Source organism: Muscardinus avellanarius (genome assembly GCF_963383645.1).
Source record: "Muscardinus avellanarius genome assembly, chromosome: 16".
In the NCBI taxonomy this organism is placed as follows: Eukaryota; Metazoa; Chordata; class Mammalia; order Rodentia; family Gliridae; genus Muscardinus; species Muscardinus avellanarius.
Genome location: NC_137802.1, coordinates 22831560 through 22902334, shown reverse-complemented (window position 1 = coordinate 22902334; position 70775 = coordinate 22831560). Strand labels below are relative to the sequence as shown.

The 70775-nt window shown below is 52.2% G+C and overlaps 1 protein-coding gene and 1 pseudogene across 2 annotated transcripts; both read left to right on the top strand.

Annotated features, from left to right (window-relative positions):
- Positions 1–36456: 36456 nt before the first annotated feature.
- Positions 36457–64360, top strand: DOC2B (double C2 domain beta; the record flags this gene model as incomplete). The annotated part of the gene is made up of 9 exons (XM_080713465.1): positions 36457–36814; positions 46986–47065; positions 50736–50810; positions 54867–54976; positions 55125–55251; positions 59349–59506; positions 62488–62569; positions 63749–63845; positions 64224–64360. The coding sequence occupies 9 exons, from the start codon at positions 36457–36459 to the stop codon at positions 64358–64360; spliced, it is 1224 nt and encodes a 407-aa protein (XP_080569591.1).
- LOC308274990 lies at positions 52430–54384 on the top strand (annotated as a pseudogene). Its single transcript has 3 exons — positions 52430–52534; positions 53479–53628; positions 53805–54384. The product of its transcript is annotated as an uncharacterized misc_RNA (transcript).
- Positions 64361–70775: the final 6415 nt, after the last annotated feature.

Here is a 70775-nt window from a genome sequence, read left to right as displayed (position 1 = left end):
GCATGCCTCCTGGTCATGCCCAGGTGCAGGCCGCGCCCGGACCCAGGCGGCTGCTCCTTTAGCTGCTCTACGGAACCACCTGTGGAGCGCGCCCTGTGCTCATGCAGGTCCCGCAGCGGGAGAAACCCTGGCCTGCTCACTGTGGGGCGCAGCCTTGACATTTGGATTGTAAAGTCCCCTGGTGACTCCAGCGTTCTGGGAAGGCTGAGGGTCATTTCCCTGCTCTTCTACAAGGGTTCCAGGAGACAAGCACAGAGTGTTTAGGGCAAAACCTTTTCATTAGCTGAAAGCTGGAAACAGGAGGAACGCAAGTTGGAGGCCAGCCTCAATAACTTAGCTATTTCCTTTATTTTTCTTTCTTTTTTTTTTTTTTTTTTTTTTTTTTTGTGTGTGTGTGTGTGTGTGTATATGTATCTGTGGTAGAACCCAGGGGCTTTCTATCTCCAGGCTACACTGCCAGACCTATTTTATATTTTATTTGGAAACAGGGTCTCACTAAGGTGCTGAGAGCCTCACTAAGTAGCTGAGGCTACTTTGAAACTGCATGATCCTCCTGTCTCAGCCTCCCAAGTGCTGGGATTATAAGCGTGCACTACCACGCCTGGCTCCAACTTAGCTATTTCCAAATGAAAAACATCTCAGAGGGTAGAATGCCCTAGGTTAAATCCCCAGCAGGAGACACACACACACACACACACACACACACACACACACACACACATCTAAATACCACTGACTGAAGATTAGATACATAACTTGTGATATATACAAAAGTGGAATATTATGCAGTGGTGAAAACAAGTTAACACTCAAGAAAAATTAATTGTACAAATGTGAGCAAAGAAGCAAACAGTCAAAAATACACTGTGACACTTATCTATTTTGAGATTTTAAAACATTCAAAAATTTTATACATTAAAATATACTACATAAGCCAGGCATGGTGGTACACACTTGTAATCCCAGTACTTGGGGGGCTAAGACAGGAGGATTGCGTAGGTTCAAGGCCAGCTTCAGTACTTAGGCTCTCAGCAGCTTAATGGACCCTGTTTCCAAATAAAATATAAACTAGTTCTGGGTGTGTAGCTCAGAGGTAGAAAGCCTGTGTGTTCCATTCCTGGTCCCACAAAAAATAAATAAATAAATAAAAATGGGTGTAGCTCAGAGGTAGAATGCCCCTGAGTTCAATTCCCAGTACCACCAAGAAAAATAATTTTACACACACACACACACACACACACACACACACACACACACACACTACATACAGTGAATGAATAACTAAACACATTAGAAGGATAAACCGCAGATATTGAGGACACATCAGGGAAAAGATGCGATTTTTAAGGGGTTTCTGAGGCAAAAAGATGCGATTTTTAAGGGGTTTCTGAGCCAGGCATGGTGGTGTGTGCCTGTACTCCCAGTTCCCTGGAGGCTGAGACAGGAGGATTATAGGTTCAAGGCCAGCCTCAGCAATTCAGCAAGCCCCTCAGCAACTTAGCAAAACCCTGTTTCAAAATAAAAAATAGAAGCCAGCCCTAGTGGCGCATGCTTGTAATACCAACTTTCGGGAGACTGAGACAGGAGGATTATGGTTCTCAGACAGCCTCAGTTACTTAGTGAGACCCTTTGCAACTCAGTTGAGACCCTGTTTCAAAATAAAGAATTAAAGCCAGGTGTGGTGGCGCACACTTGTAATCCCCGTGCTTGCTGGCTTAAGAGACCCTGTTTCCAAATAAAATATAAAATAGGTCTGAGAGTATAGCCTGGAGGTAGAAGGGTTCCATCCCCAGTACCACCAAAATAATAATAATAATAATAATAATAATAATAATAATAATAATAATAATGAAAGTGAAAGAAATAGGGTGGGAGTGTAGCTCAGGGGTAGAATGCCTCTGAGTTCCATCCCCAGTACTGCAAAAAAAATAAAATAGAGCCGGGCGTGGTGGCGCACGCTTGTAATCCCCGCGCTTGGGAGGCAGAGACAGGAGGATCGCGCAGGTTCGAAGCCAGCCGCGCACGCTGGCTTAGGAGACCCTGTTTCCAAATAAAAATGTAAAAATAGGTCTGGGAGTGTAGCCCGGAGGTAGAAGGGCTTCCAGAAACCCCAGTACCACCAAAAAAAAAAAATAAAATAAAATAAAATAAAATAAAATAAAATAGAGCCGGGTGGGTGGCATACACTTTTATAAACAAGTAAGAGTCCAGATCCTTGCCCAGAAGAGAAGGAAACGAGCTGGGCGTGGTGGCTCATGCTTGTAATCCCAGTACCTGGGAGGCTGAGACAGGAGGATCACAGGTTTAAGGACAGCCTCAGCAACTCGGCAGGGCTCTCAGTAACTTATTGAAATCCTGTTTCCAAGTAAAACAGGGCTGGGGATGTAGCTCTGCAGATCAGAGAGAGAATGCCCCTGAGCTCACACACACACACACACACACACACACACACACACACACACACTGTGGGTGGCATGGTGCTTGGGGCGCAGTCAGTGCCTTGCTTTGCCCTTTGGGGCTTTTTCTGTGTGTGATACTGGGGGTTGAGCCCAGGACATTCTTCCTCTGAGCTATGCTCCCAGCCCTTTTAATTTTTTTTTTTTTAAAGTAGGTCTTTGCTAGGTTCCTGAGTCTCTCTACTTGTTGAGGCTGGTTTTGAACCTGCGGTCCTCGCCTCCCAAGTAGTGGGATCACAGGCCTGCCCACCAGGTCGGCTCTTTGGAGCTTTATTTTTTATTTATTTATTTTTCTTTTGGTGGTACTGGGGTTCCTGAAAAACCTTCTACCTCTGGGCTACACTCCCAGACACCTTTTTTGGAAACAGGGTCTCTTAAGCCAGCACTGCTGGCTTCCAACCTGCGCGATCCTCCTGTCTCCGCCTCCCAAGCGCAGGTTAGGAGCACGCGCCACCACGCCGGCTCTGTGGAGCTTTGTAACAGTGATGCTCACCCGCCCTCCTCGTGCATCAGCCAGCCACTGTGCAGCTGCTGGGTGCAGGTGCAGTGTGACCGGCGGGGGCTTGGTAGCGCGCACGCCGAGGTGTCCTGCCCTCCTACTGCCTCGGAATCCCCCGTGGGCCAAACACGTCACTGGACCTCAGAGTTGCTGCCCCGCAGGGTGGACCGAGCGGGGCAGCTGCATTTCTATGTCTCAGGTGGCGCTGAGGCTTCTGCCGGGAGACCCCACTTTGAGAAGCAACCCCATTTCCTAGAGCTGGCATCCCCACCCCCACAGCAGCCAGGGGGCATGACACAAACCTGCAGGGGACGGAAGGGAGCCAGGGGGCCAGGCTGGCGGGACAAGGGTGAGCCCAGTCCAGGTGGCCCCCAGGACGAGTCCCGCTGCTGCATGGCTTCCCAGACAGAGGTGCTGCTCGAGCCGGTGCAACCAGGAGTGCCGAGTATCCACAGCAGTCCCCTCCACAGGCACCCAAAAAGGATCTTTCTTGTGCGTAGGTGTGGTACTAGGGATTGAACCCAAGGGCATCCTACCCCCGAGCTACACCCCCAGCCCTATTTTATTTTTATTTTGAAGCAGAGTCCCTAGGCTGATAAGAGTCTCACTTCTTGCTGTAGCTGTCCTTGAACCTGCAATCCTGTCTCAGCATAAATCAGGATTCTGAAGTAGGGCAACAGACAGGCAGCCGAGCATGAATGGAACGTTCTAGATGGATGGGGGGGAGTCAGAAGCACTTCCCACGGCTGCCGTGACAAATGAGAGCAAAGCCCAGCCTTGCAGAGGTCCTGCCCTCGCTGGCCCGCGTGCCGACGTCTAGCTTCCTTCATCGGGAGCTGGGGAGGGGGCCCAGCCAAGGGACGTGGGCAGGGACAGGGGTGGGTTTGGCTTAGAGGTTTCCAGCAGCTTCCAACAACTGAGAAGCCCATGGTGCCTTCAGAGCCCAGGGCCTGGCTCTCCTCCTGCAGGCCACAGACGGCCCGGAGCCCAGGGAGGGCGCCGCACATCAGGCCCCAGCCCTTCCCACAGTCTTCCACGTTGGCCTCATCTTTCCCCAGGGTGTATGCGTGCATACGTGCATGTGTGCATGAATGTGTTGGTAAAATTACATATAATTTAGCATGCTAATCTTTTTCTTTTCTTTTTTTTTTTTTTTTTTTGGTACTGGGGATTGAACCCAGAGGTATTTTACTCCCAAGCTACACCCCCAGGCTGATTTTATTTTTTACTTTAAAACGGTCTCATAACCTGGTGTGGTGACCCATGCCTGTAATCTCAATTTGGGAGGTTGAGACAGGAGACTCGCAGGTTCAAGGACAGCCTCTGCTACTTAGGCCCTCTGCAACTTAGTGGGACCCTCTTTCTTTATAGTGTGTGTGTGTGTGTGTGTGTGTGTGTGTGTGTGTGTGTGTGTGTGTGTGTGTGTTACTAGGGATGGAACCCAGAGGCTTTCTACCTCCAAGCTACACCCCAATCCTATTTTCTACTTTTCATTTTTGAAACAGGGTCTCACAAAGTTCCGGACAACCTCACGAAGTAGCTGAGGCTGACAGCAAACCTGCGAGCCTCCTGCCTCAGCCTCCCAAGTACTGGGATTATAAGTGTGCACTACCACACACAGCTGGCACCCTGTCTCAAAAATAAAGAATAAAAAATAGGGCTAGGGGTGTAGCTCAGAGGTAAAATGCCCCTGGGTTCAATCTCCAGTTCTGCAAAATAGAAATAGGATCTCACTAAGTTGCTGAGGGCGTCACTAAGTGTCTGAGGCTGGCTGCAAACCTGTGATCTTCCTGTCTCAGCCTCCCAACTACTTTATCACCACACCTGACTTAACCTTTTGTGTGTGTGTGTGTGTGTGTGTGTGTGTATGTGTGTGTGTGTGTGTGTGTGTGTGTGTGTGTGTGTGTGGTCCTGGGGATAGGACCCAAGGGCCTCTACCTCCGGGCTATGCCCCCGACCCATTTTGTATTTTATGTGGAAACAGGGTCTCACAGTTGCTGAGAGCCTCACTCAGTAGCTGAGGCTGGCTTCGAACCTGCGCGATCCTCCTGTCTCTGCCTCCCAAGTGCTGAGATTACAAGCGTGTGCCACCACGCCCGGCTCTTTATTTCACCTTTTAAAACAGAGTCTCACCATCAGGGAGATGCAAATCAAAACTATGCTGAGATTCCATCTAACCCCAGTCAGAGTGGCAAGCATAAAGAAATCAAACAACAACAAATGCTGGCGAAGATGTGGGGAAAGAGGAACTCTTTTACACTGTTGGTGGGAGTGCAAACTAGTTCAACCACTATGGAGATCTGTGTGGAGAGTCCTTAGAAAACTGGGAATAGATCCACCATATGATCCAGCTATACCACTCCTGTGTATTTATCCAAAGGGGTTGAAATCAGAACTACAGCAACATATGCATACCTATGTTCATAGCAGCACAATTCGTAATAGCCAAAATATAATGAATGGTTTGCAAAATTATGGAAAACATACACAATGGAATTCTATTCAGCTATAAAGAAGAACAAAATCATGTCATGGAAAGTTCTGGAAAGCATTATGTTAAGTGAGATCAGCCAGGCACAGAAAGAGAAGGGACATATGTTTCCTCTAATATGCCCAAACTAGCGAGCACTGGGGATACCAGAGGGACTCCAGATAATGGAGGGGAAACCTCAGCAAAGTTTGAATGGAAAGACAGGAGAGGAAGGAGGCTGAACTTGATAAGGGGCTACTTCCAAATAGGTGTAAAAGTACGAATATAGCAAGGTTAGCCTGGGTATTGATTGTCAGGAGGGGGGAAGGGAAAATGGGGGGGCACCAAATACAGATTAAATTAACATTTACTTTCAATTAAAAAAATAGGCCGGGCGTGGTGGCGCACGCTTGTAATCCCCGCACTTGGGAGGCGGAGACAGGAGGATCGCGCAGGTTCGAAGCCAGCCGCGCTGGCGTAAGAGACCCTGTTTCAAAAATATAAAATAGGTCTGGGAGTGTAGCCCAGAGGTAGAAGGGCTTCCAGGAACCCCAGTACCACATAAATAAATAAATAAATAAATAAATAAATAAATAAATAAATAAATAAAGTCTCACTAGGTTTCCAAGGGCCTCAGTACCTTACTGAAGCTGACCTCAAACGTTGGGAAGCTGAGACCTCCTCCTGCCTCTGCTTCCCAAGTTGGTCTTCATGCTCTTACGAAGGTTCCAGTGTCACATAAAACTTACATCAAGTACATATATATGCTTTTCTCTTGTTAATCTGGCTTTTGTTGCTGGGACCCCAGCCAATGAACCTAAGAAGGGCAGAAGGAAAAGATAAGCTTTTTCTCCCTGCAGCCTCAGTGCTGAGAAAAGCCACTAGCACATGAACAGACGAGCACCATACACACACACACACACACACACACACACACACACACACACACACACACACAGGTGTGCACACGCTGGGACACACAGACACAGGAAGATCTAGCTGTTTACAAAGTAGCATGCCTATTTGGTCAGGTGGCTCAGGGAGCGCCAGCTGCAGCTCCTCGCACAGCTCAGGGAAGGGACCAAAGAGAACTTGGCCCTGCCTTGCCCAGACCCTGTGGGGAGCAGAGCCCCACCAAGCCCTGCAGGCAGAACACCAGCAGAGCCGCCATGCCACAGGTCCTATAAGAGCCATCTCCTCCTCCTTTTCCTTCTCATGGGCTGCTGCATGAGGCTCCGCAACAGTCAGGCTTCCTACCTGCAGGCACCTGACCTGCACCTGACCCACCTGCAGCACTGCAGAGGAGGGGAGAGGTGGGCGGAGCTCCGGGCCCCCCTCAGCTTCAAAAGAAGGCCAAATTGCTGAGTCCTCTGGTGCACACCCCAGGATGTCCACTGCTTCCTCAGTGCCAATTACTGGAGAAGTAATTCAGTCCCCAGTGGGGACATTTTAAGTCTGACTGTGACTGCTGAGCAGCTGACAAGTGAAGCCTTCCCTCCCCCTCTCACCTCCTGGGCAGTGGAGGTCCTGCCCCAGGCCGGTCACATCCTGCTCCCGTCCAAGCTGTGCTCCTAGAAGTGGCAGTGTTCCCCAGAGAGCGTGTCTTCCACTGGCTCATGAGAGACAGACACCAGGTTTATTCATCTTTGAATATTGCTGGCTGGTTGGTGGAGAGATGGAAGGACAGAGAGATGATGAGTGGGGGGGGGGGGATAGAAAGATAAATGATGGATGGATGGATGGATGGATGGATGGATGGATAGAGGACAGATGGATGAATGGATGGTGGATGGTGGATGCATGGGTGGATGGGATGATGGTGGATTGTAAGATGGTTGGATGGATGGATGGTGGGTGGCGGATGATGGATGGTGGATAGGTGGATGGGTGGGTGGGTTGGGTGGGTGGTGGATGAGATGATGGTGGATGGATGGATGGTGGATGGTGGATGGTGGATGGTGGATGAGATGATGGTGGATGGGTGGATGGGTAAATGATGGAAGGTGGGTGGGTGGATGAAAGAGGAGATGTATGAATGTATGGATGAGTTTTTTGTGGGTGGTGAGGGTGAAACCCAGAGGCTTTTCTACCTCCAGACTGCACTCCCAGACCTACTTTATACCTTATTTGGAAATAGGGTCTCACTAAGTTACTGAGAGCCTCACTCAGTAGCTGAGGCTGGCTTCAAACCTGTGTGAGCCTCCTGTCTCAGCCTCCCAAGCGCTGGATGACAAGCGTGCACACCACGCCCAGCTGTGGATGAATGTTTGATAGGTAGATGAATGGGAGATGGACGGTGGGTGGATGTATTGATGGATGGATGAGTGGGGATATAGGTGGAATGATGGATGGATGGATGGATGGATGGATGGATGGGGAGATGGTGGATGGATGCATGAGTAGGGAGATGGATGGATAGATGGTGGATAGATGAGTGAGGAGATGGGTGGATGGATGGTGGATGGATGGATGGTGGATGGTGAATGATGGATGGTGGATATGTGGATGGATGGATGAATGGGGAGATAGATGGAGGGATAGAGGAAAGATGATGGATGGATAGATGGATGGATGGAATGGATGGAGTGGATGAATGGATAGTGGGAGATGGATGAATGTGTGGGGAACAGATGGATGGATGTGTGGGGGAAGGATGTTGAATGGATGGATGAGTGGGGAAATGAAGGGAAGGATGATGGATGGACGGATGGATGATGGATGATGGATGGATGGATGGGAGATGGACAGGTGGGTGGGAGATGGAAGGATGGATGGTGGATGAGTGGTGAATGAATAGATGGGGGACAGACTGATGAAGCATTGGACAGATGGATGAAAGATAAATAGGTGGGTGGATGAGGGTGAATGGACGGGTGGGTGGACAAGTTGGTAAGTGGATAGATGGAGGGATGAACTGATGGAGCACCAGGCAGGTGGATGAGAGATGGATATTCCCAGTCCACCAGTGCACAAAGAACATATGAGAGAAGGAACAGATGAACAGAGGGTGAATGCCATCCCACTGGATGGATGGATGGATGGATGGATGGATGGATGGATGGATGGATGGGACTGATTGATGGAGATTCTCCACAGTTCAGGGCTTCACTACTCTCCATCCTTAAGGAAAACCCAGCTGATGAGAAGCCCAGCCTATACTTCTCACAAGCTGTGGGTCCCTGAGATGGTGCTCGCTCAATTCAAAGCAGCCAAAATTTTCCAGGGAAGAGCAAATCTGCAGGAATGACCTATGGGCCAGAAAGAACCATCTTTTGAGCCTCAGTTATGACCCTATCTGGGTACCAGAGCCTGGGAGGAGGAACAAGAGGTCTGCCCAGCCAGAGCCTACTGAGACTGCTGGCCCTGCAGCCGGGGCCACTGCTGAGGGCCCCCAGTGGGACTATGGCATGGACTGGGAAGGTCTGCTGTGCGACTTCAATAGACAATATTTCCACACCTGGGAAATGAGCTGCTATGGTCTTCAAGGACCGTCCAGCCTCACACTGCTGAGAGTGGACCATCATCTCTTTTCACTGGCCTGGAAGCTTCCATTCCCAAAGACCACTCCTGTCTGGAGACTCATGCGAGCCTACGGGGCTACAAGACCCCCAACTAAGAAGCAACAGACTAAGCAACACGGTGTGTTCTACAGGTGGTCTCTGTACAAGTCTCAGAGGCAGCTACAGTGACTATTGCCATTGTCCAGATGGGGAAACTGAGGCACAACAGCCATCTGCAGGGCTGTGCCATATGCAGGCAAGAGGTGGGCTCCGGCTTCAAATCCAGGCTGTGTCCCTGCACCATGTGGACTCTGCCCAGGTTGGCATGGAGAACACTCAGCTCAGCCCAATAGCGACACTGCCACCTGAAGCCACGTTCTGGCATCAGCCCCCAAGTCCTGGTTCTGCACAGGTGGTTTGCAATAGCCAACAAGCTTGTAGATCCATGGTAAAGTTTCCTCATGCATGCCAGAGTGGAAAAAACAGAGGACAAGGGCAACTTTTTCACAAAGTTAAAATTCCCTTAATTAAAAAGACAAGCAGGGCATGGTGGTGCATGCTTGTAATTCTGTACTTGGGAGGCTGAAACAGGAGGATCGCAGGTTTGAAACCAGCCTCAGCAATTTAGTGAGGCTCTTGGCAACTTAGTGAAACCATTTCTGAGTAAAAAATAAAATAGGTCTGGGGTGTAGCTCAGTGATAGAATGCCCCTGGCTTCTATTATCAACTATAAAAAATAAATAAAATACAAGACAGCCTTTGGCGATGAGGGTATAGCTCAGTGATCCTTGAGTTTGAGCACAGCAAAATAATGGGTGAACTTATACAATGGTTATGGTTTTCTTTTCTTTCTTTCTTTCTTTCTTTCTTTATTCATTTTCTTTTTTTTTTTTTTTTTTTTTTTAGGAGTGAGTATTGAACCCAGGAGCATTGTACCTCCAAGCTACACCCCCAGCCTTTTTGATTTTGGGTTTGGAAATGGGGTCTCGCTAGGTTGCTGAGAGTTTTGCTACTTTATTGAGGCCATACTTGAACCTATGATCCTCATATCTCAGCCTCCCAAGTATTGGGATTATAGGCGTGCACCACCCTGCCCTCCTTAATCCAAGGAGAATTTTCTGGCTTATGGACCCCCTCAAACTTGAGCCTCTTGGGGTACCCTGCTCGGCCCACCTCTGAGTCAGGTCTTCTTTTTCTCTGTGTCTGTTCCCCAGGCTCCTACTTGTATTTGCCCAAACACTGTAGTTGAAGAAATCCCACCAGGACATGTGAAATCTTTCGCTACTGGCTCTGCATTGAGTCAACAACGAAATAGAAGCAATTTTTTTCTGATTGAGCAGTCAAACTTCAAGGTAACTTTCACCCGGGAACTTGGCCAGTTCCTGAGAAGTGAAGGCATCAGAGGCCTCTCAACAGCACAGCTGTCTGTAGAACAAGGCAGTTCCGAGCCCAAAGCGGCCTCCCTGCCAATGCAGACCAACGACCTGGCGAGGCTTGCTTATCTTCTGTCCACCAGCGGATGCTGCTCTGCCTGGGCGGGGCTCAGGGCCAGGAGGCATCGGGCTAGTCTCCTAACGCAGCTATTCAGGAGGACTGCAGCTCCAGCTCCTGGGGGGGCCCTTCAGCATGGGGCACAGGTCCCCTTCTTTCCAAAGCACCCTGAGAAATCAAAATCTACATGACATTTACATGTTGATCTGGAAAAAGGGAGTGCTCCCGATCCAGTTTAGAAAAATTTCCACAAAGATTGGGGGTGGAGCCCAGTGCTTAGCCCACACAAGGCTCTGGGTTTGAATCCCAGCACCAGGAAAAGAAAGAAAAAAGAAGAAAAAGAAAATTTTCTATTAAAATGGCTAAAAAGCAACCATAAGCTAGGCATGGTGGACCATGCCTATAACCCCAGGACCTGGGAGACTGAGACAGGAGGATTGAATGTTTGAAGCCAGATTCAGCAATTTAACAAAACTCTCCACAACTTAGTAAGACCCTGTTTCAAAATAAAAAATAAAGTATGGCTGGAGATGTTTCCCAGAGATAGAAAGCCCCTGGGTTCAATCCCCAGTACCACAGAAAGGAAAAAAAGAAAAAGCAACGATAGCTGGGCGTGGTGGCGCACGCTTATAATCCTAGTACTTGGGCGGCTGAGACAGGAGGATCCCAGGTTCTCAGCCAGCCTCAGCCTCCCTAGGCCCTCTGCAACTCAGTGAGACCCTGTTTCAAAATAAAGAATAAAAAATAGGGCTGGAGTGTAGCTTGGAGGTAGAATTCCCCTGGGTTCCATCCCCAGTGCAGAAAAGCAATCATAAAACAAAAGAAAATTCTTCACGGGCAAGAGAAAGACTAAGTTTAAGTTAGCCGGCAGCCCAAGAGTGCAGAGAGCACCCCAGGGTGAGCTAGCGGGGTGAGGTGGGTGCGGTCAGGATTAGCAGTTCCCTCTGGAGTCCTATTCTGTTCCCGCCACCCCCTGCTGCAGCTGCACCCAGAACCTGGCAGCTATTACGCACCCCTGACTGGGGAGTGGACGGCAGGAGAGCCTACAGCTGCCATTTTCTGCTGCGCTGTTCTGAGCATGTGTCTGTCATCTCGTGGAACCTCGCTACTGTTATTTCCCGGCAGCTGAGCCCCAGAGAGGTTGTCACTTGCCCAATATCACGCAGCTAGTCAGAGCGAGACCTGGGGAGAGACCAGTGTTTCTGACCCAAGGTCTGGACTTTCTGTCCCAGATGCCCCCCCACCAGCTGGTGGCAGGTCCTGCTGCGTGGGCCCGGTGGGCAGCACATGCCGCCTGGGTGCAGCGTGGCCTGGGATTGGCCTCGCACGTCGTCTCTACCCCTGGGCACTGCTGGCAGAGGCGGGCAAAAAGCTTTCCTTTCTATTCCCCCAGATACCAGCTCTGACACCTCCAATTTCCATGGCGATCACTGTGTTTTCTGAGTCAAGCAGGGTATAGGGAAAGTCGCTCTTTCCCTGGAATAATTTATCATCTCATTATTTCCATTAGCTGACCCTGTTCAACCCTCTTCTGGGCTGAGCTGTTTGAATTTCCAGCGTGGAAATCCCAGGCCTGGCAGGAAAGGCTGCCTTCCACCCTAGCGTGGAAGTGGGAGGCACCACCTGCAGCTGTGGGGGCAGCTTGGAGCTCGGAACACAGTGGGGAGGGCTGACGTGGAACGCTGGGCATTGTGGTTTCCTCTGGGTCTAGAGGTGGGTGTGCCGCAGAGGTTCCCAGGGCTCTGCTGGGCTGGGCTGAGGGCACGTGGCTGAGGGCTGCTGGGACCTACAGCTGTGGGGGAGGGCTGTACCCCAGGAAGGCAAACCCATTCGCAGGATAAGAAGGGGGCTCCAGAAAATGAGGGGGCTCCCATACCTCTGAACCAGAACACAGAGTAAGGCTGAGAATGCTGATTTCCTCAGGAGACTGAGCAGGTGAGTATTATGGTTCAAGCATGTGTGTGTGTGTGTGTGTGTGTGTGTGTGTGTGTGTGTGTGTGTGTTGCTGGGGATGGATCCCAAGGGCTTACACGTGTTAAGCAAGAACCACCACTGAGCTACATCCCCAGCCCTTTTTATTTTATTGTGAGAAAGGGTCTTCCCAAGTTTTCCACACTGGCCTCAAACTTTCAATCCTCCTGCCTCAGCCTCACGAGTAGCTGGGATTACAGGTTCTATCACCACGCCCGGCCTTATGGTTTAGATCTTCAGAGTCCCCCAGAAGCTCATAAGCTGAAGGCTTGGTCACGCTGATGCACCACTGGGGGCTGGCAGAAACTTTAGGAGGTGCGGCTCTTGAAGGAAGGGAGGAAGGGAGGTGGCTACGGGGTGGACCCTGCCCGCTTCCCTCTCTCCTCACTTGTGGCCACCACAAGATGGCTACCTTTGCTCCTCCAGGTGTTCCCCATGATGACAGGGCCAAGTGGCCATGGCCTGAAATCTCTAAAATGGTAAATCAAAGCAAGCCTTTCTTCCTCATAAACTGTTCATCCCAGGTATTTTGCCACAGCAGTGGAAAGAGGACTGATACAATAAGCATGCAGCTTAAACACCTGGGCCTTGGGCTCGGTTCCTTACTGTGCCACTTCCTGGCGGCACTGTCTTGTGCAAGTTGCCTAACCTCTCCCAGCCTCCGTTTCTTTCCCTGTGAAGTGGGCAGAGCTGGGACCCTATCCACCTGCCCAAGTTACCAGAATTACCTGAGGCGACGTATCCAATCAAGGTCTGCCTCCCACCGGGGAGCATGCGCTCCAGGTCCAACTGTGCTGATGATCAACGCTCCCAGCTGGTTTGGGAGCTTCCTGCTTTTACCATTAAAAATCAGCCGGGCGTGGCGGCGCACGCTTGTAATCCAGGCATTCGGGAGACTGAGGCCGGAGGATCGCGGTTCGCAGACAGCCTCAGCTACTTAGTGAGGCCCTCTGCAATTCAGTGAGACCCGGTTTCAAAATAAAGAATAAAAAGTAGGGCAGGGGGTGTAGCTCGGAGGTCAAATGCCCCTGGGTTCCATCCCCAGACCCGAAAAAAAAAAAAAAAAAAAAAAATCAGCAACCCAAGCCGGGTGTGGTGGCACACACTTGTAATCCCAGTGCTTGGGAGGCTGAGACAGAAGGATCGCATAGATTCAAAGCCAGCCTCAGCTACTTAGTGAGGTTCTCAGCAACTTTGTGAGACCCTGTTTTCAAATAAAGTATAAAGTAGGTCTGGGAGTATAGCCCGAAGGTAGAAAGCCTCTGGGTTCCACCCCCAGTACCACACACACACACACACACACACACACACACACACACACACACACACAAGAATCAACAACCCAGGAAACTCCTGAGTTCTGGGGAAATAGGGAGGGCCCTGGATGCAACGGTGCATGCCTATGATGCCAGCAACTCAGAAGGCTGATGCAGGAGGAGGGCCAGATGAGGCCAATCTGGGCAATTTAGTGAGACCTCGTCTCAAAATAAAACATAGAAAGGGTTGGGGGAGCCAGGTATGGTGGTACATGCCTGTGATCCCAGTACTTGGCAGGCTGAGGCAGCAGGATCACAGGTTCAAGGCCAGCCTCAGCAACTTAGGGAGTCCCTCAGCAATTTAGCAAGACTATCTCCAAATAAGAAATTTTTAAAAATAGGTCTAGGGTAAGCCGGGCGTGGTGGCGCACGCTTGTAATCCCACCATTCGGGAGGCTGAGACCTGGAGGATCATGGTTCGCGGACAGCCTCAGCTACTTAGTGAGGCCCTCTGCAACTCAGTGAGACCCGGTTTCAAAATAAAGAATAAAAAATAGGGCAGGGGGTGTAGCTCAGAGGTCAAATGCCCCTGGGTTCCATCCCCAGACCCGCAAAAAAAAAAAAAAATAGGTCTAGGGTACCCTTGGAAAGAATGCCCTTAGAAAGAAAGAAAAAGAAAGAAGAAAGAGAAAGAAAGAAACAAGAAAGAAGGAAGGAAAGAAAGAACATTTTCCTAAACAAAGACAAAAACATGCCCTCCTCAGGTGTTGTGAAGCCTTCTGTTCAGATGATCCAAGCACATTCCACCTGAAACTTGCTGAATTATCTGTTGAGACTTAGAAGGCCCTAAGAGTAAGGAGAGACCACTTTTGTGGTTTATTCCAGACCCTGCAGGTCACCCATTCCAGCTCCCTAGGGAGGGGTGACTGCACCAATCGGCTGATTTCTCTGCGCATGGGTGACGGCCACGCCCACAGCCCTTGCTGTTGAGGGGCCTGGGGACCAGGCCTGCTCATACTTCATAGCCAGGGGGGAGATGCTACAAAATCACAGACCTCCAGGCCCAGAAGGCCCAGGAGACCATGAGGCAAGCCCTCTTTTTCTTAATTTATTTGGGGGGAGGGCCTGGGATTGAACCCAGAGTGTCCTACCTTGAGCTATACCCTCAGCCTTTTTTTTTTTACCTCTAATTGCTCAGGTCCTCACTAAGTTGTTGAGGCTGGCCTCAAATCCACAATCCTATCTCAGCCTCCCAAGTGCTGGGATTAGAGGCATATGCCACCGCGCCACAAAAGCTCTGCACTCTGCCCTTTTTTAACAGGGAAGCTGAGGCCCACACTGGCCAGACCCCCTGCCGGCGCTCACAGGCTCCTGAGATGCAGAGGCAGGAGGGCTGCACTCGAGCTTATTTGAATGGTTTATTTTATTTTATTTATTTATTTATTTATTTATTTTGGTGGTACTGGGGTTCCTGGAAGCCCTTCTACCTCCGGGATACACTTCCACGGGCTACACTCCCAGACCTGTTTTTTAACTTTTTTATTTGGAAACAGGGTCTCTTATGCCAGCACGGCTGGCTTCGAACCAGCACGATCCTCCTGTCTCCGCCTCCCAAGTGCGGGGATTACAAGCGTGCGCCACCACGCCCGGCATGAATGGTTTATTTTAAAATACTTCTGTGTGTATGAGTTTATATCGGGATCTACATACATATTTAAGATGAGCTAATTAACACATGAAGTTAATCCCAGTTAATCCTCAACTGCAGAACCACCTCAGGGTTGCTTATTAGCATAAGGAGCGCAGCAGTGGTTTTGATGGGTGGGGTTTGGGGGGTTTAGGCAGGAGGACAGGGAATTTTATATGCACACTCTGGTAGGGGGCTGGGAACCACACGGGGCTGGAATTCCAACTCACCCAGCCCCCTACAGCTGCAGGGTGCCGGTCAGGGGTGCCTGACAGAAGGGCCATCAGGAAACCCTAAAAGGCTAAACCCCCATCTCCCATCACACACACGTACGCCCATGTGCACAGGAGCACAAATGCACACATTCTTTTCGCCCTGAGCAACAAAGCCCTCTGAACACCAGCTCTCATTAGTTAACTGTACATACAGCTCTGTGTGTGCACACGTGCCAATGTGGTGCAAGCCTGTGGAGGTGTGCACAGTGCACACCTGTGGGTGCATACCTGTTTGGGTATGTGTGCCTACACACCTGTAATGGTGTGCACAGGTGTGAGAGCACCCATGCATGTGCATGCAGAAGGGTGTGCGCACACACGTGTGGGTAAGCGCACACGTTTATGGATATAGGCATGAGCATAATGGGAATCACACAGTTCTGGCCCAAACCCAGCTCTTCCCTTTGGTCCCAGTGGCCTTGAGCAGGTCACCCCAATGAGCTGCCATTTCTCATCTACTTGAGGGCTCACAGTGTTTGTCTGGCAAACTCTGTGTCAGTAAAGACACACAGGCTCAGAGCAGGGCACCCAGGGACTCCATGGCTCCAGCCTGTTCACAGGGCGGCCTTGAGCACTTTCTGGCCTTCCCACACCTCCATGGCATTGTCTTGAAGACTGCATCAGCCAGGTATGGTGGCACACACCTATGATCTTAGTACTTGGGAGGCTGAGACAGGAGTATCACAGGTTCAAAGCCAGCCTCAGCACTTAGTGAGACTCTGTTTCAAAAACAATAATAAATAAATAAATAAATAAATAAATAAATAAATAAAAAGGATTTATTTAGCTAAGGTATAGAATGGCCCTGAGCTCAATCTCTAGTTCCCCCAAAAGGCTGCACTTCTCCAAGTTGCTGGTGAAGCAGCACATTTAACGTCCTCGGAGCAGCACTGGGGACCTGTCAGGAGCTTTCTGAGGAACAGTTATTTAAATGTGTGTCAAAAAGCATTTAGAACAAAAGGAGAGAAAACAAAAAGCATTTGGATTATTTAGAAGAAATGGAAATGTTCTAAAACTGGGCTGTGCGGATGGCTGCATAGCTCTGTAAATTTATTAAAAGTCATTAAATTGTACATTTGGAATGGTTGGGTTTATGGCATATAAATTATACCTCAATAAAGCTGTTTTTAAAAATGCATTTATAATCAAACAAATATAACTTGCAGGATAATATATGCAGTACGGTTGCCATTTACAAAAAGTTCAAACTATATAAAACAATACCCAGGTACAGTGGCACACGCTTGTAATCCCAGTACTTAAAAGGCCAAGACAGGAGGAGAGCACGTTAGAGGCCAGCCTCAGCAACTTTGCAAGACCTGTTTCAAAATAAAAAATAAGTACTTGGGCGGCTGAAACAGGTGGATTGTTCAAAACCAGCCTCAGCAACTTAGGCTATCAGCAACTTAGCAAGACCCTGTTTCCAAATGAAAAATAAAATACAGGGCTGAGGGTATAGCTTGGAGGTAGAATGCCTATAGGTTCAATCCTCAGCACCAAAACAAGATAAAAATAAAATAAAATAGGGCCGAAGGTGTAGCTCAGAGGCAGAATGCCCCTGGATTCAATTCCTAATACCACAAAAAAAGGAGCTTGGGGATGTAGCTTAGAGCAGAATGCCCCTGAATTCTATCCCTAGTTAAAAAAAAAAAAAAAAGAGACTTCCGGGAAGATGGCGACCGAGAAAAGCGGGGCTTAAGAGTCCCACTAACAACCAATCTCCATTACCACAAAAAGAGCGCCTTTCATAGCCAGAAAACACCATCACCAGAAAAACAAAAAAAAAACCACCAGGCTCCAGAGAGAAAGCAGACTGAGAACAGAGCTCAGGGCCACAGAGGAGACACACGCGCCCGAGGACGCGGCAGCAGCGCCATACTGCCGGCGGCAGTGGCGAACTCAACGGACGGCTACAGCAAGCCAGGTGAGCCGCTGCGGAACAGCCAGGCGGGATCTTTCGGCGCAGACAGCATTTAAAGCTCCCAGTGGCTGAGCTCAGCACACGCTGCAGGGATTCAGAGTGGAAATCAAAACCAGAGAAGAAAAAATACGCCAGCCTCATGGCCGAGGGCGTGGCAGCGGCGCCATATTGCCACCGGCGGCGGAAGCAGCAGTGAATTCACCGAGTCCAGTACAGCTACATCTGCGTACTCAAGAACAGTGAGTCAAATTGCGGGCCACAGAGGAGAAATCGCAGTATTGGGCCTCCTGGGACTTGACCCAGTGAGGGAGTGGTGGTGGCAGAGATATCACACCATAGGAGAACGTGCAACCTGGCACCCCCCATAGTTTAAAGCAGCCTCTATCGACTCCCTGGGTCGGAGACTCTGTGATACAACCCAGTAAAGGAGTAGTGGGGTCTGAGATAATACAGACTCGAGATCCAGAGCACCTTAAGTGAAGTCATAGTGACCCAAGGGAAGAACCCAGAGAAGGCACAAACTTCTGAAATCATGGGAAAGAGGAATAACACTGGAGCAATGAATGCCCACAACTCCACAACATCAGAACCCGATAAAACAGAAAATCAGAGATTTCTAGAAGATCAAATCAGGAAAATAACTGTAGAAATAATAGAGGTGCTTCGAAAAGAACTCAGAGAGAGCCAAAAAGAGATAAAGGATGCAATTAATGAAGTAAAGGCCTCAATTCAAAGCACAAACAACCGATTAGACCACATGGAGAACAGAATCTCGCTCTTAGAAGATGAGCAATCCAAAAATGAATGCATAGTTTCTAATCTAGAAAAAAATATCCAACAGCAGGAATCTGACATTGAACAAATATGGGCCCATCTTAAGAGAGCTAACCTAAGAATAATTGGAATAGAGGAGGGAAAAGAAAGTGATACCAAAGGGATCAACAATCTCTTCAAGGAAGTAATAGCAGAAAATTTTCCAAATATAGAGCAAGAGGTTGATACACAGATCCAGGAAACTTATAGAACTCCCTTTAGACAGGATCCGAGAAGAGGATCCCCACGCCATATAATTGTCAAAATGACCAATGTGGAAGCCAAGCAGAGAATCTTAAAGGCAACAAAAACAAAGGGCCAACTGACATTCAGAGGCAAACCAATTAGAATCACTCCAGACTTCCCAAACCAAGTCATGAGAGCCAGAAGGGCTTGGAGTAACATATTCCAAACTCTGAAAGAAAACAACTTCCAGCCAAAAATTTCCTATCCAGCAAAACTTTCTATCAAATTAGATGGAGAAATAAGAAGCTTCCATGACAAACAGAAACTGAAGGAATTTATGTCTTCAAAACCAGCGCTAGAGAAAATACTCAAAGAGATTAACTACAAAGAAGAAATAGGTAACACTCACCAGAACCAGAGAAACAAGAGTTTCCATCCAACAGACAACTAAGATTGGTTATCTGTGGAGATTCATTATTTATGTTAGTCTTTTACCTATCTCTAAATTGTATTGTTTGCCTTTATTGTTGTTAATTTTTAGGATTTCTAGTTGGAATATTAATATACCTTCAGATATAGCATTTGGAAATATTTTATCCAATTCTATTAGTAACTTTTAACTCTGTTTACATTGTCTTTGGATATACAATATTTTCTTTTATTTTTTAGGGAGTTTGTATATTCTTCTGTTGCCTGTGCCATTGAAATCATATCCAAGAAATCACTGCCAATTTCAATGTTGTGAGGTTTTATGACCCATATTTTCTCCTAAAAGTTTATAGTCTTAAGATTTATATTTAGGTCTTTTATCTATTTTGAGTTAATACTTGTATATGGGATTAGGTAAGGGTCCAATTTTATTCTTTTCCATGTAATTATTATTTTTCAACAATATTTAGTTAAAAGATTATTATTTCCACCACCAAATGTTCGTGGAAACCTTGTCAAAAATAACTTGACAATATAGGGAAGAATTTAGCTCTAGGCTTGTATTTAACTCCAATAGTCTATATATCTGCCTTTAGAACAGTACTACACTGTTTCAATTATTGTAGCTTTATATGGTTTGAAATCAGAAAATATATATCTGCTAGCTTTGTTCTTTTTCAAGATCGTTTTGGGTATCTAGAATTCATATTCCATATTAGGATAGATTTTTTTCTGAAAAATAAATATATAAATATATGATAGTTTCACCTAAAAAAAACAGAAAAAAATATGCTCTAGTAAGAAAGAAAGCAAAAAGAAATATTGAAATGCTATCTTTAAATCATCAAACGCTTGGTATCAGACAAATGAAACTGTTATGTGAGATTATCATTTTTAATTTTGGATAAATTGCTATAATACTAGATGTCAACCACTAAGCCAAGCATGGGAAGGAGGGATGGGGAGAGAATGGGGTGGGGATCGGGTGGGGGCTGACTGGGCGATGTGTGCATGTATGTCTACAAAAGTTTGTATCCCACTATGATGTATGAATACAGTGCACCAATAAAATAAAATTAAAAAAAAAAGAATAAGAAAAGTAGGTAGCAGTATTATTCACATTAGAATATAATAAGAGGAGCCAGGCATGGTGGCACACACCTGTAATCCCAGTACTTGGGAGGTTGATTTAGCAAGACTCAGCAACCTAGTAAGGCCATGTTTTAAAACAAAACAACTTAGTGAGACCCTGTTTCAAAATAAAAATAAAATAAGGCTAGAGAGTGTGGCTGAGAGTTAGAATGCCCTGACATTGTCCCCAGCACCCCCAAGACAGAAATAAAGCAGCAGCAGCAGCAGCGGCCACAGCCTTGAGAGATTGCAGCAGGGAGCGCTCTTAGGGAACATATGTGTATGGTCCAGAGTGTTCCCTTCCCTTGCGGAGACATGAGGCTCAGAACGGGAGGTGACCCAGGAGGCCCAGCAGAACTTGATAGCTTCTGCCTTTAACACATAGTGCGTTCTGGGGAGTGTGTGTTTGCCAAAATCTTCGGAAGCTGTAACAAGAAACGAGAGAAAAGCAGGGCCGCTGCAGGGATGGGCGCGTGGCTGGTGCCCAGGAAGGGCCCTGGAGTTGGGAACGTGGCCAGGGCCAAGGTGGAGGCGGAGGCCCCGCAGGGGAGCCGCAGGACCCAGCGCCCTGCCCTTGCGGCCACTCGTCACATGGCCAGACTAAAGTTTACAGCTTTGGAACAATAATGCGGGTTGGTCACTAATGGGCCTTTGAGAATTGTCACTCACATGTAGATAATTATAGAGCTGTAATGGGGCTAATTCAGAGAGAATCAAGCCCAAGGCCCTGTTGGTTCCTCTAAGACTGAGAAGGCCCCAGCTCGGCTGGCGAGAATGACAGCCTCACTAGGACCTTGGCTCCACCTGGACTTGCCTGACCCGGACACCCTTGGGGAGAGGAAACCTGTCCTGGTTTTGTATTTATTTATTTATTTATTTGGTGGGGGAGAAAATGCTAGCCTCTAAAACAGTTTAAAAACGCCGGGCGTGGTGGCGCACGCTTGTAATCCCCGCGCTTGGGAGGCGGAGACAGGAGGATCGCGCAGGTTCGAAGCCAGCCGCGCTGGCATAAGAGACCCTGTTTCAAAAATATAAAATAGGTCTGGGAGCGTAGCCCGGAGGTAGAAGGGCTTCCAGGAACCCCAGTACCACCAAAAAAAATAAAAATAAAAAAAAATAAAATAAAACAGTTTAAAATAAAAAACAAAACAAAAAACCTGTGGCCAGAACCATAGGATATTTTGGATGTAGTGGTACATTCTTGAAATTACAGCTGCTCTGAAGGCTGAGGGAGGAGGATAGGAAGTTTGAGTCCTGTGGGCGTGCTGGGGCACGCTTGTGATCCCAGTACTCGGGAGGCTGAGGCCGGAGGATCACAGGACAGTGGCCAGCCTCAGCTACTTAGTAAGACCCTGTTTCAAAAATAAAGAATAAAATAAACCGGGCGTGGTGGCGCACGCTTGTAATCCCAGCATTCGGGAGGCTGAGACCGGAGGATTGCGGTTTGCAGACAGCCTCAGCTACTTAGGTCCTCTGCAACTCAGAGAGTCCCTGTTTCAAAATAAAGAATAAAAAATAGGGCAGGGGGTATACCTCGGAGGTCGAATGCCCCTGGGTTCCATCCCCAGACCCGCGAAAGAAAAGAAAGAAAGAATAAAATAGAGCTAGGGGTGTAGCTTGGAGGTAATGTGCCCCTGGATTCCATCCTCAGTACCACCATAAATAAATAAATGAATAAATAAATAATAGGCTGAGGCTGCAGCTCAGAGGTAAAATGCCCCTAGGTTCAATCCCAGTACCATGAAGAAGAAGGAGGAGGGGGGAGGGAGGAGGAGGAGGAGGAGGAGGAGGAGGAGGAGGAGAAAGAGGAGGAGGAGAGGGGGGAGGAGGAGGAGGAAGAGGAGAAGAAAGAGGAGGAGGAGGGGAGGAGGAGGAGGAGAGGGGGGGAGGAAGAGGAGAAGAAAGAGGAGGAGGAGGAGAGGGGGGGAGGGAGAGGAGAAGAAAGAGGAGGAGGAGGAGAGGGGGGAGGAGGAGGAGGAGGAGAGGGGGGAGGAGGAGGAGGAGAGGGGGGAGGAGGAGGAGGAGAGGGGGGAGGAGGAGGAGGAGAGGGGGGAGGAGGAGGAGGAGGAGGAGGAGAAGGAGGAAGAGGAGGAGGAGAGGGGGAGGAGGAAGAGGAAGAGAAAGAGAAAGAGGAGGGGGGAGGAGGAGGAGGAAGAGGAGAAGGAAAAGGAGGAGGAGGGGAGGAGGAGGAGGAGGAGGAGAGGGGGGAGGAGGAAGAGGAGAAGAAAGAGGAGGAGGAGGGGAGGGGGGAGGAGGAGGAGGAGAGGGGGGAGGAGGAGGAGGAGAGGGGGGAGGAGGAGGAGGAGAGGGGGGAGGAGGAGGAGGAGGAGAGGGGGGAGGAGGAGGAGGAGGAGAGGGGGGAGGAGGGGGAGGAGGAGGAGAGGGGGAGGAGGAGGAAGAGAGGGAAGGAGGAGGAGGAGAAGGAGGGGGAGAGGGAGGGGGAGAGGGAGGGGTGAAGGAGGGGGAGGCAGCACACTGGGTCAGGAGAGGTGTGTGAGTAGAAGGGCCCATGGTGGGTGGAGGGGAAGAGTAACTTTCTCTTTCATGACTTGAGTGACAATCTGCTGTGTGCTGTCCTTACTCTCCCCACCTGTACTTGTATGTGTGTGTGTGTGTGTGTGTGTGTTACTGGGGATACCCAGGGACATTCAACCTCTGAGCTACACGTCCAGCTGTATTTTATTCTTTTTTTTTTTTTTTTTTTTTTTGCGGTACTGGGAATGGAACCCAGGGGCATTCTACCTCTAAGCTACACGCCCAGCCCTATTTTTTATTCTTTATTTGGAAACAGAGACTCACCGAGTTGCAAAGGGCCTCACTAAGTAGTGGCTGAGGCTGTCCTCGAACAGTGATCCTCCTGTCAGCCTCCCAAATGCTGGGATTACAAGCATGCGCCACCACGCCTGGCTACTTTATGCAATTTTATATGCCGTGGTCACAATGTATTCGTGCACGTGTGATGAAACCCTGGGTCTTACGCATGCTAAGTGTGTGCTCTACCACTGAGTCACACTTTCAGACCTATGCCCACAATTATTTAAGTTAAAAGAGCTCTAAGATGAAAATATCCATTTTGGTGGACTTGTTTGGGGACTTACGTTATTCTCTATACTCTTGTGTATTAAAATTCAAAATAATTCAAACAAAATAGTGGCCTGCCTTGCAGTATGAGCTGGGGCTGTGGGGAATGGGCCTTGGAGGGAATGCAGAAATGCCTGGGGAGAGAGGCAGGGCGGGGTGCAGGGCAGTCCCTCCCTCCTCAACCAGGGTGGCCCTGGGGCCGCCCGAGCTCCCCTGGGAGCAGCCTGCCCATCAGGCTCCCAGACACGCAGCAGTGCCCGCAGACACTAGCAGAGGGGCCTCAGACAGCCTCCTGATTTGCCAGGCTCTCCACATTCCCCAGCTGATGGATGACCCTCCACTCTGCCTCCCTCCTCCCTCCAACGCTGCGGTCTCCAAGGCCACCCGCTGGAGTGGGAGCCTGCGCAGGTGGGGAGGGCCAGGCGGGCGGGCTGCTGGCCTCTGCTGCCCCTCCGCCTCCTTCCAGCCTCCCTGCCTGGAACCCTGGGGTCTCCCCGGGCCACGTGGCCACCCCATGTCTCTTCTTACCCCCTGTGATTTGAGTGCCCGCCCGCTATGGGGCCCAGGCCGGTGCCAGATCCCTACTCCAAGAAGCTTGTAGACCACAGCAAGTAGGGCGGAGAACAGCTGCCCTCGGAGGCCCCCAGGCCTCTCTAGGAGCCTGACCTCCAGCGAGGCCTGAGAGGTGGGAATGAGTCCTACAAGATGGTGTGGTGCAAGGCTGTGGCAGAGGATGTGCTCGGCAGCGCTGAGCCCTGAGGTAGGCCCAGGCTTCAGTCTGTGGGCCTGGGTAGGCATGAAAGAGGGAGATGAAAGGATTCCTCCCCTACCTAGGCCCTGGGAAGGGCGAGGCAAGGTGACCAACAGAACTGCTGGGAAACCCAGCAGAACCCTGGGGTGCAGTTGATTCCAGACCAACTAAACAGCCTCACACAGGCCCCACAACAACCACCCTGTTGGCCTCACTGGGGGCACTGCAAGCCCGAGATGGCAGGAGAGGGCACGACCACTGTCGCCCCCGCCTCGGACGGAGGCACGGAGCGGGGAGGCCTCGCAGGGCAGGGCGGGCGGGGGGGCCTGGCCTCGGCTTCCACCTAACAAAGCTGTGCCAGGCTCCGAGGCGGCTCGCGGGAACTGCAGTGCCCCAGGCCGTGGTCCTGTGAGACTGAGAGGCAGGGTCGGCCCAGCACAGCCATCAGGGCTGTCAAGCAGACTCCAGTGGCGCTCTGCCCTCCCTAACACGCCTACCAAGAGGAAGACCCTGCCATGTTGGTCAGAATGTGTGTGGCAAATCTGGCCTGTGAAGGGGCCAGGGAACAGGGAGGCCGCAGGTTAAACACATGGAGGATGGTGGAGGGCAGGGGCAGACTCTGGATCCAGACAGCCCAAGCCCCGCAGGCAGCTCTGCAGCCGTCTCTTGAGACCTGAGCACTGAGTTTGTCCATTTACTTAATGCAACATATCTTACTGTAATAATTCTATATTCATTTTAATGTTCAAATAGAGAACTATACTATGGCTAGGGAAAAGCTAACCTGGGTACTTAATGCTTTTTTTTCTTGCAATACTGGGGATGGAACCCAGGGGCATTTGACCTCCGAGCTACACCCCCAGCCCTAGTTTTTATCCTTTATTTTGAAACAGGGTCTCACTGAATTGCAAAGGGCCTCACTAAGTAGCTGAGGCTGTCCGGGAACCAGATCTTCCTGTCTCAGCCTCCCAAATGCTGGGGTTACAGGCATGCGCCACCACGCCCTCCCGGCTACTTAATGCATTTTGTTTTGCCTCTGGTGTTGAGATTTGAACACAGGCCCTTGGGCTCTACCACTAAGTCACATCTCCTTATTGCATTGTGTGTGTGTGTGTGTGTGTGTGTGTGTGTGTGTGTGTGTGTTACTGGGGATGAAACCCAGGGGCATTCTACCTCTGAGCTACACCCCCAGCCCTATTTTTTATTCTTATTTATTTATTTATTTTTGGTGGTACTGGGGTTCCTGGAGGCCCTTCTACCTCCGGGCTACACTCCCAGACCTATTGTATACCTTTTATTTTTGGAAACAGGGTCTTTTAAGCCAATGCAGCTAGCTTCTAACCTGTGCGATCCTCCTGTCTGTCTTTGCCTCCCAACCGCAGGGATTACAAGTGTGCGCTACCACGCCCGGCTTTTATTCTTTATTTTGAAACAGGGTCTCACTGAGTTGCAGAGGGCCTCACTAAGTAGCTGATCCTCCTGTCTCAGCTTCCCAAATGCTGGGATTACAAGCGTGCACCACCACACCTGGCTTTTACTGCACTTTTTAAGTTAGTCAATTGAGCCAAGGAGCATTCTATCTCCAAGCTACACTCCAGCCCTATTTTATTTTGTAATTTGAAACAGGATCTCAGTAGATTGCTGAGACTGACCTCAAACCTGCAATACCCCTGTCTTAGCCTCCTAAATGAGTCAATTAAAAGAAAACTAAAAAGCAGGTAACTATGTATGTCCATCTGAAAACTGGTCTGTAAGCAAGGGAGGTGCGGGGTGCGTCTAGGGTGCCTCACCTGCCTGCTTCAGCTCACTTTGGGTTTTCTTGGGGCGCCACTGGTTTTCAAACTGCTTCTCAGACCCTGGCACACCCGGAGGGTGTGGGCAGGTGTATCTACGAGACAGGTGGAGGGTTGAGCTTCTTTTGGGGCTGACACCTAGAGGAAGCCGCTCACCCCGTGGACTTGCCATGGAATCCCCTACTCCACTGCCCGAGTCCCCAAGTGGACTGCAGACCTGATTTAGGTGGTCGTGACTTAGGATGACGCACACATCTCTGTAATCCCAGCACTTGACCAGCTGAGACAGGAAGATCACAGGTTCAAGGTCAGCCTTGGCAACTCAGCAAGAACCTATTTCAAAGTAAGAAATAAAAAGGACCAGAGTGTCAGGCAGAGGTAGATGCCCCTAAGTTCAACTCCCAGTAACAAAAAGAAAAGAAAGAAGGAAGCGGTGGCAAGTACGGCGGTGGCAGGGCGAAAGTCATCCTGAGGCAGTAGGTAGGCAAGGCCTCCCCAGACTGTGAGGTACATGCAGGGCTTCATTTTTTGTTTGTTTTTGTTGTTTGTTTTTGATGGTGTGTGTGTGTGTGTGTGTGTGTGTGTGTGTGTGTGTGTGTGTGTGTTAGTATTGCTAGGGATTAAACCCAGGGCCTTCTTCCTCTGAACTACACCCCTAGCCCTATTTTTTTTTTATTTTTTTATTTTTTTTGGTGGTACTGGGGGTGGAACCCCGGGGCTTTCTACCTCCAGGCTATACTCCCAGGCCTATTTTATACTTTATTTGGAAACAGGGTCTCACTAAGTTGCTGAGCCTCACTAAGTAGCTGAGGCTGTCTCGAACCTGTACCATCCTCCTGTCTCAGCCTCCCAAGCGCGGGGATTACAGGCGTGCGCCACCACGCCCGGCCCTATTATTTTTTTTTAAACATGGTCTTGCTAAGTTGGTGAAGCTGGACATGAACCTGTGCTCCTCCTGTCTTAGCCTCCCAGGTATTAGATAATAGGCATGTGCCACCATGCCTGGCTCTATAATTTTCTTATTGTGGTAAAATAGACATAACATAAAATGTATCATCTTAAGCTGGGCGTGGTGACGCACGCTTGTAATCCCTGCACTTGGGAGGCTAAGACAGGAGGATTGCACAGGTTCAAAGCCAGCCTCAGCTACTTAGTGAGGCTCTCAGCAACTTAGTGAGACCCTGTTTCCAAATAAAATATAAAATAGGTCTGGGAATATAGCCCGGAGGTAGAAAGCCTCTGGGTTCCACCCCCAGTACCACAAAAAAAAAAAAAAAGTATCAACTTAACCATGTTAAATGTACAGTGTTCCATAGCATTAAGTGCGTCCACAGCATTGCACAATCACCCCACAGTCCACTTCCAGAACTACTTCTGGAACTCTGTACCCATTAAACAAGAGCTGGGCCCCAGCCTGTCCCCCACTCTACCACCTCAGAGCCTCTACTCTACTTTCTGTCTCTAGGTACTTGCCTATTCTAGGCTTATTTTTGTTAATAGTTAACACGTATGTGCTGAAAATGTGCAGCAGAAAAAGTCCCCACACCGCAGTTCTCTTCCCAGAAGAATACTGTTGTCAGTTACCTACTTATTTCAGAGGTATTATATGCAGATATTTTTCAAAAATGTGAGTACATGTCCTTTTACTTAGATACAAAAAGAAGCATACTGGTTTATACCTTTTGCTTTTTATTTTAGTATGTATGTATGTGTTTGTGGTACTGGGGATTGAACCCAGAGGCATTCTACCTCGAGGCTACACTCCCAGCCCTACTTTTATTCTTTATTTTGAAGCAGGGTCTCACTAAGTTGCGGAGGACCTCACTAAACAGCTGAGGCTGCCCGCAAACCCACCATCCTCCTAACCCAGCCTCCTAAGTACTGGGATTACAAGTATGCGCCACCACACCCAGCTCTTCTGCTTTTTTATTAAGTAATAAAATGGAATATCTATATATCTTCCATAGCAGTCTACACAGGACTGCCTGTCCTTCTAATGGCCTTGTAAGATACTGCATCTCACCAATCCCTATTGACAGAAACTCATTCATTTTCAGCTTGTTATATTTAACTATTGACCATGCATGCCCCATATTAGCATCTGATTAGAAAGAGAACAAAGTAAACACAAGGAGACACCTTTTAGTGCGTGTGGTACTAGAGTTCGCAGTAAGGGGCATTCTGCCTGAGTTACACCCCTAGCCCTATTTATTTTATTTGTTTATTTATTTATTTTTGGCACTAGAAATTGAACCCAGGGGCATTCTACCTCAAAGCTACACTTCCAGCCTATTTTTTATTCTTTATTTTGAAACAGGGTCTCACTACATTGTGGAGGGCCTAAGTAGCGGAGGCTGGCTGCGAACCTGTGAGCCTCCTGTCTCAGCCTCTCGAGTACTGGGATTACAGGTGTGCGCCACCGTGCCTGGCTAAGGAGATACCTTTTTACATCTCTCAGACTAGCAAAACTTCAAGTCTGATTATATCAAGTGTTAATGAGGGTGTGGAGGAAAGAAAGGGCCACTGGGAATGGAAGTAGTTATAATCAGCCGGGCATGGTGGCCCACGCTTGTAATCCCAGGACCTGGGAGGCTGAGACAGGAGGATTGCAGGTTCGAAGCCAGCCTCGGCAATTTTGTGAAGCTCTCTGCAACTTAGACCCTGCATCCAGATAAGAAATAAAATCAGACTGAGGGTTTAGCTTAGAGGTAGCATGCCTCTGGATTCAATCCCAGTGACACACACACACACACACACACACACACACACACACACACAGTAGTTATAATCAATTTGGGGAACAGTTTGACAATATCTGGTCAAGCTAAAAATACATAGTCCTTCAGCCCAGCAATTCCCTATTCAGGAAATGTTAAAGAAATGCTCCCACATGTGGGCCACGAAACAGGGTTGGGGGTACAACTCAATGCAACTTATACTTTAGAGGTACCTACTTACAGAGAGATTGTAAAAATAAGTACACAAGATAATTACCAAATTTGAGATCATGTTCACCTCCGGAGAAAGCAATTCTAGAAAGAAACAATGCTTCCGGGTACTTCAAATACATTTATAATGTCTTTTTAATGGTGGAAAAACATAAATTAAGCAAGTTTGACATTTTAATCAATTTATGAAGGGTTGGGAATTGATCCCAAAGCCTCTCAAATGCTAGCATGTACGCTACCACTGAGCTACACTCTCAGCCCCCCCACTTAATCATCTTTAAATTTAAGCCTGACACAGTGACACATACCTGTAGCCCCAGGACTTGCTAAGGCTACCCTCAAACCTGCATCATCCTGCCTCAGCCTCCCAAGTGCTGGGATTGCAAGGACGTGCCACCATGCCCGGCTTGCATCCACCTTTGGCTAATGTGAATAATACTTCTATGAACACGGGCATACCCGTTCTCATCTGCTTGAGCCCTGAGTTTAAATTCTTTTGGCTTTACACCTGGGAGTGGAATTGCTGGAGCACAGGGCAATTCTGTGCTTAGCTTTTTGAGGAGCTGGAGTATAGGGCAAGGGGAAGTAGGGAATGAACCCAGGGGCATTTTCACCTCTGAGGTACATCCCCAGCCCAATTAAAGTGGGGTCTCACTAATTTGCTGAGGCTGCCCTCAAACTTGTGACTCTCCTATCTCAGCCTCTCAAGTACTGGAATTACATGCCTGGCTTGGAAGCTTGGGATGATTTATTTTTAAGGTAGTTGATGGGTACAGACATTCTTTACATTACACTGCAGGCCTTTTGGTATGACTGAAACATTTGATAAATTTAAGAAGTGGAACGAGCTATAATTGGAAGCTACCACTTGCATTGTTAATATCTTTGAGTGGCATCATTAATTCAAAGCCATTTGCCTTGAGTTTCAAAATTGTTACTTCGAGTTCCTGGCCCCCCCCCCCAGCCCCAAATTCCTGCTCTTTGAATCCATCTATATGCTGGGATGTTCACCCCAGTCCTGAAGACCACTCACGCCGAGGCCCTGGGCTCCCGCAGCGTGGGACGGGGTGGCACATCGGCACGGCCGCCTGGGCCTCAGGCTAGGCCACCTTCCTCCCAGGGGTCACCCCTGGACGTTAGCCTGGACCCAGCTAAATCTCTCCTGCCAGGTGAGCGCTCACCTGGCCTGACAGCCCAGACCATGGCCTGTGTGGAGAGAGTCTAGCGCCCCGGCCCAGGACCTGCGTGGGCCACCCGTCAACAGACATGGGTGGGAGCCCAGGTCGGCCTCGGGAGGCTGAGGTCAAGCCCTTCAGCCCTCTGGCCCTCGGGTTCCTCATCTGGAAAGCCAGCCTGGGTGAGTGAACAGCCTCAGACCCACAGGCTGCAGGTGTCCCGGAGGGAGGGATGACAGGCCATTTAACCCATCAGCGCGGCTCTAAGCATGAGACATCGGTAAGACATCATTAGGTTAGGTAAGTGCTAACTTGTCCCCACTGCCAGGCCCAGTGCTTGTAAATGTACTGTGACGGGTATAGTGTGCTTATGAGAGTGTGTGTAATAAATTATCAGAAGTAGCTGCATTTTTAATATCACTTAATACATCAAGTGTGCCTCACAGCAGTCTCAGCCATATTACAAACACTCTGAATGGCTGGCTGCCTCGGCCCTGCCCCGCACTTCCCAGCAAGGCCACAGTGGGTGCAGTGAGGAGGAGGCAGGGGTCCTCAGGTGGGTGCCACCAGCCACCGGTCCCCATTTACCCTCCACCACCTGGATCTGGAGAAAAACAGGCTTTGTTCACCACCGCGCCCCCTGCAGGGAGCAGCAGGTGGCCTGTCACCAGGGGTAGGTAGGAGGCTCTGTAAACATTTGTTGAAACGTGGATTTCATGAATAAATGAGTGGACACGGACCCCTGGAAGGCTCCTCTGCCAACCAGCAACAGTATTTGGAATTCCTCCATATGAGAAGGTTCTACCAGCGCAGCCCTCCAGGAACTCCTTCAACAATCAGGGGAGGATGGATAAAGTGGGGTACACGTGAGGCCAGGGCTAGGGAGGAACCCCGTTCCCTGGGTACGGGGACACTAGCCAGAGAGGCCAACCGAGGACATCCAGCCAGGTGCTCCATGAAAGTCCCTTCCTCAAAAATGCATGTCACCAAGCCAGGCGTGGTGGTGCACACCCGCGGCACCAATGCTCGGGAGGCTGAGGCAGGGAGATCACAGGTTGGGGGCCAGCATGAGCAGTTGGGTGAGAACTTGTCTCAAAATAAAAACAATAAGAAGGGCTAGGACCCTATCTTAGCCGCAGAATACTGAACTTCACTCCCCAGTATGAAAGAAAGGAAGGGAGGGAGGGAGAGAGGGCAAGCATGTCATCTACTCAAAGAAAAGTCATCAACTGGTCTTTCTCAGACAGAAAGAGGTCATAATAGCCAAGGTGGGGTGATTCAGGCACCCGGTATAACTTTGCCAAACCCCTCTAGAGACCCCAACATCCCCCGCCTCCCACCATGCGCTCACCTCCCCAGCCAGGACTGCTGAGTATCTCGGGCACTGCTGCGGATGGGCCTGTATCACACTCACACTCAGCGCAGAGGCAGCCACACAGGCTGAGAATCTCTGTGTTACACCATTAGCACCTCCTAACCCAGCGATTCTCAGCCCTCAATGTGCATAAAAACACTCCAGGGGCGCTTGTTAAGACACACCTGGAGTCGGCTCACACACACTCTGGGTTGGGGCTGAGGTGAGAACCTGACATCTGCATTATTAACAGACATCTCAGGAGCAGATGTGCCGCCTGTCCTCTGAGGAGCCGCTGCGACCTAGTGGGCAGAGGTCTTCAAGCCAGCCTGTAGGGAGTGGGGAGTGGGGACAGAGCTCAGCAGCCTATGTGGAGAGGCTAGTGAGGGAGAAGCGGGCACAGGAGGCCAAGGGCTACGAACAAGGGCAGGCTCTGCCCGGGGCGGCCCAGCTGCCGAGCCCCCACCTGCAACGTTAATTGATGAGGCTTGGCCGCATCTACCTGCCTAGAGATCCCCACGCGCAACCCCGCACAGCCCGGCAGACAGTGCTCCCCCCAGCCTGCTGCCTCTCCGTGTCCCTTTCTGCTCCTGGCGGAGGACAAGGACAGTGGCCGACTGCCTCTCCCCAGGAGAGAAACTGAGGCAGGCATGAATAGAGAAAATCATGAGATGAGATTTCACCAGGAGGGCAGTGCTCAAGTCACCGAGTGCCTGCTCCCACCCAAAGGTGTGCTGCATTTTCTATCCCTCCTCGCCTCTGATTCTCTGAGTTGTTCCATGTCCCCACTGCACGGGGGGGGGGGGGGGGGGCGGTTAGAGCTAAGCAATTGTGTGCCAACACAGTTTGAAGGAAGCAGACGCTGGCCTGTCTTGGATTCAAAAGTCATGCTCTTTCTAGAAATGGGGGTTTCTAGATCCATGCTCTTTCTAGACACAGTATATCTCTCTCCAGAAAACATCACTTCTACTCCCACCCCAGTGTGGGTGCCGCCCCATCTCAGGGGAATCCTGGCTTGACAAACTCAGACTCAGAATAGATCTCCAAGCTGGGCGTGGTGGCCAGGCTTGTAATCCCAGCATTCGGGAGGCTGAGGCCAGAGGATCGTAGTTGGCAGACAGCCTCAGCTACTTAGTGAGACCCTGTTTCAAAATAAAGAATAAAAATTAGGGCAGGGAGTGTAGCTCGGAGGTAGAATGCCTCTGGTTCCATCCCCAGACCTGCAAAAAAAATTTTTTTTTAAGAATGGATCTCTGTCTGTCACCTGCCAGGGGCCGGCCCCACGCACGCCATGTGTAATCTTGGGGCTCCTTGGCTTGATCCTCTGGAGGCTGCACCCTTTGCCCCACTTCTTGAAGACTTCTCCCCAAGAGTCAGCTCCTAGAAGCCAGGCCCAAGGAAGGTCAAGCACAGGAGACATTAAAAGGGCCCAGGAAGCTGGAGAGGGTGCCACATAACTGGAATCCCGGTACTTGGGAGGCTAAAAAGGAGGATTACATGTTCGAGGCCAGCCTCAGAAACACGGCGAAGTTCTCGGCAACCTACCAAGACCCTGTTTTAAAATAAAAAATAAAATAGGGCTAGGAGTATAGCTCAAGGTCAGAATGTCCCTGGGTTCAATCCCCAGTACCATAAAAAATAAAAAGGGCTGGGGAATGTAGCTCAGATAGAATGCCTCTTGTTCAATTCCTAGTACCTAAAAGAAAAAAGAAAAAGAAAAGAAAAAAACAGGGTACCAGGTCAGAGTCAGTATATCCAGGCTCCTGGCTCCAGCCTGCCTCTTGCGAGTCCCTTAAATGCCTACAGCTTCAGTTTTCCCTTCTGCTTGCTCCTCAGTGAAAGAATTATGAAATTGATGGTTTGGTGTCTGTATTTTAATACCCATCTCATTACATAATCATTTATGATGCAGCCACCTCTGGCACAGAAAAAAGAGTCACTGTGTGCCTGTTTAAGGACCAATCCCAGGCCGGGCATGGTGGCGCACGCTTGTAATCCCCGCGCTTGGGAGGCAGAGTCAGGAGGATCGCGCAGGTTCGAAGCCAGCCGCGCGCGCTGGCTTAGGAGACCCTGTTTCCAAATGAAAATGTAAAAATAGGTCTGGGAGTGTAGCCCGGAGGTAGAAGGGCTTCCAGGAACCCCAGTACCACCCCTCCCAAAAAAAAAGGACCAATCCCCTTCAGTGTTTCTAGAGTGGGACCTCACTGTGTCCAGGCGCCTCTGCATTTCCCTTGGCTCTGACTCTTGGACCCGGATCCCGCTCACCAGGAGCCCGTACTGCTCCAGAGCGCCCCAGGCCAGGTCACACACACTCAGTGGAGAGAAAAGTTCTTGTTCTTGTCCCCAACATGCCTGGGGAGAAGGCTGGGGACTAGGTTTTACCTGTGCAGCCTGAGTTGTACCCTTCAGCTGGGGTGGGCTGGGGGGCAGATGAAAACATCAGAAGAGTGGGAGACATTTTTGTTGTTGTTGTTTTTAGTACTGGGAATTCAACCCAGAGACATTATTTCTATCTCCAAGCTACATCCCCGACTCAATTCTATTTCTTATTTGGAAACAGGGTCTCACTAAGCTGTAGAGAGCCTGACTAAGTTGCCAAGGCAGGCTCTGAACTTGTGATCCTCCTGTCTTAGCCTCCAAGTACTGGGATTATAAGCATGGGCCACCATGCCCAGCTGACACTTGGGTTCTAATCCCAGCTCTGTGCCAGCCAGCAATGATCCCAGGCAAGTACCTGTGTCCAAACCTCAATTTTCTTACCTGCAAAATGGGAACAGGATGCTCTGCCAACATCATGAAGTCAAAAAAGGGATCAACGACATGGCAGCTGGAACTTCTTGGCACATTCTAATATTCAAATGTGGGTAGTGACTACCACCACCCACTCGGAATTTAACACAAGCCAGGTGTGGTGGCACATGCCTGTGATCCCAGTGCTGAGAAGGCTGAGACAGGAGGATTGCAGGGGGGAGGCCAGCATACAGTAAGTTAGCAAGATCCTTTTTCAAAATAAAATATTTGTGTGTGTGTGTGGTACTAGGGATTGAACCCAGGGGCGTTCTGTTCCCCAAGCTCTACCCCCACGAGAGTCTCACTGCTTGCTGGAGCCGTCCATGAACTGAACCTGCAATCCTATCGCGGCCTCTCAAATACTAGGATTACAGGCATGTGCCACCATGCCCAACTTCTTAAAAGGGAGCTGGGAGCCAGGCATGGTGATGTGTGCCTGTAATCCCAATACTCGAGGATAAAGCAGGTTCAAATACAGCCTCAGCAGTGTGGGGAGCCTCTCAGCAAACTAGCAAGACCTTGTTTCAAAACAAAAGATAAAAAAAGAGCAGGAGGTGTAGCTCTGAGGTAGAATGCCCCTGGATTCAACCTCCAGTAACACACACACACACACACACACACACACACACACACACACACATCTTAACATGAAAAAACACAGTTCTCTGTCACTTCTCATCAACGGGTCTTCTCCCTAGGGAAGCAAGAAGAGAAAGCCCACCTTATTTCAAGCCTCTTACCTGTTATGCTCTGTGCTACATGAGGCCTCTCCATAATGCTGTGAAGTTGGAAGGAGCCCCATTTCACAGAGGGGAAACTGAGTTTAGAGGGATCAAATGACCTGCTGGAACAATGCAGCTGGAAGGCCCGAGGGGAAGGTCTCTCCTCTCCCTTTTCTGCTTCCTGCCCTCAGTAGGGCTTACACTGGGCGATGACCTAGGCTTGGGGCTCCTTGTTCAGACTCCAGGGAGGGACTCAACCTAGAAGATAAGCATCTCTAGCCAGCCGGCAGTGGAAACCAGAGGGCGAATAGAACTCAGTCCAGCCAGGGCTTCCCAGACACCTGCATCAGCAGCGGCCTGTTCCCAACAGGGCTCTGCCCCGGAAGTCGGGCAGCAGCTGGGGCTGAGCTGTCCAGGTTTGTTTAGTTATCTGACCGTGAGTGTGGCCAGGTGAGCGTGCCTTTCCACCTCGCCTCCTTCAGGCTCTGGGAGGGCCTCCTCTGCCCAGCCCTGCCTCCACTCCTGACCAAGCCTGGGCCAGGTCCTTCAAACTGCCCGCCCCAGAGGGGGGCTGGCTTGAGGTTCCAGGCGGTGCATGTTTGTGACCTGTGGGAAAGTGTGCCGGCCGGGGGCCTGGCCCGCTGAGGGTGTGCCCGTCCGGGTACCCGGGTACCCGTGAGCAGCCTGTCCCCTGCAGCCCCAGGGCTGGCCGTGCATCCTGCTGGGCGAGCGGGAGGTCTGGTGAGCCCTCTTCGGAGGGGAGGGGGTCCTGTTAGGTGTGGTTGGCGCCAAAGACGGTGCCCTGGACATCCTCTCTCGCGTGTGGGGGTGTGTCCGCTCCCGGGGTGGGGCGGGAGGAGTTCCACGCCAGCGCCGCGCAGCCCGGCCGGTGGGCACTCCCGCCCAGCCCCTCTGGCCCATGCCGAGGGGCGCTCCCGCCGAGCCCCTCTGCCCATGCGGGGGGGGGGGGTGCTCCCGCCCAGCCCCTCTGGCCCATGGGGGGGCGCTCCCGCCCAGCCCCTCTGCCCATGCGGGGGGGGGGCGCTCCCGCCGAGCCCCTCTGCCCATGGGGGGGGCGCTCCCGCCCAGCCCCTCTGCCCATGGGGGGGGCGCTCCCGCCCAGCCCCTCTGGCCCATGGGGGGGCGCTCCCGCCCAGCCCCTCTGCCCATGCCGAGGGGCGCTCCCGCCGAGCCCCTCTGCCCATGGTGGGGGCGCTCCCGCCCAGCCCCTCTGCCCATGGGGGAGGCGCTCCCGCCCAGCCCCTCTGCCCATGGGGGGGGCGCTCCCGCCCAGCCCCTCTGGCCCATGGAGGGGGGGCGCTCCCGCCGAGCCCCTCTGGCCCATGGGGGGGGCGCTCACGCCCAGCCCCTCTGCCCATGGTGGGGGCGCTCCCGCCCAGCCCCTCTGGCCCATGCCGAGGGGGGCGCTCCCGCCCAGCCCCTCTGCCCATGGTGGGGGCGCTCCCGCCCAGCCCCTCTGCCCATGGGGGGGGGCTCCCGCCGAGCCCCTCCGGCCCAGGCGCGCAGCCGCGTCCCCGTCCCCAGCGCGCCCGGGCGGCGGCGCGGGGTAGTGCGGCGCGCCCGCCCCCGGGCCCGCGGCCGGCACTCGGTGACGCGGCTGGGCCCGCCCCTGCTGCCGCCTCGCACTCGCCGCGAGCGGCCGGCGGCGGAGGGCGGGCGCGAACCCGCGGTGCCCGCGCGCAGGCCTGCGGAGCTCCGGCCGGCCCGGGGCCGCGCCCGCGGGCGGCGCTGCCTGCATGACCCTCCGGCGGCGCGGGGAGAAGGCGGCCATCAGCATCCAGGAGCATATGGCCATCGACGTGTGCCCCGGCCCCATCCGGCCCATCAAGCGCATCTCCGACTACTTCCCCCGCTTCCCGCGGGGCCTGCCCCCCAACGCCGCGCCCCCCGCGCCCCCCGCCGCGGCCCGCCGCAGCCCGCCCGACGGCGCCCGGGACGCGGGCGAGGACCCCGGCCGGCCCCGCGGCGCCTGCGCCCCCGGCCCGCCCAGCCCGCCCGGGCCCCCGCCCGGCGCCCCCGGCCCCCCCGGGCCCCCGCCCGCGCGGCCGCCCGAGGACGAGCCCGACGCCGACGGCGACGAGTCGGACGACTGCAGTAAGTTTGCAACTCGCCGGCCGCGCCCGGGCGGCGCCGACACCAGTTGCTGCGGGGCCGGCCGGGGTCCCGGGCCCCCCCTGCGGCGCCCACCTGTGGCGCCCGCGCCGGCCGAGCCCGCGCCCCCCCCGGAGCCCGGCCCCGCGCCCCCCGGGACTGCCCGGGCACCGGGCGGGAAGGCGCCACGCAGACCCGGCAACCCGGGTGAGCGCCCGGCCGCGGGGCGCGCGGACCTCGCGGCCGGACCCCAGGACCCCAGGGCGGGCCCGGCCCCTCCCCGCGCTGCCGGTGACCGCGAGCAGCCCGGGCCTGCCTGGCGCCGGGGCCTGGGGTCCCTCGGCAGCTTGCGCCCCCGGGAGCTGAAGGTGGGGGTCAACTGTGCCCCCGGCGCAGAGACCTCATCCGCACCCCGGGAGGGGCCTTCGGCGGCCGCCCGCGGCGCACTTTCTCGGGCCCGGTGCTGGGAGGACAGGCTAAGTAACAGTCCTCTCCTTCCACCTGCTTGGGGAAACTGGGTCGGGAGAGCTCGTCGTGGGCAGGGCTGTGCCCCGGATCTGCCCCCACACCCAGCTCCTGGCGCCCTGTGCACAGCTCACCCCTTTACCGACTGGCCTCTTGGGAGACCCTAACTGGGACCCAACTCAGCCCTTTGGTTGCTCTGGATCCAAAGCCCCCCCCCCCCCGGGGGTAAGAGGTGGGGACCAGTCCTCTCTGTAGCATCCTCTCTTCTCCAAGGGAGCAAGCAGTTTGATCTAGACTTTTGCCTGAGCTTCAGGCCGCCCTCCCCATTTCCCAGAGGGCCCCTGGATGACATACAGCCAAGAGTGGAGAAACCCAGTCATCTCTTTTAGCTGTCCCCGAACCCACAGGTGAGGAGGAAACCAGAGAGTCCAAGGCAGGCGGCAGCCCCGTCTTTAATGTCTGGCATCCACAGCTCTTTCACAGTGCTGTCCAAGGAGCAAGGAGTGGGGCAAAGAGGAGCGGCGGGAGCACGGTGCCTAGCGGAGGGAGGCTCTTTTGGAGTCATTGGTACCAAACAGTCCTGGATGCGGTTTCTGCCAGCTTAAACTGGGCTGGCCACACCCATATCACCAGGCTCCCAGGGTAGAGCTAAGGAGATGGCTGAGCTCTGGCTTGGGCTGAGCCTGGCTCCTTGAAGGGTGGCCCCTGCTGGTATCAGTGGCTAGGAGCACAGAAATCTTGGCTCCTGTCCGTGGGGGAAAGGTTTAGGGGACCACTCTGCAGCCAGCACCCCAGGCGGCACCTCCTCTGAACTCTGACAACCAGATCCCTAGAATAAGCCTAAGTGATTCAAGCCAGATGGTTCATTACGGCTTTAGCCAGGGTTATGCTATTCGCTGCCCTAATTATTGGATTATCTCTGTTCTGACAAAACAAAACGAGGGCGGGCGCTCTGTTGTCCAAGCTCAGAGTGAAGTGCTGTTTATTTGCTCGGCCTTTCCTCCCTCTTTAAAGAGCATTCTTTGTTAGTCACCTCCGCGCACGTGCTCGGAACCCACAGGTTCCCAGCAGACCTTGTAGAGAAAAGCCAGAGTTCTGGCATGAGGAGCGCCTCACCTTCCCCTCCAAGGAGTCCCAGACGGACTGTCCCCTCTGGACAGGCCACCCACCCCAGCTGCGCATCCTGCCCCTGCTGACATGCCGCCTGTCTCTACTTGGGAACCTTCTGTCTCACAAAGCTGCAGTTCCTTGGATGCTTCGGGTTGCGTGTAGTGGAAAACCAACTCGCAGTGGCTTTGAACAGGGCACAGGGGCCCACGCCTGTGATCCTAGTACTTGGGAGGCTGAAAGAGGAGGATCACAGGTTCAAGGACAGCCACGGCAACTTAATGAGGCTCTCAGCTACTTAGCAAGATTCTGTCTCCAAATTAAAACAAGATAGGGCTGGGGGTATAGCCTAGAGGTAGAAGGCCCCAGGGTTTTTACCCCAGTACCACAAAAAGTAAAAAACAAACAAACAAACAAACAAAACAGGGCTGGGATGTAGCTCAGAGGTAAAATGCTCCCAGGTTCAATCCTCAGTACCCCCCAAAAAAAAGGCTGAAGCAAGGAAGACAGGGGAGGGCTTGTGGCCCCAGGGTGCGTGCTGCAGCAGCTCCTCAGCACCCTAGTGGCCATGCTTCTGTCCTTTGTTCCACTTGGCCAGCTCTTTTCCTCTTAGGCTGAAAGTCAGCCTAAAATGTCTATTCCCAAGGGTGCAGGGGTGAGAAATGTCTGGGTGCAAACCGAGGTCCTAATGAAGCCATTAGCCTCTATCCGCTGAGCAGGACCCTCTTGTTCCAGGGTGATCCGTGTGAGTCCAGGCATGGCATGTAACAATAAAGTCCTAAATTTGATAAGGTTTCTTCCCCAAATCACATTTTTTTAATGGTACTGAGGATTGAACCTAGGGGCATTCTACCTCCTAGCCAGGCGTGGTGGCACACACTTGTAATCCCAACATTGGGGAGGCTGAGACGGGAGGATCGCGGTTCGCAGACAGCCTCAGCTACTTAGTGAGGCCCTCTGCAACTCAGTGAGACCCTGTTTCAAAATATAGAATAAAAAATAGGGCTGGGGGTATAGCTTGGAGGTAGAATGCCCCTGGGTTCCATCCCTAGTACCACACACACACACACAAAAGTAAATATAGAGCTGGAGGTGTAGTTTAGAGGTAGAATACTCCTGGGTCCAATCCCCAATGCAAAAAAAAAAAAAAAAGGAAACCACTCCAAGAAGCGGGTATAGCTCAGTGGTAAGTACTTGTTTTGCATTCATGAAGCCCTGGGTTCTAACCCTAGCTCCTCAGAATAAGACAGAAGTTCCCAGGAGACCTGTTCTTTCGTCTCATTGGCTGGAATCACATCACATCCCCGTGATTAACCCTGCCCTGGACTGATGCCCATGAGGGTCTATGAGGAATTGGTACATCCACACCAAAAGTTTTCCTTTTTCTTGACTGGGGGCAGAGTCCAGTCTATACAAGATGTGGCTCCCCTTCTTCCGAGTCTAGAACCTCTTTAGAATTCAGTGGGGTTCTGCCCAGGCCTGTCATTTTATTTATTTATTTTGATTTTTTGGTGGTAGTGGGGATTGAACCCAGGGGCATTCTACCTCTGAGCTACATACCCTGTTCTATTTTTTAAATTCTTTTTATTTTGAAACAGGGTCTCACTATGTTGTGAAGGGCCTGAATAGCTGAGGCTGGCCTCAAACCGTGATCCTCCTGTCTCAGCCTCCCAAGTACTGGAATTACAAGCGTGCACCACCGTGTCCAGCTGTCATTTTATTTTTATACATTAAACATGATGACACTATGCTGAGCACAGAGAGGGATTCGAGCATGCCTCGGACACAACCTCAGGGTGTTCATGGAAACCAGGACCCAGGAGTGGCCCAGAGGCTGAGAGAAAAGAGAAAGGGGACAGCTGTGTGTGTGCGGGTGTCCTGAAGTGTTGACACACGGCCCAGAGGCTCCGTGGAGAGCCACATGGCCGAGGCCCAGGGGAGAGACTGAGCCGAAAGCCAGAGCGATCACCGCAGAAGGCCTGGAACACCACACAGAGGAGGTTGAGCTGAGTTTGGACGAGTTAAAGCAAGGGAATAAAGAGAATTATGAACAACCCCCCCCCAGGGGGCAGGGGCTATAAGAACGTCTGTCTCCCGCAGTGCCTTACTCAGAGCCTCAGACTCAACCGCGGAGTGCTTCCAGCTGTGAGCTTTTTCCAAGTTTTTGTTTTTGGTTTGTTGTGGTTCTAGGGATTGAACTCAGGGATGCTCCAACCACCGAATTATACCTCCCAGCCCTTTTTTATTTATTTATTTTCTTATTTCAACACAATGTCTCACTAAGTTGCTAAGGCTGGACTTGAACTTTCTTTTTTGTTGTTTTTTTGTGGTACTGGGGATTGAACTCAGGGGCATTTTACCTCTGAGCTACACCCCCAGCCTATTTATTTATTTATTTATTTATTTATTTATTTATTTATTTATTTATTGTGGTACTGAGGATGGAGTCCAGGGGCATTTTGCCTCCAAGCTACACCATCAGCTCTATTTTATTCTTTTTTTTTTTTAAACAGGGTCTCACTAAGTTGAAGAGGGCCTCATTCAGTAGCTGAGGCTGGCCACTGTCCTGCGATCCTCCTGTCTCAGCCTCCCAAGTACTGGGTTTACAAGCGTGGGCCTCAGTTTCCTCAACCACGGAGTGCTTTCAACTGTGATCATTTTCTAAGATTTTGTTTTTGTTTTGTTGCGGTTCTAGGGATTTGAACCCAGGGGTGCTCCAACCACTAAGTTATACCTCCCAGCCCTTTTTATTTATTTATTTATTTTTACACAGTGTCTCACTAAACCAGGACAGGTTTCCTCTCCCCAAGGGTGTCCGGGTCAGGCAAGTCCAGGTGGAGCCAAGGTCCTAGTGAGGCTGTCATTCTCGCCGGCCGAGCTGGGGCCTCCTCAGTCTTAGAGGAACCAACAGGGCCTTGGGCTTGATTCTCTCTGAATTAGCCCCATTACAGCTCTATAATTATCTACATGTGAGTGACAATTCTCAAAGGCCCATTAGTGACCAACCCGCATTATTGTTCCAAAGCTGTAAACTTTAGTCTGGCCATGTGACGAGTGGCCGCAAGGGCAGGGCGCCGGGTCCTGCGGCTCCCCTGCGGGGCCTCCGCCTCCACCTTGGCCCTGGCCACGTTCCCAACTCCAGGGCCCTTCCTGGGCACCAGCCACGCGCCCATCCCTGCAGCGGCCCTGCTTTTCTCTCGTTTCTTGTTACAGCTTCCGAAGATTTTGGCAAACACACACTCCCCAGAATGCACTATGTGTTAAAGGCAGAAGCTATCAAGCTCTGCTGGGCCTCCTGGGTCACCTCCCGTTCTGAGCCTCATGTCTCCACAAGGGAAGGGAACACTCTGGACCATACACATATGTTCCCTAAGAGCGCTCCCTGCTGCAATCTCTCAAGGCTGTGGCCGCTGCCGCCGCTGCTGCTTCTGCTGCTGCTGCTGCTGCTGCTGCTGCTGCTGCTGCTGCTGCTGCTGCTGCTGCTGCTGCTGCTGCTTATTTTCTGTCTTGAGGGTGCTGGGGACAATGTCAGGGCATTCTAACTCTCAGCCACACTCTCTAGCCTTATTTTATTTTTATTTTGAAACAGGGTCTCACTAAGTTGTTGAGGCTGTCCTCAAACCTGTGATTTTCCAGTCTCAAACCTCCCAAGTACTGGGATTACAGGTGTGCATTACAGGTGGCTGTGAGCTTCTTATAAACTAGTATTTCTTTTTCTTTTGTCGGGGGAGGGGGTTAGGAATTAAACTCAGAGGTGGCATTCTACCTCTGAGCTATACCCTCAGCCTTATTTTATTTTGAAACAGGGTCTCATTAAATTCCTGAGGCTGGCCTCAGACCTGAGATCCTCCTGTCTCCCAAGTACTGAGATTACTGGTGTACACCACCCTGGCCAGTTTAAGCTAGTATTTCCTACAGAACTTTCAGTGGAGTTCAAAGAAACTCGTCAGTCCCACGCCAGGGATGCACCATGCCTGTTCTTCCTCCCCAGGAAGTGATGACAGGTGCCAGCTTTATGCGGGGCAGCCTCAGAGCCCTGTTTAGCCAGGGCCAGGCAGAGCAGATGCGGCCCCTTCCTCCTGGAGCTGTGTTGCCTGGGAGTAGGGGCCCCTCCGTCTTGCTGGCTGTTCTTCCTCTGAGCTGGGAGACAGGCGCCATGCTGTGTTTTCTTCTCACTGAGATGAGCCGCTGGAAACCAGTTAGCTTGGGTGGGCCCCGAGGAGACTGAGAACCTGCTCTTCTCTGGTCTCACAGAGGTGACAAGGAAGGCCCTGCCTGAGGGTCCAAGTCTCAGGAACAGGTGGGCTGGGACTGAGCAGCAAATCGATGGGCTGTGGTGCAAAATCAGCAGCTTTGAAGGGTGTTCCTGCAGAGGCGCTGCTGTCCTAGTGGACAGGGACAGGGATGTGTGCCTCGCCCACAGCACCCGCACCTGCCCACCTGAGCAGGTGGGCGCTGGAAAAAGCAAGCGGCCCAATGTGATTATCACTAAAGCACATTCTCCACTCGGGAAGAGTACCATAGGTCTTGACTCTGTGTGTGTGTGTGTGTGTGTGTGTGTGTGTGTGTCTCACTGGGGATTAAACCCAGAGGCCTTCTACCTCTAAGCTGTTTTATTATTTTTATTTGGAAACAGTCTCACTAGGTTGATGAGGAGCTCACTACTTGGTGAGGCTGTCCTCGAACCTGTGATCCTCCTGTCTCAGCCTCCCAAGCAAGGGATTTTAAGTGTGCATGCCCCCGGGCCTGGCTTTATGTACGCTAACTTCAGTCCCTTTGGAAAGATGCTGAGGAGGGTACGGCTGGGTTGTATGGCGGCCCCGAGTCACTCACACAAGCTGAAGTGCCACACGTATATCTTGTCCCCACGGGCAGGGAGAGGGCGATCCAGTTTAGAGCAGGCTCCTCCCGGAATAGGTCTCAGGGGGACCAGCACAGTTATCTAGAATAGACGCCTAAATGGCTCTGCTGCTCCTGTGATTACCCGCTGAGCACTTGCTGTAAGGAGGGCGCTTGCAGGCCATGAAGGGGACACTCCTGTCATCTCCAGTTTGCATTGGGGGAGACTGAGGCACAAAGAGGTGAGACCTAATTCACACAGCGAATTTAGGACTCGAACCAGGGGGAAATCAGGTGTCCTGCCCGCCCTGGGCCTGCCCCGTGGGGTCTGGCGAGCAGACAGATACAGCTCCACTGTGTCACCTGGGAAAGAAGTCCAGCTTCGCCAGCAGGCCTCCACCTGGCTGGCCTGGGGTCTGCAGGTGCAGCCAGCCCAGGGCCGGGCGCCAATGTGTGGGCCCCACGCACCTCCTCAGCTGTCCTGTCACAGAAAGCAGTGCTGGGCATGGTCGGGGCTGGCCGCTTCTCTCCCGCAAGGCTCCAGCCACCAAGCCCCCTGCGGTGGCCTGTGGCTAGGGTGTGCCCTCCCCTGGCCCCCCGGGGCCACTGACCAACTCCTGCGGTCCTTCCTGGCTCAGACAAAGCACTACCCAGGAAGCCTTCCTAGGTCGCAGCGAGGCGCTCTGGCCTCCACCAGCCCACAGCTCTTGGCCACAGACTCTGCTGGGAAGAGTCCCTTTCTTCTGTGCTTTCCCCGGGACAGGAACCTGCTGTGCAGCTGTCTGCGTCTCTGGGGTCTAGCATTTTGTAACACTCTTAAATAAGGTGTGGGTGGATAGACAGCAGTTAACCAGCCGAGTAGCTCGGGAACAGGGTCAGGGCTTCTGAAGATACCCAGGCTTGCGCGCCTCGCTGTCTGGGGACTGACTGTCCCCAGCTTTTCCCCGCCACTGCCACCCTTCCTTCTGGGAGCCACTGGCCCTGGAAGGCCACAGCTGCCTCGTATGATGGCCCCTAGGGTGGCAGCTGCACCCAATTATTGCCGCACCTCTGCCCGGCCCTTGGGAGTCGCTGATGTCTTTGGAAGACATGGGGTCAGCAGAGTGGGGACCCAGGTGACTCTGCAGCCCACCCACCCAGGGGGCCAGAAAGAGCAGGAATGCAGCCCAGTGTTCCCCGGGGATCTGACGGGATCAGCTGTTCAGCCAGGGGCTGCAGCCGCTCAGAGCCCTGCAGCCTTTGCCGAGCCACACAGCCCTCCTGATGCTGTGCAGGCGAGGGGACCTGAGGCATGGGGCAAGGTCAGCAGTCGCACGTGGGGGTGGGAAGCCAGTACATGTGAGCGCGGCAGTGGCCCGGCCAGCGGCACAGAGCTAAGGGCCACACCCCGAGCTGACCACCTGGCTGCGACTCGGACGCCCACTCACGGGCGTTGGGGGGACGCAAGCCTCTCTGAGCCTTGGCTCATCATCTGGAATGTAGGGAGACAAGCTGAGATGGGAGGGTGATGATGGATTGACAGGCAGGCGGTGCTCAGCTGGTGGATTGGGTTGTTCCTGGCTGTTGAGAAAAATATATGTATTTAGTGGTACAACTTTATACTTTTTCCTGTCACCTGGAAAAAATGGTTTTATTGTTCATGTATATAGACTTCTCTTTTTTTGCACTACTGAAGATTGAACCCGGGGGCATTCCACCTCTGAGCTCCATCCCAGCCCTATTTCTTATTCTTTATTTATTTATTATTTATTTTTTTTTGTGGTACTGGGGTTTCTGGAAGCCCTTCTCCAGGCTACACTCCCAGACCTATTTTATATTTTTGAAACAGGGTCTCTTACGCCAGCGCGGCTGGCTTCGAACCTGCACGATCCTCTTGTCTCCGCCTCCCAAGCGCGGGGCTTACAAGCCACCACGCCCGGCCTCTTATTCTTTACTTTGAAACAGGCTCCCACCCAGTTGCTGAGAGCCTCACTAAGTAGCTGAGACTGACCTCAAACCTAAGATTCTCCTGTCTCAGCCTCTCAGGTACTGGGATCACAAGCATGCGCCACCACACCCAGCTTCGTGTATGTAGACTTAATTTTCCTTTTGCAGCACTTCAAGTTTTGTATCCTCTCCGCCCAGTGCTGGGAATTGAACCTAGGACCTTGTGCATGCTAGACAAGAGCTCAACCACTGAACTATACTCCCAGTTCCGCATTTCAGTCTCGTGTGTGTGTGTGTGTGTGTGTGTGTGTGTGTGTGTGTACGCGTGCGCATGCACATGTGTACACATGTATCTGTTGCTGAGGACTGAACATAGGTGTGTTCTACCTCCAAGTTACACCTCCAGCCCTATTTTATTTTTCATTTAAAACAGGGTCTTATGAAGTTTCGGAGGGCCTCACTAAGTAGCTGAGGCTGGCCTCGAGCCTGCAATCCTCCTGACTCAGCCTCCCAAGTGCTGGGATTACAGGCATGTAATCCCACATGTTCGTGTTTATTCACATGCTTTGTGGATTGTGATGGTTATGGTGAAGGTCCTGGTTATAAATTTGAACCTGATTGTACCTGTGTCCTTAGTGAACCAGCAGTGCACAGAAACACTGTGAAAACTGCATAGTCAGCCAGGCATGATGGCCCACGCTTGTAATCCCAGTACTTAGGAGGCTGAGACAGGAGGATCGTAGGCTCACGGCCAGCCTCAGCTACTTAGTGAGGCCTCCACAACTTATTGAGACCCTGTTTTAAAATAAAGAATAAATAATAGGGCTGGAGTAGAATGCCCCTGGGTTCAGTCCCCAGTACCACAAAATAAAGATAAAAACAAAAATGAAGCTGGGCATGGTGGCTTATATGGCACACTTATAATCCCTGTAGTTGTGAGGCTGAGACAGGAAGATCGAAGGTTCAAGACCAGCCTCAGCAACTTAGTGAGACCCTATTTCTAAATAAAAAACTAAAATTGGGCTGGGGTTGTAGCTTGGAGGCAGAACACCTCTGGATTCAATCCCCAGAAGAAAATAAGTAAAAATGACAATGATTTTGCTTTCAGTGTGTTCAGCCACCCTAAAGACAGGAGCAGAGTGACAGCTAGTGTCCAGAGGGCCCAGGGGCACTTGGGGTGAGCGCCTGGGACTCTGACTTGAGTGACTGCTGTTCTGTGAAGTCGCAGTTGCTGCCCCATTTCATACCGATTCTGCATATTCAGATATTCAGAGGGCTGTGAAGAGCATCTTTGTCCTGTGCCAGCTTCCCAAATATTTTTGGGGTGCATGTGTGTGGTACTAGAGATTGAACTCAGGGCCGTTCTGCCTCTGAGCTACATCCCACAGCCCTCTGTATTTTTATACTTTAAAACAGTCTCCTTAAGTTGCTAAAGCTGGCTTCAAACCTATGATCCTCCTGTCTCAGCTCTCAGCCTCCCAAATACTAGGATTACAGGTGGGTGCCATCACACCCATCTTAAATCTTTTTTATTTTTTTGGTGGTACTGGAGGTGGAACCCAGGGGCTTTCTACCTCTGGGCTACACTCCCAGACCCATTTTATACTTTATTTGGAAACAGGGTCTCACTAAGTTGCTGAGAGCCTCACTAAGTAGCTGAGGCTGGCTTTGAAGTTGTGCAATCCTCCTGTCTCAGCCTCCCAAGCGCGGGGATCACAAGCGTGCGCCACCACGCCCGGCGATCTTAAATCTTTTGAATCTTGAAAAAACAAGAAAAAACCATGGGGCTCATCTAGCCATGCAGGGGAGGGTGAGCCGTGCCCTTCTCTGTCCACAGCCGCCCTGGGCACGCTGGACTTCAGCCTGCTCTACGACCAAGAGAACAACGCCCTGCACTGCACCATCGGCAAGGCCAAGGTGAGCCCCGCGCCCGCCCCGGGGTCTGCCCTCAGCTGTGGCCGCTGCCCAAGGGCCAAGGCTGTGGAGGCCAGTCCTGCTCACCCTCCCGTCCAGGTTTCGTGTTGTCTGTGCTGTGTGGGGCACAGTGCAGAGAGGAGATTCAAACCTGCTCAGCTGCCCACTCCCCCAAAGGCGTTTGGGAGGAGCTGAAGGAAGGGGAGCAGCGTGTGGAGGCCAGGAGGGGTCCTGGCCCACAGGCGAGGTTGGATCTGCTGCTGGGCTTCCTCACCATGCCCCCAGCTCCAGGATCCCCGGGCTGGCTGTGGGTGTCTCCCCGCCCAGCAGCTCTGCCCTTGAGCCAGTGGGGTCATCTCTGTGTTCTCAACCGCGCTCTTCCCTCCATCCCCCGCCACGTGGCTCCTTCTGGGAGGAAGGTGCCAAAGTTGATGTTCTCTCGCAAGGTAAGGGCCCCTGTGGCCAGTAGAGCCCCCAGCTCAGACGGCGCTTCCTGCAGAGCCTCCTGGACCAGACCCCAACCTGCAGGCAGTCCTTCGCCCCCTCCCCACCCTGCAGCTGAGGGTAGCCCTTGGTGCTATGCCCACCCAGAGGGGCAGGCTGCCGGGACCACCCTGGGCTCCCGCCCAGCCCAGCCTGGGCCACTCTGCACAGACCGCCATGAGCACTTTGATGCCAGGGGCCACGTTGACCCTCCAGGCTGTGGCTCGGGGCCCACGTAGACCTACCCCTAGGAAGAAAGCTGACCATCTGCTGACCCCCCAGCATGGCCAAGGCGGAGGCCAGGCTGCAGGGCCACACAGACCCCCAGCTCCTCTCCCTCCACCCAGCTTTGTAGAGGCTGTCCAAGCTTGGGGACACTGGCCAGAGTCCACCCCTCCTCCTCCTCTCCTAGGCACCAGGGCCCCCCTGCCTTTCTCCCCATCTCCTGGTGTGTGCCCGTGAATGTGTGAGAACTGTGTGTGTGCACAGGTCTGCATGGATGCTGCTGTGCACACATGTGCGAGTCTGTTTGGGGTACAGCTCTGAAGACATCAGAGGAGTGGAGGCCTTGGTCCGCACCGCTCCTGTTCTTCAGTCCCCTCTGTAATCCATCTCTGTAGGGAAGGGGTGCAGGCGTGGGAGGAGCAGGGGCCCCCTCGTAGGAGCTGCAGCAGGGTTGATGCTGGGAACCTCTCAGGGCCTCTGGGGGCTGTGCCCCCCGCCAGACCCCCAACCCAAGGGAGTGTGTGTAGCAGGGCTGACCGTCCCGGCCGGGCGCTCCAGGCCAGCGTGGTCCCGGAGCCCACGTCTGCCTGCACAGTGCACAGCAGCTGGGTGGCACTCGTGTCCAAAGGGGCTGGGAAACCGCAGCAGAACCATGGCCCTGGCCCCAGTTGTCGCTGAATTGTGCAAAATGTACAGGCGTAAACTTGACCATCGTAACCATCTTCTGAGAGAACTGCCAGTAACTATAATGTGCGTATGCGCATGTGCGCGCGCGCGCGCGCGCGCACACGCACACACACACACACACACACACACACACGTGTGTGCCACTGTGCTCCATCGGGCAGGATCCATCTCCAGAGCATCCCTGTCCGTGCTGTGCCAGGCTGAAGCTCTGCAGCGGCTGAACTCCCTGGCCTGCTCCACCCGCCACTTCTGCCCGGGCCCGTCAAGGAGTCTGCCTACTCCAGGGGCCTCCCCAGGTGCACTCACACTCACACAGCGCTTGGCCTCCTGTGCCCAGGTGATCTCACTCAGACGATGTCCCCAGGCCTGTGTGGGAGCTCCTTCCCCTTCCTTCTTGTTTTCTTGGGTTTTTTGTTTTGTTGTTTTGTTTTGTTTTTTGGTGGTTTTTGTTTTTGTTTTTTGCAGTAATGGGGATGGATCCCAGGGTCATTCTACCTCTGAGCTATACCTCAGGGTCTCCCTGAGTTGCAGAGGGCCTCACTAAGTAGCTGAGGCTGTCTGCGAACCAGGATCCTCCTGTCTCAGCCTCCTGAATACTGGGATTGCACGTGTGTGCACCACACCCAGCTAGGAGCCCCTTCTTTAGGCTGAGTGACACTCCAGCCTTTGCTTTGACAATCTAGAAAGCTCCTTTCCTGAATACTGCCAGCCATATCTCTGAGGGACCCAGGTATGGCAGGGACCTGGGTTTTGGGGGGAGACCCAACGCCTCTCTGTCCCATCAGAGCCAATAGCAGCCAGGCTGCCCTCTCCATGCCTCCCCCACCCTGAAATCCCAGTTCTCAGGAGGCTGAGATGGGAAGATCATAGGTTCAAGGCCAGCTCAACAATTTAGTGACACCCTGTTTTAAAACAAAAAATAAGCCAGGTGGGGTGGCGCACACTTGTAATCCCAGTACTTGGGAGACTGAGACAGGAGAATCGCAGGTTCTCAGCCAGCCTCAGCTACTTAGTGAGATTTTCAGAAACTTAGAGCATTTCTAAACAAAATATAAAATAGTTCTGGGAGTGTAGGCTGGAGGTAGAAAGCCCCTGGGTCATCCCCAGTACCACCAAAAAAACTCAAAAAATAAAAAAGTCTGGGTGTATGGGTTGAGGGTAGCTGTATTCAATCCCCAGTAGCAACAACAACAAAAAAGTAGAAATCTGACGCAGCCCTTCAGCCCTCCCCACCTGGCAGCAGGTTCCCAGGTGATGCCAGGGCGGGAGGCCAGGAGCGGAGCCAGCTTAGGAAGGGCAGGCCCAGAGCTGTAGCCCAGCTGAGCCGCTCGGCCGCCCTGCCCCTGGCTGCTTCCCCAGCCTCTTCCAAGAGGCCTGGCCTGGCAGGGGAGGGAGCGGACACGCTGCCCAGAAGCCCAGCACCCCCTCTTTGCTCCCACAAGGGGGTTGGATTACTAGCCTCTTCCACTGACGATAAAGTTGGAGACACAAAGGAGTTTGCCTTCTCTGCAGCTAATAAGTGCAGGGGCTGAGGTCAGACCTGTCTGCTGCAGCAGCGCTCCAAGCCAGGGCGCTGCCCCCCTCCCCATGCCTGTGCCTCAAGTCCCTGGCGGCAGCTCTGCCCCGCAGCGGCAGCTGTCTCCCTACCTGCATCCCTGTACACACCTCAGAAGGGAAACTGCAATTTCCAGAAGCAAGCGTCTGCCCGAGGTCAGCTGGCCCTCTACCTGTGGTTCCATTGCTCCCCAGCTGTGTGCACCTGAGTTTTCCAAGAGAACAGGAAACAAATTTAGTGAGGGTGCCATCTCATGGAGGGACCCTCTGTGGCCGGCAGCCTGTGACCTCAAGAGAGGTCGAGCCTGGTCCCTGCAGTGTTCCCCTAGGACCTGGAGCACTCCACGGCCACGGGGGGGAGCACGTTTGTGGGTAGAGGGAGGGAAGGCCCCGCTGAAAGAGGGCAAGGGATGTCCAGAAGAGGAAGAAGGGGCCAAGCCAAAGAGGGAGCATGAGGTCTACGCAAAGCAAGATGGTCCCCTGGCTTCCATGACTAGGAGGAGAGGCAGCAGGCCAGGTGGCTGCCCTGGGGTGGAAGGCCACGGCACTGAGCCGCCCTCAGGCTCCCCGCTGGGGTGTGTGGCAGAGTGCTCTGGGAAGAGGACCCTGCTGCGGATAGACCCCGCAGGAAACCAGAGGACCAGTGGCCTCTGCTGGCTCAGGCACCTAAGCCCGGGCCACTCTCCTGATTTCCAATTCACACTGCCTGCTCTTGTCCATTCAGGGCCTGAAGCCGATGGACCACAACGGGCTGGCAGACCCCTACGTCAAGCTGCACCTGCTGCCAGGAGCCAGTAAGGTGAGGGGCCACCCGGCCTGCAAGCTGTGGACTTCAGCCAGCCCCTTCCTCCACCCCCCACCTTCTAGGGCCTTGTGAATTGGCACTGGCACTATTGATGTGCTGAGGGGTGGGGCTCCAAGAATTTCCAGGCCAGCTCCAGCTGGGGGTGAGGATCACATCTGTAATCCCAGGCCTTGGGAGGCCAAGACAGGAGGGTGGCAGGTTTGAGGCCAGCCCCAGCAACTAAGTGAGTTTCTCAGCAACTTAGCGAGACCCTGTTTCAAAATAAAAAGTAAGCTTGGCATGATGATGCACACCTGTCATCCCAGTACTTGGGAGACTGGAACAGGAGGGTCAGTTTTTTGTGTTTTTGTTTTTGTTTTTGTTTTTGTTTTCAGTACTGGGGATGGAACCCAGGGGCATTGTTTCCCTGAGCTACACCCCCAGCCTGTTTTTTAGTCTTTTTATTTTTTTATTTTTTGAAACAGGGTCTTACTGAGTTGCAAAGGGCCTCACCAAGTAGCTGAGGCTGTCCGAGAAGTGTGATCTTCCGGTCTCAGCCTCCTGAATGCTGGGATTACAAGCGTGCGTCATCATGCCTGGCTCAAGGAGGGTCAGTTTTGGAGCCAGCCTCAGCAACTTAGTGAGGCTCACATCAACCTAGCAAGACTCTTGTTTCCAAATAAAAAATAAATTATAGCCGGGTGTGGTGGCGCACACTTGTAATCCCCGTGCATGGGAGGCAGAGACAGGAGGATCGTGCAGGTTCGAAGCCAGCCTTGCTGGCTTAGGAGACCCTATTTCCACATAAGAAAAAGTATAGAATAGGTCTGGGAGTGTAGCCCAGAGGTAGAGAGGCTTCCAGGAACCCCAGTACCACCACAAAAAAATAAAAAAATAATAAAATAAATTAGGGCTGGGGGTGTAGCTCAGAGATAGAATGCCCCTGAGCCCAATCCCCAGCCCCACAAAAATAGAATAAAAAGTGAAAAAATAGAACCAGGGTATAGTTCAGAGGCAGAATGCCCCTAGGTTCAATCCCCAGTACTAAAGCAGAGTAATTCGGTGAGGAAGAAGCAATCTCAGCTGGAAGTTAATATTATATGAAGAAGAAAAAAAGAGGATTTAGAGTTCGTGTCCACTAACACTTTGAAATACTGTGAAGCTAATACTTGGGAGGCTGAAATAGGAGGATCACAGGTTCACAGCAAGCATCAGCAATTTGTGAGGTCCTATGCAATTTAGTGAGCCCCTATTTCAAAATAAACAATAAAATAGGTCTGGGAGTGTGGCTCTGAGGTTGAATGCCCCTAGGTTCTATCCCTAGTACTACCAAAAAAAAAAAAAAAGCATTATGAAATGGGTGTTTTGACTGCAGAATTTACCAGAGCCTTTAATGTGTTGATAGGATGCTCTGTGATTCTCTATAAGGAGGATGGAGTGGACAGTAACTTCCAATTTGTGTGGCCACCTCTTCCCATTCTGGATGACGGAGCACGCAGACGCAGAGGGAGTGGAGAAATCTCCCACGATATTCTAGCCCGAGCAGGCCCCTCGGGAGGCGTTCTCTAGCAGAGGGTGGACCAAAGCGAGGCAAGGAAGGGCAGGCTTGGCACTCCAGGAGAGGCACCCGCTCCATGGCTGGGCCCCTGGCAGCCAGCACCCACACCCCACCACCAGGACCCAGGAGGAGGAGGCGGCACCCCACTGAGCTTCCCGTGGCCACTGCAGCTGACCACAACGTAGTGGCTCCAAGAAACACACATTTACTGTGTTGCCGCTCTGGGGCTTAGAACTCTGACCTAGGTCTCACTGGGTTAGAAGAAAGATGTCTAGAGCCGGGCGTGGTGCGCCTCAGTCTGCCTCTGCATGTCAGGTAGCATAGCCACCGCTGGGCTCAGTAAGATAGTCTTGTAATCCCAGCAACTCTGGAGGCCAAGGCAGGAGAGTCGCAAGTTTGAGGCCAGCCTGGACAATTTAGCAAAACCATGCCTCAAAATAAAATAAAAAGGGCCGCGTGTAGGGATGCACTCCTGTAATTCTAGTACTTGGGAGGCTGAAACAGGAGGATCACAGGTTCAAGACCAATTTTTTTTATTTTGGTTTTTGCAGTACTGGGGATCGAACCGAGGGGCATTCTACCTCTGAGTTATACCCCCAGCCCTATTTTTTATTTTTTGTTTTTGAAACAGGATCTCACTGAGTTTCAGAAAGCAACTGAGGCTGGCCACGAACCTGTGATCCTCCTATCCCAGCCTCCCCAGTACTGGATCACAGGTGTGTGCCACCGCGCCTGGTGAGTTCAAGATCAATTTAACAAGGCTCTGCTTCAAAATACAGCAGGGCTGGGGGGTAATTCAGAGGCAGAATTTCCAGTACCACAATAAGTAAACAAACAAATAAATAGTTTTTTCGCTCTCAGACAACGGTCTTGCTAGTTTGCTGAGTCTTACGCTTTGCTGAGACCATTCTCCAACCTGCAGTCCTCCCTAGTTCTGGAGTTACAGGGCATTCCACTGACAGAGGTAACTATTAAGTCTGACACACTGTCAACCTTTTACTGAAGTAACGTCACATCCTGTGGCTCAAAAAGAAAGACGATGACCAACGCCGTCTGTCTGAGCGTCTGGGTCCAAGCGGCTCTGTTGGGCCTGTAGTGACGGTGACGTGAGTGGTGAGAAGACAGCCGGCGGTGGACATTACGCGCTCCCTATCTACTCTTAGTGCTGCCCACATTCCTTCTCTGTATGATAGTATTAATGTTATTGACAAATAAGGTTGTGGAATATGTTCAGAGTTTACAAAAAGAAGCTGGCCCTTTTGCTAAAGACACAGGGTTCCACCAAGCAGCTGCTCTAACTGGAGTTCATGGTCTGCTGGGCGTTGCCCTGTGGGGATTGTAGCCACACACGGGACACCCGGGCAGAGGAGCCCGTCTAAAAGACAGGGCTGGACACGGTGCAGCCGCAGACCAGCTGCTTCAGGGGATGTGAAAAGCCAGTTAGTAAACAGGGAGGGATTGGCCCCAGTCTCCTTCTGTGCCGTGGCAGCCTTGGCTCTGTTGGGGAGCTCGGGGAGGGACCTGATGCCATCAATGTGGAGAGGCGACTGAATTTGTTTTAGTTTGTATGAACTTCGATGGTGGATTTGGTTGAGACCAGGTTCTGAATCCCACACTGGACAGATCCATCGTTGCACAGAATTCCTGGCTATTACTAGTCAGTTGCATCAAGTAAATTCTGTTTTACTTGTTTGGTGGCTCTGTGAACCAGTTACCCTCAGGTGGACTCCATGGAAGGCCAGAGAAGGGACCAGATGCATGCTATTCATAGTGGGCATTGGCTTCCCTCAAGATAATTGGAAGGCTTCATTGGATTAATAGAAACTTGGTCATTTCCTCTTGGCATTCCAAGATGAAGAAACTGGAGGCTTTGCCGACAGGCCAGGAGACACCGTGGGTCCTTTTCATACATTATGTGGCATTGCTAGATTGTCACCTTTGGGAGAGGAGCAGGCTAAACCTGTTAGTCCTATGTTTTGCGTGCCCGAAGAAGTGCTTTGGAGGGTTGGGTTCACCCTGATCCCTCGATAGAAAAGATGCTGTAGTTTGGGCAGCTCAACATTTCTGAATTGCATATTGTGTTAAATTAATTTTAATTATATAATTATGCATATTTTAAAATAAAGACCTATATTGTATTTTTATCTTTAGATTTTCTGGGGAAAAAATGAAAATGAGTGGGCCGTGGTGGCTCACGCTGGTAATCCCAGCATTTGGGAGGCTGAGACTGGAGGATCGCGGTTCGCAGACAGCCTCAGCTAGTGAGGTCCTTTGCAAATCAGTGAGCCCTGGTTTCAAAATAAAGAATAAAAATGGGGCTGAGGGTGTCGCTTGGAGGTAGAATGCCCCTGGGTTCCAGCCCCAGTACTTCAGCTCAGTGTTAGAGTAAGCAGTACCACACAAACCGAAAAGAGCACGCCACAGGTCCCGGGATGAGGCTGGGCCACCTTTGCGGCCGTTATTCTGCCTCCCACACTCATTTATTCCCAATAAGATTGTTTTCCCTTCTGCAGGCAAATAAGCTCAGAACAAAAACTCTGCGAAACACTCTGAACCCCACGTGGAACGAGACCCTCACTTACTACGGGATCACAGACGAGGACATGATCCGCAAGACCCTTCGGTAGGTGAGGGCCCGGCCACCTGCACCCCAGCGCTGCTCACAGGGCCCGCTGCCCCACCCGCACCCCACCATCTGCACACCCCTGACTTTGGAGGCAGCTGGAGGTGCCCACGTGGCTGAGGTGCTGGCTGTGCCCCTTGTCCCCCAGGATCTCTGTGTGTGATGAGGACAAATTCCGCCACAACGAGTTCATCGGGGAGACACGCGTGCCCCTGAAAAAGCTGAAACCCAACCACACCAAGACATTCAGCATCTGCCTGGAGAAGCAGCTGCCGGTGAGCGGGCGCGGGCTCCTCCCTGCCGGGCTCGGGCCGCAGGACACCTGCTGAGCCCCTGTGTGGTGGAGGGTGCTTGCTGGAGGCACAGGGCTGGCGAGTGAGCAGAGAGCACAGGGAGGCCCGCCCCAGGAGGTGGAGGTCCCGGGGACCACAGGAGGGCCCCCCCGCACAGGTATCGATCTGCTGACATTTTAACAGGTTTGCTGCCTCCTGGGCTCAGAATGGCTGGAAGAAGAGGGAGGACTGGCCAGGACTGGCCAGGAGCTAAGCACAGCCCTGGTGGGGGCCAGCACACCAGCTGGACCTCCGGGCAGGCGAGTGGGGCTGAGCAACGGGCACACAGGCAGCATTAACTAGGAGCAGCAGGGCACCAGGGCTCAGCTCAGCTGGAACGTGTTAGACTTGAAGTGCCTGTGAGGTGCCCAGAGGAGACAGCAAATCATTCTTTCCTATAAATTGCAATTGTTTGAAAATGATGTCAGAACAATTTTGCCCCCTGGCCGGCTGCTGCAGCTGAGCCTCCCTAGTCTCTGTCTCTGTCCCTCCCCGCCCTCCCTTCTCTCCACAGCCCTGACTTCACCTTGGTCGAAAGGGAGACCAGGCGTGGTGGTGCACGCTTGAAATCCCAGCACTTGAGAGACTGTGACAGGAGGATCGCGGTTTGCAGCCAGCCTCAGCTACTTAGTGAGGCCCTCTGCAACTTAGTGAGACCCGGTTTCAAAATAAAGAATAGGAAATAGGGCTGGGGGTATATAGCTCAGAGGTAAAATGCCCCTGGGTTAAAAAAAAAAAAAAAAAAAAGGACTAAAGAATAGGGCTGGGGGTGTAGCTCAGAGTTCAATCCCAAATACTGCAAAAAAAAAAAAAAAAAAAAAAAAGGCTTGGGGGACTGTCAGGAGTCCCCAGAAGGACAAAGCCCGGCAGCCATCTCTGTGAGCCAGCCTGGCAGCAAGCTCAGCCCAAGCCAAGGCCTAGAAACCAGGCAGCGTGGCCAGGATAAGCCCGACCCACCTTTTGCATAACCTGATCAAATCTTATTTTGCTGTCACATTCTCTCCCACTCACAGACATTTGTGTGACGGATATAACCTTTTCCATTTTATTATTAGTCACGAACCACAGGTAACCCCATTCTCCCAAACAATCTGTATCACTCAGGAAGGCAGCGGCAGCAATGGGGTCGCTGTGGCCCTGCGCTGAGCAGCCCCGTGCACGCGGTGTGCGGCCTGCGTGTGTGGGCGCGTGGAGGGCATGTGTGAGTGTGCTCTGTGAGGGCAGGTGAGTGTGTGCCTGTGCCCAGGGCAAGAGCTGGACCCTGCCGAGTCTCGCTGCAGGTGGCTGCATGCTTATTGCCCAATTTGGGGACACACAGTGACCTCAGTGTGGAGTTCAGGGAAACCTCTCAGAAATGAAGACATTTTATTTATTACTTATTTATTTATGAAACTGGGGATGGAGCCCAGGGGCATTTTACCTCCAAGCTACACCCCCAGCCCTATTTTTATTCTTTATTTTGAAACAGGGTTTACTACATTGTGGAGGGCCTCAGTAAGTAGCTGAGGCTGACCAAGAACCTGTGATCCTTCTGTCTCAGCCTCCCAACTACTGGGATCACAAGCGTGCGCCACACCTGGCTCATTTATTTATTTTTAATTTAATACTAAGGCTGGAACCCAGGACCTTGCACATTGGTAGGCAAGAGTTCTACAACTGAGCTACACCCCCAGGCCTGGTGGTACCTTCTAGATTTCACAATCATATACACTATTTGTTGTAAGTAAATACTAAGCAAAGCCGGTTGTGGTGTTGCACACCTGTAATTCCAGTACTAGAGAGGCTGATAGGAGGGTTACATGTTTGAGGACAGCCTCAACAACTTAAGATCCTCAGCAATTTAGTGAAACTCTGTTTCAAAATATGAAAGAAAACCAGGAATGGTGGTGCACACTTGTACTTCCAGACCTGGGGAGGCAGAGACGGGAGGATGGCAAGTTCATGGCCAGCCTCAGCTACTTAAGTGTGGCCCTCCGCAACTCCGTGAGACCCTGTTTCAAAATAAAGAATTAAAAAAAAAAAAAATAGGGCCAGGCGTAGTGGCACATGCTTGTAATCCCCACGCTTGGGAGGCTGAAACAGGAGGATCGCACAGGTTCGAAGCCAGCCTCAGCTACTTAGTGAGGCTCTCAGCAACTTAGTGAGACCCTCTTTCCAAATAAAATATAAAATGGATCTGAGAGTATAGAGAGGAGGTAGAAGGCCCCTGGGTTACATCCCCAGTACCACCAAAAAAAAAAAAAAATTAGAGCTAGGCGCGTAACTTCGAGTAGAATACCCCTAAGTTCAGTCCTGATACTGCAAAAAAGAAGAAAGGAAGGAAAGAGAGAGAGAAAAAGAAAGAAAGAAAGAAAGAAAGAAAGAAAGAAAGAAAGAAAGAAAGAAAGAAAAGAAAGGAGAAAGAAAAAATAGAAAGGAAAGAAAGAAGCCGGGCGTGGTGGCGCACGCTTGTAATCCCAGCATTTGGGAGGCCGAGACTGGAGGATCACGGTTCACGGACAGCCTCAGCTACTTAGTGAGGCCTCTGCAACTCAGTGAGACCCGGTTTCAAATTAAAGAATAAAAAATTGGGCAGGGAGTGTAGCTCAGAGGTTGAATGCCCCTAGGTTTCTAACCTCAGACCTGCAAAAAAAAAAAAAAGAAAGGAAAGAAATAGAAGAGGGCTGGGCTATATCTCAGAGGTGGAACGCTCCTGGGTTTCATCACCTAATAAAAATTTTTTTAAAAACCTGAACAATGCCTAGTTTAGCTGACTTCAAATGAAACAACCCAAAGTATATCTCATACCCAAAAGAACAACAGAAAATATCCCTGCTCATATATAGTGTTTAGGTTAGAGATTGTGGCACACACTGGTAATTCCAATACTTGGAGGATAAAGCAGGAGGATCACAGGTTTGAGAACAGCCTCAGCAAGTAATGAGACTCTCATAAACCTAGCAAGACCCTGTTTGTTTGAAAATAAAAGTAAAATAGGACTGGGATTGTAGCTCAGAAGTAGAATACCCCTGGGTTCAATCCCCAGTGCCACAAAAAATGCCAAAATTTATATATATATATGTGTGTGTGTATATATATGTATACAGATATACATCTACATATACACACACACATACACACACATACTGTTCAACTTTCACACATCATGCAGACATACACAAGCACAAGTGCCACAGTTTAGTGGGCCCTTGGACACAGAGCCCTCAGCCAGCATGGCAGATGGTTCAATTTCACACATCCAGCCTGATCCATTGGTAATGGCTGCCTGACCACTGGCTTGAGAAGGATGCTGAGGCTGCATTCGGGGCCCAGAGCGAATCCTGTGATCAATTAGTCATGTCTGCTCTGGGTGTAGGAGTAGAGAAAGGCAGCCTGCGGGCCATAGGCACATCCTCCCTGCTAAGCATCCCTTTCCCTCACCTCGCAGAGGTCTCAGTTCCAGGAAGATTTGGATGTAGTCACGTGAGGGGGGGGGACTCATGTCGGTGCCAGGCAGCGCTCAGTGGTGGGCAAGGCTGGGCATGCATAGAGAAGCCGAGTCCTAGGGGGAGCGCTCAGGGGACGGGCTCAAGCTGCGCATGCCTGGGTGGGCAGAGGGCTGATGAGAGGGGCAGGTGACAGAAGCCAGAACGAAGGGGCAAGGAGCAGAGCAGTACCCAGCTGGCTGGGCAGGGATGGGCGGGAGGTGCCTCGGCCTGGCACTGGGGCACTGCGGGGGCCCAGAAGTGGACTGGGCAGTTCACTGTGCAGCCCTGGTGGCCTGAGGTTGGGGAGGGACAAAGCTCCATCTCTGTGCTCTCCTGAGGGGCTCCAGGGCACACCCCAGAGGTGGGCTGGCAGGGCACTTGCCTCCCAGCAGGCTGTGTGTGGCCACTGGGCCTTTTCCTGAGACCCCACAGAGGCCGCAAGGACAGGGCTGAGGTCATTCACAGGGCCCCATGAGGCGGGTGCGGTGGCAGGTGGCCGGGCTCAGGATCAGAGTCCCTGGCAGCTGAGGGGTGGAGCGGGCGGGACTTCTGAGTGACTGACCCACCCCCCAGGTGGACAAGATGGAGGACAAGTCCCTGGAGGAGCGAGGCCGCATCCTCATCTCCCTCAAATACAGCTCACAGAAGCAGGGCCTGCTGGTAGGCATTGTGAGGTGTGCACACCTGGCTGCCATGGATGCCAACGGCTACTCGGACCCCTACGTGAAGACGTGAGTGTGCGGCCCAGCCGCTGCCTGCTACCCCCCACCCAGGAAAGAAACTTCCAACCGAAGATCAAAGAAGGGAACTCAAGCCAGGCCCAGGGCTCACCGCTGCAATCCCAGCAGAACTGGGAAGCTGAGATAGGAGGATCGCAGGTTTGAGACCAGCCTCAGCAACTTAGCAAGCCCCTTAGCAACTCATCGAGACCCTATTTAGAAATAAAAAGTAAGGGTGTGCACCATGCCCAGCTCGGCAAATTATATCGTAATAAACCTGACTTAAAAACAAATTGGGGTTCTCTTAACTCACCACCCAAAAGTGGTGAATTTCTCTTTTGTGTGTGTGGTATTGGGAATAGAACAAAGGGGTGCTCTACCATTGACCTACACCCCCAGCCCTCTTTTGAATTTATTTTATTTTTTATGGTACTGAGGATTGAACCCACGGGATTTTACCTCTGACTTATGCCTCAAGCCCTGTTTTATTATTTTATTTTATTTTGTGGTACTCAGATTGAAATCAGTTTTTCCTTGTTTGAAGTTTAACCAACACGTACTATCTTGTTACCACCACCCCAGCCAAGACAGTACAGTCATCCCTCAGTTCCCTCAGGGACTTGGTTCTAGGACACCCCCCCCAGACCAAAATCCATAGGTGCCTAATTTTTGTGTGGGCTGGGCGTGGTGGTGCACGCTTGTAATCCCCACGCTTGGGAGGCAGAGACAGGAGGATCGCGCAGGTTCAAAGCCACCTGCGCTGGCTTAGGAGACCCTGTTTCCAAATACAAAGTATACAATAGGTCTGGGAGTGTAGCCCGGAGGTAGAAGGGCTTCCAGGAACCCAGTACCACCCCCCAAAAAAATTGTGTGGTATTTACACCTAACCTGTGTGCATCCTCTCATATACTTTAACTCATTCTGTGATTATTCGTAATATCTACTATAATGTAAAGAGTATGGAAGTAGTTGTTAAACTGTGCCAGGTGTGGTGACCCATGCCTAACCCCAGTACTTGGAAGGCTAAGACAAGCGGATGATCACAAGTTCAAAACCAGCATCAGCAATTTAGCAAGACCCTCACAACTTAGCAAGGCCTTGTTTCAAAATAAAAAGTAAAATAGGGCTGTGGGTGTAGCTTAGAGACTGAATGCACCTGGGCTCAATCCCCAGTACCAAAAATAAAAAAGTTGTTATAAAGCCGGGCGTGGTGGCGCACACTTGTAATCCCAGCATTCAGGAGGCTGAGACCAGAGGATCGCGGTTCACGGACAGCCTCAGCTACTTTAGTGAGGCCCTCTGCAACTTAGTGAAACCCTCTGCAACTTAGTGAGACCCTGTTTCAAAATAAAGAATAAAAAATAGGGCAAGGGGTGTAGCTCGGAGGTCAAATGCCCCTGGTTCCATCCCCAGACCTGCAAAAAAAAAAAAAAAAAAAAAAAGTTGTTCTATGTATTATTTAGGGGAAAAGTTGGTACATGTTCAGTATGGATGCAATTTTTTTGAATATTTTATTTTTTTGTGTGTGTGGTACTGGGGATAGAACCCAGGAACATTCTACCTCCGAGCTACACCCCCTTCCCTATTTTTTATTCTTTTTTTAAATTCTTTTTTGGGGGGGTGGTAGTAGGGTTCCTGAAAACCCTTCTACCTCTAGGCTACACTCCCAGACACCTGTTTTTTTATATTTTTATTTGGAAACAGGGTTTCTTAAGCCAACGAGGCTGGCTTTGAACCTGTGCGATCCTCCTGTCTCCGCCTCCCAAGCGCAGGGATTACAAGTGTGTGCCACCACGTCCAGCTTTATTTTTTTGAAACAGAGTCTCACTAAGTTGCAGAGGGCCTCACTAAGTAACTGAGGTCCATGAACTGCAATCCTCTGGTCTCAGCCTCCCAAATGCTAGGATTACAAGCGTGCACCACCACGCCCAGCTCTATTTATTTTGAAACAGGGTCTCACTGAGTTGCAAGGGGCCTCACTAAGTAGCTGAGGCTGGCTGACCATGAAGCTGTGATCCTCCTGTCTCAGGCTCCCAAGTACTGGGATTACAAGCGTGCATCACCATACCCGGCTTTCTTTTTTCATGTTGAAACAGGGTCTCACTAAGTTGTAGAGGGCCTCACTAAGTTGCTAAGACTGGCCACAAATCTGCAATTCTGCAATTTCCCTGTCTCAGACTCCCAAGTATTGGAATTATAGGTGTGTGCCACACATCCAGCTTGTTTAAACTTTTTTTCAGCACTGGGAATGGAAACCAAGGGTGCTCTTCCTCTGAACTACACCCCCAGCCCTTTTTTATTTTATTCTGAGACAGGCACATTCCTGTAATCCCAGTACTTGGGAGGTTTGAGACAAGAGGATTGCAGGTTCAAGGCCTGCCTCAACAATTTAGTGAAACCCTATCTCAAAATAAGATTAGGGAGCTGGGCATGGTGGTGCACGGTTGTAATCCCAGTACTAGAGAGGCTGAGACAGAAGGATCCCACTGGTTTGAAACCAGCCTCAGCTACTTAGGCTCTCAGCAACATAGTGGGACCCTGTTTCCAAATAAAACATAAAATAGGTTTAGGAGTGTAGCCCAGAGGTAGAAGCCCCCTGGCTTCCATCCCCAGTACCACAAAATAATAAAAAATAAAATAAAAATAAAAAGCTTAGGGGTGTAGCTCGGAGGTAGAAAACCCCTGGGTTCAATCCCCAGTACCAAAACTAAACAAAAAAAATCCCTTGAATAAGAGACCAACTCTAAAAATGTTTTCTCTGGTGGGAAATATGACTTTGAAAAAGTCATACTTCCAGAAACAAGGGCCGCCCTCCCTAGTTAACTCAGGACCAGACACATTCAGCCACTTGCTCACCCATTCACCACTCATCTTTGCCACAAGCAGTGCCATCCCGGACAGCCCTTGACTCCAAGGAACAGAAGCTCCCCCGAGCCCGGGGGATCTGCACCACGGCTCCTCTCAGCACTGCGTGCCCTTGGTTATAATTCCAGGTACCTGAAGCCAGATGTGGACAAGAAATCCAAACATAAGACAGCGGTAAAGAAGAAAACCCTGAACCCAGAGTTCAACGAGGTACAAGGAGCCACAGGAGCTTCCTGAGGGGCACCCGGGTTCCCAGGGCAGTGGCGAGGTGGGAGGTGTTATGACAGGACAGAGCCCGTAATCCCAGTACTTGGGAGGCTGAGACGGGAGGATGGTAGGTTTGAGGCCAGCCTGGGCAAGTTAGTGGGCCCTTGACAATTTTGCGAGACCCTGTGTCACATAAAGAGACCTGGGAGTCTAGGCCAGAAATAGAAAGCCCCTGGGCTCAATTCCCAGTACCAAAAAATTAAAAGAGAGGGTGGGGAGCAGCCACAGGAGCCCCAGCTGCGGGGCAGGGGCTGAGGCTCCAGCCACACCAAGGTGAACAGGTGACCCAGCTGAGGGCTGGGACACTCTTCACAGGCTCCAGGTGACAACACTGTGTCCATGTTGGACATTAGGGTGGAAAGAGGGAATTGTTGAGTGAATCACTGGGTTGACAGAACTTGTCACTTGCTAAGTGACAGGGCTGGAGGGGTGTGAAAAAGAGGAGGAGAAGCTGGTGGGCATGAGGACTCAGGATGCCTTGGGAAGGGGCCCAGGTGGACACCAAGTCCTCAGCACAGAGGGGAGGTGCAGCTGGAGACACAGACCTGGGGCCCCGTGACTGGGGCAGAGGCCCCAGGTTAACCCTGACCCTGCTTCCAGGGGCGGGCCAGATGCTGAGGGTCCCAGAAGCTGGCAGGAGAGGAGGGTCCACAAAGAAGGGCAGCCAGGCGTGGTGGCACACACCTGTAATCCTGTTACCTGGGAGGCTGAGACAGGACCAATGCAGGTTCAAGGCCAGCTTCAGCAACAAAGTGAGACTCAGCCACCTAGCCAAACCCTGTTTCAAAATAACAACAAAGTCGGGCTGAGGTGTAGCTCAGAGGTAGAACATTACTGGGTTCAATCCCCAGCAATGCACACATACACACACACAAAGAACAAAAGAAAAGGAGGGCGAAGCCGGAGTGCCAAGGACTGCACTGGCTGTGGGGCAGTGGCAGCGGGGCCTGCAGGGGCTGCCGATGGGGCAGGTGTCCAGGCCACGTGGACCCGGCGGCCCTGAGGCCTGGGGAGCATGGGAGTTGGTGAGCTCACCACCCTGGCGCCCTCTCCCATGCCCTCCCTGCCCCTGGAGCCCTATGGGCCAGGTGGCACGACCGTAACTCTCCTCTTCTGCCACAGGAGTTTTGTTACGAAATCAAGCACGGAGACCTGGCCAAGAAGACCCTGGAGGTCACGGTTTGGGATTATGACATTGGAAAGTCCAACGATTTTATTGGTAAGAGTGAACCAAAGAAATGCTGTTTGTTTCCCTGACTATCCCAGGTTTAGCCAGCAGCAATGGCCCCGGGTCAGGCCAGGGCCCCTGCCCGCCTCTGGGCGTGGACCCTTTCTCCAGTGTGAGGCTTGGGCATGTCCAGCCGGTCCCACGTGGTGACAGCCAGCCCTAGAGAGGGAACGCGGCCTGGGAGGGGGCTGCATGGATCTCACAGGGAGCTGAACTCTGAGCCCACGTGGCCCCGTGCTCTTGTGGGCATGGCAGCTCTTGGGCACCGCTCTGGCCCCGGTAGAAGAGGGCAGGACCTCCGGGTGGGAAGTCGCACGCTGGCCACACCCGGGGAACTGGCCAGCCCCTGAGTGCCCTGCCGCCCCGCAGGTGGTGTGGTTCTGGGCATCAGTGCCAAGGGCGAGCGCCTGAAGCACTGGTTCGACTGTCTGAAGAACAAGGACAAGCGCATCGAGCGCTGGCACACGCTCACCAGTGAGCTCCCGGGCGCCGCGCTCAGCGACTGAGCCCTCCCGCGCCGCCGCCCGCCGCACGGTCGGCCCGGGCGTCCTCCACTGCTGCCAAGGGCTGGGCGAGACCCAGGATGCCTCGGACACAGCCACTGCCGACCCTGCGTGGAGGATGCAGGGCACCCCGCCACTCTGAGGGACAGAAGGACAGAGCATGGCCGACGGCGGCCTCACGCCCCCCAGGGGATAGGGATGGGGCAGGGACCCTTCTAGAGGTGAGCAGCCAGGCCCAGGCCAAGACTGCAAAAATGCCAGTGCTTGGGTTGAAGACAAAAAGAGCCCAGCAGAGAAGGGAGGCTGCAGGCTGGAGGACACGACCAGGGAGGTGTAGCCAAGGACGGGCCAGCCGCATCCATTTCTTGCAGTCATGGGGGTTTCTGGTAGGGCTCCAGGGGCTCTGGTGAGGAGGAGACCCACAAGCTCCTTGGGGTGAGTGGCACAGGGGACTGCCCTCCCAGAGCTCCCTGTCTAGTCAGGGAGCTGGACACCAACCTCCCAGAGGGCAAGGGTACCTAGAGCAGCAGGTGTTGAGGCGCTGTGGGGGTTCCCCGGTGGAGGCCGGGCCTTCAAGGGAGAGGTGGGCGGCTAGGCAAGGGGGCGGGCACCAGCTGGGCAGCAGTCTGCAGAGGCCTTAGGGCTGTGATGGGCCGGGGCTTGTTGGGCTAGGCAGGAGCTGGGCTTGGGCAGGCGCAGGCCACTCTGGAAGCTGAGGTTGGTGCAGTCAAGTTCGCCCTTGGACTGGCCCTCCCATTCCTCCTGTCTTCTGGGGCCTATGGGGACAGGCCGCGCCTGCTCTTCCAGCGGGAGTGCCCAGTCAGCTCAAAGGGTCCTCATGCAGGAAAAGCAGCAGCTTGCCTCCTGTTCGCTCCTCCCCTTTCCCCCTCTGGTTTCAGCCTGGGGTTGGGGTCTCTCATAGCTGCCCCTGGCCTCCTGGCAGCGAAGTCCCTTTGGGGAGTACTTGGTGGAAGTCTGGGGCTACATTTCTGGAAGGGTCCGTGGGCCTGGCTGTGACCTCTGGGAGCTAGGAGAGTGATCCTGCCAGTCCTCCCCAGGAAGGGCTTGAGAGTGTCTCAGACTTGGGGCCCAGGCCTGAAGCCCCCACGCTTCCGCCTGCCAGGAGCCGTTAGGATGGCCAAATGTAGAACCAAGGAGTCCCAAAGCCACAGCAGAGCCCCGCCCCGCTCCACCCGGGACAACCAGAGGCCCAGAGAGGGAAGGCAGCCTGCCCCAGCAGAGCTCGGCATGCCACAATTGCGAGGAGGTCGGAGCGAGGCTCACCAGGACTGGCCGCAGGACTCGCAGGCATGAGGTCTGGATGGCGTGCACAAAGCACATCACCATCCGAGGCCGAGGGTTCAAGTCCCAAGTGCCCTTGACCCTTTTCCAGTTGGCAGGGAACAGGACTCCAGCTCCCTGCAGGATCTGGCCACCCTCGTTGAACATGGAGACTTGTCTTTCCCACCTTATGAAGCGCTTCGCCTTGTGTTGTGGCGGCAGTCGGCCTATCTTAATGCATTTTCACAGCCTCTGAGGTGGGTGGATGGTCATCCCCATTTTGCAGATGAAACAGGTTCAGAGAGACTGAGTAGTTTGCCAAGGCCATACAACTGGGAGGGGCAAACCAGGACTCAGGGCAGAGCCTTTGGTTGGGGCAGGACCCCGCGGTCTCCCTCTGCAGGCGATGTGTGCCCGTCAGGCCTGGTGCACAATGAAGACGTGGGGCCTTGTCACTGTCAGCAGCCACTAAGGCTCCTCCAGTGCCCGCCCCTGACCTCAGCCGCCCCATGGCCTCTGTGCCTCTGGGCTCTGCCCCACACATGGGAATGGGGAAACTCTGGAGGCCTGTGGCAAGAGGTTGCCCGTTTTTAAGGGGCCAGATGTGGAGGGTCTTGTGAGCTTTGCCTTTTGGGGTGCCTCATTCAGACGGCATCCTGTCTGTAGGTGTAGACATGCTGAGTGGCAAGGCTACAGGGGCTGTGAGGCCTCCCCTTTGGCTTCCTTATTAAACATGTGGGGAGACTGAGGCCAGAAGGGCAAGGAGCCCAGCTGGGACAAGAAACCAGGGTTGGTAACATACAGCCCATGGTCCTCTACTACCCCAGGCTGTGCAAAAGTGGGCCAGGCTCCTGCTGACCACGAGGACAGTTGGGCTGGGAAGCAGGACTTCTGGCGGCTAACTCAGGCGCCAGGTGGGGCGCCCGGGCAGGAGGTCAGAGGGACGTGCCCAGGATCCTGGCACCTCTCTAGAACCCATGCTCACTGCACCTCTATTACAGAAAAGACACGTTAAGAGGCTGCAGAGGCTGCTCTGCCTTTGACCCCTAAATGAGCATCTTTCCTCTGGTCCATCAGCCCTGCAAAAACAGGAAATCTGATGTCAAGGAAAAATACAAAGCCAAGTGTCAGTAACCAAAGGGTAGCCGATGCACTTGGTGCGCTAGCGCCCTGGTCTCTGCCCCGCCCACTGCCACCACTAGCCAATCCCCGGCGGGCGCGTCTTCCAACCCTGAGGCGGTGACCTCCTGACCTCTAGTGGCGAGAGCGAGGTACTGCACCCGCCTGCCGCCGATCCCGGGCCGTGCATGTCCTGCCCTTTGCTCCTTTTCAAACAGTGAACCTGCCGATGCATGGACTCCGGCTGCCGTCGACGCGGATTTGTGCACTGCTTAACACCGTTTTGCTACTATGTGTCGGCTGCAGAAACCGTCCTCAAACTGCAGCCCCACAACACAATTTTTGTACTTTCGTCTGACTTACCCAAAGGTGTCCTTTTTAAGTCTTATTTGTTAATATTTATAATGACCTATAACCCAAAGTAAATGGAGCATCATATTGCGATCATACTGGCTTAGGAGGCTTTCATTTAAATAGATTTTGAGAGGCCGGGCGTGGTGGCGCACGCTTGTAATCCCCGTGCTTGGGAGGCGGAGACAGGAGGATCGCACAGGTTCGAAGCCAGCCTCAGCTACTTAGTGAGACCCTGTTTCCAAATAAAATATAAAATAGGTCTGGGAGTATAGCCCGGAGGTAGAAAGCCTCTGGGTTCCACCCCCAGTATCACCAAAAATAAATAAATAAATAAATAAATAAATAAATAAATAGATTGAGAGAAGGGAAAGCAATTCATTTTTCACCAAGCACCCATTTGAGAGAGGTTTCAAGTTACAGGTGAAGACACTGAGGGTCAAAGAGCTTAAGCTGTGTGTGCGGCCCGGCGAAGGCACCCCACAACTCCAGGACTTGGGAGGCTGAGACAGGAGGGTGGCAGGTTTAAGACAGGCTCAGCAAGGAGTGAAGCTTCCAGCAACCTAGCAAGACCATGTTGGAAAAATAAAAAGGGTTGGGGGTAAAATGCTCCTGAGTTCAATCAATCGCCAGTACCCCCAAAAAAAGTGAGTCACACGGCAGGTCAGTGATATACCCAGGATTCAGACCCCAACCTCAAGGTTGCACATCAGCCACAGTGCACCCTCTGTCCTCAAGGTTGCACATCAGCCACAGTGCACCCGCTGTCCTCAGCAGACAGCTGCGGAGCAATGCCGGGGCCTGTGAGCGGCAGCAAGATTCTCAGCCGACAGCAAATACAATAATATATAAGATGGTGACTGAAGTTATTTACACACGCGCACACTGGGGAAAGTAGGTTGTGCTTAAAGGGCAGGTGGCCGCCAGAGACTCAAGCTGAGGTGTGGGGGGCGTTGGGAGACGCCTGGAGAGATGGGGCCCTGGAGGCTTGCCGTGACAGCCACGCCGCGGAGGGCAGCAGGCGGTCACAAAGGCCACCTGCGCTCAGCGTTGGAGATTGCCTTCAGTTCTAGCTGGCCGGAGGGCACAAGTGCTGGGCAGCGGTCAGGCTGCGGTCTGGGGCAGAGGACCAGCCCCTGCTGCCGCGTTACTTTGCTCAAGTCCGGATGCCATTCTCAGCAACGGCCTGAGTGCCGGCCCGACCGCCCAGCCTCGCACCCGCTCTGAACCTCTGATGCCTGCGGGCACTGCCTTTCTGCTGCTGTCGCCAGGCATGGCTCTCGCGTCTGTGGGCCTGGTGCTGCCCAGCCAGGCCTCACTGCTGCCGCTGCCCCCCGGCCACCTGGCAGCGCTGCCGCCTCTGGGGCCATGCTTTCCATTCTTCATGACTCCTTTCACCAAAGTCACCTGGTGCTCCTGCTCGTCCCTTTTCTCTCCTCACTCCTCTTCATTGTATTTTACCTTTTTACTTTTGGTACTGGGGATTGAACCTGGGGCAGTCTACTTTGGTTAGACCCCCAAACATGTTTAATTTTTTATTATGAGAGACTTAGGGTCTTCCTAAGTGGTTGAGGGTCTTGATAAATTGCTAAGACTGGCCTCAAACTTGTGATCCTCCTGTCTCAGACTCCCGAATACTGGGATCACAGGTGTGCACCACCACACACACAGCAATCACGTTTTCTTTTTCTCCTTTTCGGTACTGGGGATTGAACACAGGAGCATTCTAACTCCAAGCTATATTCCCAGAACTTCTTTTTTTTTTTTATGATACTGGGGTTCCTGGAAACCCTTCTACCTCCGGGATACACTCCCAGACATATACATATATATTTTTTTCTTTTTTTTTTTTAATTTGGAAACAGGGTCTCCTAAGCCAGTGAGGCTGGCTATGAACCTGCGCGATCCTCCTGTCTCTGCCTCCCAATCGCAGGGATTACAAGTGTGCGCCACCACGCCCGGCTTGGTTTTTTTTGTTTTGTTTTTCGTGGTACTGGGGTTCCTGGAAGCCCTTCTACCTCTGGGCTACACTCCCAGACCTATTTTTACATTTTTATTTGGAAACAGGGTCTCCTAAGCCAGCGCGCGGGGCTGGCTTCGAACCTGCGCGATCCTCCTGTTTCTGCCTCCCAAGCGCGGGGATTACAAGCGTGCGCCACCACGCCCGGCATCCGGCTTGTTTTTTTGAAACAGGATTTTATCAGGTAACAGAGCATTCCTAAATTGTTAAGGGTGGCTTTGAACCTGTGCTCCTCCTGTCTCAACTTTTCGCGTACAGAGAAATGCCACACCAGACGCATTTTATTTTGAGTCAGGGTCTCACTAATTTGATCAGGCTGGCCTTAAACTTGTGACCCTCCTGCCTCAGCCTTCTGAGTTGCTGGGATTACAGGCATGAGCCACGGCACCCAACTAAATTTGACTTTTACAGATATAAATGGAACCATGCGGTATTTGTCTTTCTGTGACTGGCTTATTTCACTTAACATCACATCCAGATCCAGTCCATCCAGATTGTTGCAAATGTCAGGCGTCTCATCGTTTTTACAGGCTGAATGACATTTGATTGTGTCTTAGCCTAACTTCTTATCCAGTCACCTGTGCATGGACACTGGGTCCTCACAGAGCATCCCCACTGACTCATCAGCACAGGTGACCCAAGATAAGATGGCCTCAGGACCAAGCCTGCACGGCCCTTCAGTGTAGCTCTGCACAGCTACCTGGGAACGTGCTTTGTGTCTCTTAATTTGGATTCTTAGGAGGAAAAGAACTTAGTCCAAGCTATGACTCACTTCCTTGGGTCAAAGGGCAAGGGGTGATGTCTCATTGGTAAAGCATGGTTACAAGTTCCTGAGCCAGTAGGAAAGGATTGAAAGAAGGAAGGGAAAAAGGGACAGAAGCCAAAAAGCAGTGCCATACTACTCCCAGGCCCAACCCATTCTAAAAGAAAACAGCAAGCAGAGTACACTTGGGAGGCTGAGACAGGAGAATCGCAGGTTCACAGACAGCCTCAGTTAGGTAGCGAGGCCCTCTGCAACTTAGACCCTGGTTTTTTTTTTTTTTTTTTTTTTTTTGGTGGTACTGGGGTTCCTGGAAGCCCTTCTACCTCCGGGCTACACTCCCAGACCTATTTTTTACATTTTCATTTTGGAAACAGGGTCTCCTAAACCAGCGCGCGCGGCTGGCTTCGAACCTGCGCGATCCTCCTGTCTCTGCCTCCCAAGCGCGGGGATTACAAGCGTGCGCCACCACGCCCAGCTAGACCCTGTTTTAAAATAAAGAATAAAGCCGGGCGTGGTGGCACACGCTTGTAATCCCCGCGCTTGGGAGGCAGAGACAGGAGGATCGCGCAGGTTCGAAGCCAGCCTCGCTGGCTTAAGAGACCCTGTTTCCAAATAAAAATATAAAATAGGTCTGAGAGTGTAACCCAGAGGTAGAAGGGTTTCCAGGAACCCCAGTACCACCAAAAATAATTAAATAGAATAAAGAATAAAAAAATAGGGCTGGAGTGTAGCTTGAAGGTAGAATGCCCCGGGGTTCAATCCCCAGTACCACAAAAAAATAAAAATTAAAAAAAGAAAAAACAAGCCGGGCATGGAGGTGCACATTTGTAATCCTAGCACTTGGGAGGCCGAGACAGGAGGATCACACAGGTTCGAAGCCAGCC